We start from the raw sequence: 72,089 nt of genomic DNA, 5'->3' as shown, positions 1-72,089 counted from the left end.
TGGTTGACAATACCGCACAATGCAAGGTATTCTCCTTTATGGACTGATTCTCAGGGTACAATCAAATCAAGATGGCACCCGAAGACATGGAAAAAACAACCTTCACAACACCTTGGGGAACCTTTTGTTACAAAGTAATGCCCTTTGGTCTGAAAAACGCAGGAGCAACCTATCAACGTGCAATGGTAGCACTATTTCATGATATGATTCATCAAGAAATAGAGGTGTATGTCGATGACATGATTGCAAAATCCAACACCGAGGAAGAACATTTGGGTCATTTACACAAGTTGTTTGACAGACTCAAGAAATACAAGTTGCGACTGAACCCAAATAAGTGTACCTTTGGAGTAAGATCCGGCAAACTCTTAGGTTTCATCGTCAGCAGCAAAGGTATTGAGGTTGATCCCGCCAAGGTTAAAGCCATTCAAGAAATGCCTATACCTCGTACTGAGAAACAAGTCAGAGGATTCTTGGGACGTCTAAATTACATCGCCCGATTTATTGCCCACATGACTACTACTTGTGTGTCGATCTTCAAACTGTTGAAGAAAGATCAAGTGGAAAGGTGGAATGACAAATGCCAGTTAGCCTTTGACAAAATCAAAGAATATCTCCAAAAACCTCCAATCTTGTTGCCACCTGTGGAAGGCAGACCTCTGATAATGTACCTAACTGTGTTAGAAGACTCAATGGGGTGTGTACTAGGACAACATGACGAATCCGGCCGAAAGGAGCACGCAATCTACTATCTTAGCAAAAAGTTTACCGATTGTGAAACAAGATACTCACTACTCGAAAAAACTTGTTGTGCCTTAGCTTGGGCAGCTCGCCGACTAAGACAGTACATGCTAAATCACACCACTTTCCTAATCTCCAAGATGGATCCCATCAAATACGTGTTCGAAAAACCTGCTCTCTCAGGAAGAATAGCGAGATGGCAAATGATCTTGACAGAATATGACATTCAATACACTTCACAAAAAGCAATCAAAGGAAGTGTGGTGGCTGATCATCTGGCTCATCAAGCAGTAGATGATTATCAAGCATTGAACTTTGACTTCCCAGACGAAGACATTATGCTAGTCAATGACTACAAACAACCAGGACCAGAAGAAGGACCCGGGCCAGGAGCCCGGTGGACTATGGTTTTTGACGGAGCTTCTAATGCACTTGGCAATGGCATCGGAGCTGTGATCATTTCCCCCACAGGAGGTCACACACCGTTCACTGCCAGGTTATGCTTCAATTGCACTAACAATATAGCCGAATACGAAGCATGTATTCTGGGTCTCAAAGCTGCAATTGATCTAAGAATCAAATTCCTAGAAGTCTACGGAGACTCGGCCTTGGTAATCTACCAAGTCAAAGGGGAATGGGACACAAAGCACCCGAATCTAATTCCTTACAAAGAATATGTGCTGAGTTTGATTCTTTACTTCGAAGAAATCACTTTCGAACACATCCCACGCGAGGAAAATCAACTAGCTGATGCTTTAGCTACCATGTCATCCATGTTCAAAGTCAGGTGGGACAACGAGGCGCCTATGATCACCATCTACAGGCAAGATGAACCATCCTATTGCAATGAGATCAATACTGAAGGAACCGAGGAAAAACCATGGTTCCATGAAGTAAAAAGATATCTCGAAGCTCAGGAGTACCCTGAAGGGGCATCCATTAACGACAGAAAGTTTCTAAGGAGATTTGCTGCCAAATTCTTTCTAAGCAATGGAACCCTATACAAACGCAACCATGACTCGACTTTACTTCGCTGTGTAAACAAGAAGGAAGCAGAACAGATCATGGAAGAAATACACAATGGTGCCTTCGGTACTCATTCCAGTGGACATACAATGGCTAAAAAGATCCTGAGAGCAGGTTATTACTGGTCTACCATGGAAACAGACTGCCATCATCACTCCCGAACATGTCACAAATGCCAGATATACGCTGACAAAGTACATGTACCTCCAGTTCCATTAAGCGTCCTGACGGCTCCTTGGCCTTTTGCAATGTGGGGGTATTGATATGATTGGAGAAATCAAACCTACTGCCTCCAACGGACATCGCTTTATCCTGGTCGCTATTGACTACTTCACAAAGTGGGTAGAAGCAGCTTCATTTGCTTCTGTTACCAAGCATGTGGTGGCCCGGTTCATCAAAAACAATCTCATTTGTCGGTATGGCATCCCTGAACGGATTATCACGGACAATGGCACAAATCTAAACAACAGAATGATTACTGAACTTTGCACACAGTTCAAAATCAAGCATCATAATTCTTCTCCATATCGACCAAAGATGAACGGCGCGGTGGAAGCTGCCAACAAGAACATCAAGAAAATCATACAAAAAATGACAGTAACCTACAAAGACTGGCATGAGATGTTACCTTTTGCTCTTCATGGTTATCGCACATCTGCGCGTACTTCAACAGGGGCAACTCCATTCTCCTTAGTCTATGGTATGGAGGCAGTTCTTCCAATTGAAATTCAGATTCCTTCCCTAAGGATTATGAAAGAAGCCAATCTAGACGAAGACGATTGGATTCAAACACGGTTGGACCAGGTAAACTTGATTGATGAGAAAAGGCTCGCAGCTATTTGTCATGGTCAGTTATACCAAAAGCGTATGATCAAAGCCTTCAACAAAAAAGTCAAAAGTCAAACATACCAAACTGGTGGCTTGGTTGTCAAACGCATCATCTTACCACAAGGTGATCCCAGAGGCAAATGGACTCCCACCTACGAGGGACCATTCATAATCAAGAAAATATTCTCCGGCGGCGCCATGTTGCTTACCACCATGGATGGCGAGGATTTCCCACATCCTGTGAATGCTGACATAGTCAAAAAATACTTCTCTTAAAAAGAAAAAAAATACTTCTCTTAAAAAAAAAAAAAAAAACAGCTCGCTAAGTTGAAAACCTGAAAGGGCAACTTAGGCAAAAATGAGCGTCTCGGTGGATTGAAAACCCGAAAGGGCGGTCCAGGCAAAAATTAGAGACTAAACAAATACTATCCCGGTAGGCTGAAAACCTGAAAGGGCGGCCTAGGCAAAAGTTAGGGAATGAAGCATACAACTATGTTCCGTTCAGCTGCCTACTCACCATCAAGATTCAACACCTCAAAAACACCGATCAGTCTAATCACTTTCTTCCAACAAGTGAGGGATGAGATGCTCGAAGACAGATTGGCAATAGCAGAGTTGAAACTTGACTGGATCATTTTCACATAGCTATTTATCTTCATAAATATTTTCCAAAACTTTCTGACAGTTTCCTACTTCTAGGATTGTTGTCTCCCTGTGCTAACCCGCCTATCATGGCTCTTTTCAATGCAGCTCTTTCAAAAATCACTATTTTCACTTTTTATGTTTTAAATACGTAAGCGTCCCAATGATAATTTTGAATGAACATATGCATTTGAATGTGATTGATGTTTACCAGGAAAAACAGGAATGGCATTCAGGAAATGTCCCGATCATCTGGACATCATTCCATCAGAAGGAAATCACCAAGAGAAACGCATTTCTCAGCAAATTCCTCAAAAAGATTTTCTCTTCAAAAGAAGTCTTATTCCCCAGCAGGGTTGTTCCAGATTACTATCTTCAGAAGGTGTGATCCCCGCACCCGGACTTGGTCAGATAGTGCATCGGAGGATTATGCATCTTCCTCATTCCCATTTGAAAGGGCATCAGAACTTCCAGTTACCTTTGGTTCCCCAAGCGGTAGTCAAAGATCCTTCAACAGGGATACCCGGGGTCCTCAAAGAATTTCCCCATACGAGGGTACTCAAACAAGACAAAAGATCATCAACGATCACAATACATTCATGTCCAGCTGACTAGTGGGAATTTATTTTTCCAATTAGAAGCTTGACATCACATCACATTCATACATTCATACATTCATACATCATATTCATACGTCATACATCATACATCATACATCATGCATCATACATCATACATCATGCACAACATAACATGCATATTTCTCCGGGAATATCTCACATTTACATGCATCATAAACATTGCATATCACTAACTTGATTTTTCAGGTAGGCAGATATCTTCAACAAAGATGTTCTCAATCACATGCCGTGTTCACCTGAATTCCATGAACGGTTCTCTCAGATATAATCAAGCCGAAGATTCATTCTGATCACTTACCAACTCAAAAACAAGCATCACAGATCTAAAGCGATACCTCAGGCGGTTCCAGAACGATCTAACGTTGCAGATCTAGAGCGATACCTCAGGCGGTTCCAGAACGATCTAACGTTGCAGATCTAAAGCGATACCTCAGACGGTTCCAAAACGATCTAGCATCACAGATCTAAAGCGATACCTCAGACGGTTCCAAAACGATCTAACATTGCAGATCTAAAGCGATACCTCAGACGGTTCCAAAAACGATCTAACATTGCAGATCCAAAGTGATACCTCAAACGGTTCCACAATGATCAACTTTCAAAAATCTAAAGCAGAAAAAAAAAAAAAACTTTGGACAAGCTCCGTAGCAATCATCTTCCAAGACTTAAAGCGGTAACCTTGGACAGTTCCGAAACAGTCAACACAAAGACTTTCAAATCCTTCATCAAGATATAATCAAGGGATTCATGCTGATGAACAAACCATCAACACATTCACCAGGTGGCATATGAAAGCCCATCTCAGGTAATGTTTCAATCTGCCAACAACATTTCGCAGACGACATTCAAATGCCACTTCCAACATCTCTTCTGATCAAGGTAAGTGCAAATTTTCAGGGCATCTAAATATTCAATCATCTTCTACCTTCAGATTTCAGACAATCTCTTCAGGTTTAAGAAGATTGAATAGGGGCAACTGTTATACCCCAAAATTTGCCCACATATTTTTCAAGAAAACTCCAATTTGAAAATTAAGGGTCTCATATAATCATGGATTTTTATTTCAACAAATATCCTGACATATGAAATACTTAGTTTTTAGAATTTTTCTTATACAGTAATTTGGCTTGCAGTTGAATTTATTCTTACGCAAACGCCAAATACTGTGTATTACTTCACACATGCTATTTATTTATTTACAGATAAATAGTACTGACACAATTGGTACAGAGTTAAATCTTTTTGCAGGCGCAGAATCAGGAAACTCAGACTGTACTGGTAACAAGTAGATTATTATTATCTTTTGTTTCCCACTAATTTTTGTACTATATTCCATTATTTGCAAAAATCTTTTCAAATCTCTTTTTCAAAAATCAAATCTCTCCTTTTTCCAACACTATCATACACTTTCTTTCAAATCTTACTTCCACTCAAATTTTCCTTTTGTACGGAATCACATCATTCCCCAACGTCTCTTTCCTTCTTTCCATTCTATAAATACCTCTCATTTTCTTCCATAAAATCTCACATCAAATTCCAACTCATCTTTCAAATTTCTACTTCATAATCCATCTTCTCTTCTTCCCTGACAAGAATGGCAAAGTGGATAGAGACACTGTTTCTTACAGTCATCACCATTGCTACGGTGATCATGACTTTCTTCTGCCTATATAGTCCTAAAGAGTGTGGACCTGCAATGGTTGCACTCCCAATCATCTACATGTTATTGTTCATAGCATGGGTTATCAATCGTCATTCTTAAAATTCGCCGTATTTCGTATTTCTTAAATGTACCGTTTATTCGTCGTACTGTTCAATATAGTATGTAATATTTGTACTGTCAGTATTAAATGTTGTACTATTTGTCATAATATTGCTTAATTACTAAGACAATATTTTGTGTGTTTTCTGCCAGTCAAATATTCTTATTTCTGTGCATTAAATGATTTTCAGGGTTATTATCGGTAATTTTGCCCGCATACCGTAAATATTAGTTATTTATTATGTCTGTGTTTTTCTAACAAGTCATGTAAATAAACTTTCATTTTTCACATAAAACAAAAACAAAAACAACAAAAAAGAAAATTAACTTTGACTGTTGATTTTTTCACTCTAACTGCTACATCAATACCTGAACAGTCAGTTGACAGCCAAACTGCTGGCAGTACAATTCTCAGTGTTTTGTACCATCAATCAAATCAATCTTTCACAATTCAAAATTCCAAGATTTTTGTTCTAGAAGTCTTCTGAATATCACGCGATTAGCAGAGACTCAACACTGCACAAAAATCAGGTACGCTTAACTGTCTCCTACACAAACAGTCCCTAATCAGGGTTTTTCTTGTTTTTACAGGAGCAACAAGTTTTTGAGAGCTCAAATGGATTTCATACACATCCATATATCTCAAAGTACCATCATACAAATTTTCAAACTTCAATTCACTCAGACGCACCGTCAGCAGCTCAAACAGTCAACAGACGACCCGTTTGACCAAAAAAGTCAACAGACAGTCAAAAATGAAATTTTTTGTCAAAGTCCATATTTTGTCAAAGGATTCATCATTTGATCATTGGATGATCATAATTCATCAAGGAAAGATCAAAAATCAACAAAACCCTAAGATTCAAAATTAGGGTTTTTGCCTGAAAAGTCAACTCAACTTTGACTGATCATAACTCTCTCATCCTTCATCCAAAAAATTCAAACCAAAGCTCATTTTGAAGGAAATTCAATTATCTTTCAAATGCCATTGATCCCATGGTCATGGGATTCACCATTTGAAAAATATGATCAAAGACATTACAGGTCATTTTCAAAATCAACAAAAAGACACTTTTTTCAAAAGGACACACAAGGAGCTTCAAAAATCATTTTGACATGAGACCAAAGACATTGGTTAGAGGACTCTTTGAGGTTTCCAAAAAGTGCTAGAACTCCTTCATATGACAAAAATTGAGGGATTTACACCTTGTTGAAGTTGGCTAAATTTTGGAAAAATACATGAAATCAACATTGTTCAAAATTGCATTTTTTCCAAATGGGGCCAAGTTTTCAGCATTCAAACATCACTTCCATGTTATAATGGGCCTCCCACGACCAAGACAAGGCCCATACCATTTTTTACCCATTTTTGGCATAATTTTATCTTATTTTAAGATTAAATTAAAAAGAAAAATGGAAGAATAATACATAGCTTTAATCTTAAGCTAAAGCCTCCACAATTGACTTAATTATGCAGCAAGGAAGCTGCAAGGAAAGCCTAGAGCAAAGGTGTGGAGATCAAGCAATGGTAGCTTAAGTTTTAAGCTTGAAAAGTCAAGATTCCAACAAAGCTCATGAATGCTTCTTAGCTTATTTTTTAAGCACTCCAAGGCTTATATAAAGGCAAGAATATTTCAGCAACAAAGTGGGCAAGAGGGACCACGAAAATAGCAAGGGGGTATCAAAGAAACACACAAAATTCTCACAAAAATACCTAAACACTTGTAATTTTCGTTTTCTTTGTATAAGCTCCTATCAACTTCAAATAAACACTTCAATCTTCTCCTAAATTATTATTGAACAGGTTCCAACCAATAGTCTTGTTTGTTTGTACATAGAACATACATATCTATTCTTCCATATTCTATTAAAACTTCCAATTTCAATATCTCATGCTATAATCCTTTTCAAAGTAATCTAATAGTTTCTATAAGTTCCCAACATGAAATAGAGAAGATCCAACGTGTTACATGGAAGCCATAAGCCCTCTAACACAATCCACCATTATTGGGTGTCCAAACTTGAAAAGCTTCGAGTTGCCTCTTCCAAGCACTTTTAACAAAAACTAATGCCACTAATGAACTCAGGGGGTCTTAATTAGGCCATCTGGGTTGTTTGCAAGAATTTATTTCCTTGTTTTTGCAGGTTTTAAAAAGCATGAAAAAAAGAAGCGAAATTCGCAGGTAAAGTCGCAGCTGTTTCTGAAGCAAAATCTGCAGGAAATAGGTTAGGGATGATGAATAGTGCATGTGGAAAGTTTGACCGCTCGCGTGGCACTTTCCCTTCCTCTCATTCGCTGGTCAATTGCACATGGGTCCCAGTCTGGATAATATATTCCTCTTGAATTCAACGCATGTCACCCATCATCATAGCATGTTCCCTCACCTTTTCAGCCATCAGATCATGGTCTTGACAAATCCAACGCATCAAAACACACGTCCATAACATGGACATCACTTAATTTCCACATCTGATTATTATCTTTCTATTTTCTATTTTTATTTTAATTTCTTTGCAAAATTAATTAAAAATAGTTTTAAAAATCCAAAAAATACACAAAAAATATTTTTAGACTTCTAAAATAATATATTATTTTCTGAAATAAAAATATTTTATTTTCTTCAAAATTTTAATATTTTTGCATAATTAATTAGTATATATTTATATATTTGCTTTTTAATTATTCTAACCAATCAAAAAATCATAAAAAAAATTGTTCTTTGTGTTAAATATTGTTTATATATTATAAACTAATTTTGTATATATTTTGAATAATTTTCTTTTTTTAAGTTTCAATTATTTGTATAATTATTTGCATAATTATGTTTTAATTAACTTAAATCAATTCCAAAAATTCCAAAAAAATTAGTTTTGTTTTAAAATTAATTGACAAATATTTTGTACATATTTTAAACTTAATTTCTAGGTTTAAATCAATTTTCATCTTTTTCTTCATTTTAATTTAATTAATCATGCATTAATTATAATTAAAATAAATCATAAAAAATCCAAAAACATGCCTTTTATTTTTCTTGCAATTTAAAATTCCTAGATAAATGTATAGGATGTCAAATTCATATAAATAGGCTAGTTTACATTTCCCGCACAATCGATGTAATAGCGTAGATTTACTTTCCGCACTTTACATTTCCGCATTTTAATTTCCAGCACATATAAACTGCGTGTATGTCAAAGATAAAATTGAACCGTTAGATCACTAACTTCAAAGATAAATATCTGAATCCAATCACAATCACACTTGCACCTCTTAAGGTAATCCCTTCTCATTCCTTTCAAAATCAAAGTCAAAATTCCACTATCTTGAGTACAAAATCGAACCTTGCTTTTATATCCGGTGAAAGGATAGATTTTTAAAGGAAATAGGATAAAGACCTTACAACTCAGGGTAGACCTCCTAGTTTGCTTGCTCAAAATCAAAACAAACAAAATTCTCATACACTGTTGATTTTTCAAAACTTTCAAAAAAGACAATACTTTGTATACATCCAAACACGGGTTATTACAAAGTTAACGTTCTTTTCAAAACATCTTTCGAAAGATAAACAAGCATTTTGTATACATCCACACACGGATCATTACAAAATTCAAATTACAAAAGTATTTGAAACCACATATGAGCAATTTCAGAGCAATCAAAAAGTCATCGAAAAACAAGTGAGCTAAGCAAACTTAAGAGCCCATGGATAACCATGGATACAAAGGGTGCTAACACCTTCCCTTTGTATAACCTACCCCCTTACCCAGAATTTCTTAAAGGTCTTTTTTCTGTGTCTTTTATAAACCTTTCCTTAATTGGATAAAATAAAAGGTCGGTGGCGACTCTGTGATATTTTCAAAAATGCGAAAGCATTAAGCGACAAAAAAGAGTCAGTTCACGTATCTCTACAGATCAGAGGTATGGCCCGGTATTAAAAAAAATCGGAGGTCCACAACTGGTCTACCATGGAGACAGACTGCCATCGTCACTCCAGAACTTGTCACAAATGCCAGATATATGCTGACAAAGTACATGTACCTCCAGTCCCGTTGAACGTCCTGACGGCTCCTTGGCCTTTTGCAATATGGGGTATTGATATGATTGGAGAAATCAAGCCTACTGCCTCCAACGGACATCGTTTTATCCTGGTCGCTATCGATTACTTCACCAAATGGGTAGAAGCAGCTTCATTTGCTTCTGTCACCAAGAATGTGGTGGCCCGATTTATCAAGCACGATATCATTTGTCGGTATGGCATCCCTGAAAGGATCATCACAGAAAATGGCACAAATTTAAACAACAGAATGATCACTGAACTCTGCACACAGTTCAAGATCAAACATCATAATTCATCTCCATATCGACCAAAGATGAATGGCGCGGTGGAAGCTGCCAACAAGAACATCAAGAAGATCATACAAAAGATGACAGTAACCTACAAAGACTGGCATGATATGTTACCTTTTGCTCTTCATGGTTATCGCACATCAGCGCGTACTTCAACAGGGGTAACTCCATTCTCTTTAGTCTATGGTATGGAGGCAGTTCTTCCAATTGAAGTTCAGATTCCTTCCCTAAGGATTATGAAAGAGGCCGATCTAGACGAAGACGATTGGATTCAGACTCGGTTGGACTAGATAAACTTGATTGATGAGAAGAGGCTCGCAGCTATTTGTCATGGTCAGTTGTACCAGAAGCGTATGATCAAAACCTTCAACAAAAAAGTCAAAAGTCAGGCATATCAAACCGGTGATTTGGTTGTAAAACGCATCATCCTACCACAAGGTGACCCCAGGGGCAAGTGGACTCCCACTTATGAGGGACCATTTGTAATCAAGAAAGTATTCTCCGGCGGAGCCATGTTGCTTACCACTATGGACGGCGAGGATTTCCCCCACCCTGTAAATGCGGACATAGTCAAAAAGTACTTTGCTTAAAGAAAAGCTCGCTAAGTTGAAAACCTGAAAGGGCAACTTAAAAAAAATGAGCGTCTCGGTGGATTGAAAACCTGGAAGGGCAATCCAGGCAAAAATTACAGACTAAAAAATAATTATCCCGGTAGGCTGAAAACCTGAAAAGGCAGCCTAGGCAAAAGTTAGGGAATAAAGCGTACGACTATGTCCCGTTTAGCTACCTACTCACCTTCGAGGTTCAACACATCAAAGGCACCGATCAGTCAGATCACTTTCTTCCAACAAGTGAGGGATGAGATACTCAAAGACAGATTGGCAATAGCAGAATTGAAACTTGACTGGATTGTTTTCACATAGCTATTTCTCTTTATAAGTACTTTTCAAAGTTTTATGACAATTTCCTACTACTAGGATTTTTGTCTCCTTGTACTAATCCGCCTATTATGGCTCTTTTTCAAAAATCAATGCAGCTCATGCTCAAAATTAACGTTTTCACTTTTTCTGTTTTGAATACGTAAACGTCCCAATGATAATTTTGAATGAACATGTGCATTTGAATATGACTGATGTTTATAAGAAAAACAGGAATAACATTCAGGTAGTGTCCCAATCATCTGGGCATCATCCCGAAACCAGTTTCAGAGGAAAATTCCCCAACAGAGACGTATTTCTCAGCAAATTCCTCTATGAGATTTTTCTCTCCAACAAAATGATTCGAGAAATCTTATTCCCTAGCAGGGCTGTTCAAGATCACTATCCCCAGAAGGTGTGGTCTCCACACCAAGGCTTGGTCAAATAGTGCATCGGAGGATTATGCATCTTTCTCATTCCCATTCAAAGGGCGTCAAAATCAGAACTTTCAAATTACCTTCATCCCCGAGCGGTAATCAAAGATCCCTCAACAGAGTAATCTGGTCCGTGAGGAATTTCCCCAGCCGAGTATACTCGAACAAGATAGCAAAAATCATCAACAATCATCAATGCCTTCGTTTCCAAAATAGCAAGCAGGGATTTATTTTCCCAACCAGAAGTTTGTTACGCTCTAAATTGCATAAATCATACATCATACATCATACATTATACGCATATTCATACACATCATATAATGTTTCATGACAAACGCATACATAACATGCACGTTTCTCATTTATTTTGAGAATCTCGACATATACATTACATGCATCATGACATTGCATGTCACTAACTTGATTTTTTCAGGTAGACGAATATCCTCAAAAAGGTTGTTCTCAATCACATGCAGTGTTCCCCTGAATTCTATTCAGACGAACATTCCTCTCAGATATAATCAAGCCAAAGATTCATTCTGAAGAGATCTTTCTTTTCAAAACACCTATCAATTCAAAAAAATAAGCAACATAGATCTAAGGTGATACCTTGGACGGTTCCTTAATGATCTACCATCAAAGATCTAAAGCGGAAACCTCAGACGGTTCCACAACGATCTACCATCAGATCTAAGTCGATACCTCAGACGGTTCCACAATGATCTACCATCAGATCTAAGTCGATACCTCAGACGGTTCCACAATGATCTACCATCAGATCTAAGTCGATACCTCAGACGGTTCCACAACGATTAACCTTCAAAGATCTAAAGCTGATACCTCAGACGGTTCCTCATAGATCAACTTTCAAAATCTAAAACGGAAACTTTGGACAGTTCCGTAACGAGCAGCCTCCCAGACTTAAAGCGGCAACCTTCGACGGTTCCGAAACGGTCAACGCAGAGGTTTTCAAATCCTTCATCAAGATATAATCAATGGATTCATTCTGATGAACAAACCATCAACACATTTGCCAGATGGCATCTGAAAGCCCATCTCAGGTAATGTTTCGATTTGCCAACAACATTTCTCAGACAACACTCAAATTCAATTTCCAACATCTCTTCCGGTGGAGGTAAGTGCAAATTTTCAGGGCATCTAAATATTCAATCATCTTCTACCTTCAGATTCCAAACAGTCTCTTCAGGTTTAAGAAGATTGAATAGGGGCAACTGTTATACCCCAAAATTTGCCCGCATCTTTTTCAGAAAGAAGGCAACAGACTTCTGTCTAAAAATTGGGAGTTTCATATAATCTTGGATTTTATTTCATAAATACTCGATTTTTAGAATTTTTCTTATACGGTATTTTGGTTCGCTGTTGAATTTATTCTTACGCAAACGCCAATTACTGTTTATCACTTCACACACGCTGTTTATTTGAGATTTATTTGCAGATAAATAGTACTGACGCAATTGGCACAGAATTAAATTTTGGCAGGCGCAAAGTCCGGGGATTCAGACTGTATTGTCAGTTGACAGTCAAACCCGCTGACAGTGCAATTCTCCGTGTTTTGTACCATCAATCAAATCAATCTTTTGCATTTCAAAATTCCAAGATTTTTGTTCTAGAAGTCTTCTGAATATCACATGATCAACAAAAACTCAGCACTGCACAAAAATCAGGTACGCTCAACTGTCTCCTACACGAACAGTCCTTAACTAGGGTTTTTGTTTTTTCAGGAGAACAAGTTTTTTGAGACCTCAAATGGATTTCATGGATCTCCATATATCTCAAAGTACCACCATACAAATTTTCAAACTTCAAATCGCTCAGACGCACAGTCAGCAGCTCAAACAGTCAACAGACGACCAGTTTGACCGAAAAGTCAACAGACAGTCAAAAATGAAATTTTTTGTCAACATCCATATTTTGTCAAAAGATTCATCATTTGATCATTGGTTGATCATAATTCATCAAGGAAAGATCAAAAATCAACAAAACCCTAAGTTTCAAAATTAGGGTTTTCTCCTAAAAAGTCAACTGAACTTTGACCGGCGATAACTCTCTCATCATTCATCCAAAAAATTCCAACCAAAGCTCATTTTGAAGGAAATTCAATTATCTTTCAAATGCAATTAGTCCCATATGAAAAAAAGTTTCCAAATTGGCTTGTAGAGGACATCTTGAGGTTTCTAAAAAGTACAATAACTCCTTCATATGATAAAAATTGAGGGATTTATGCCTTGTTGAAGTTGGCTATTTTTTGGGAAAATGCATGAAATCAACATTGATCAAAAATGTTTTTTTTTCAAAAGGGGCCAAGTTTCCATGATCCAAACATGTTCCCGTTAATGTGAAGGGCCTCTCACGACCAACCTAAGGCCCATAACATTTTATTTCTTTTTTTGGTTTAATTTTATTTCATTTAAAATTAAATTGAAAAAGAAATGGTGAAAGATAATGTTATGTAGCTTTGTTCTTAAGCATGAGTCACCAAGAATCATTCAAAGCTCTGCAGCATGAAGGTACAACAGGCCTAGGGCAAGAGAGTGAAGAAAAGTCAAGCCATGGTTGCTTGAATTCAAAGCTACATATTATTAAAAAAGGTCAAAAATTCAAAGGCACTTAATGCTTGTTAGCTTAAGATTTAAGTCCCTCCATGTCTTATAAATGGAGTAGAACATTTTAGTAGCAAAGAGACACGAATTCAGAACCATTGCTATGCTTGTAACACACTTGTAACACACTTGAAATTTTGCAAGAAATTTAAAATTCGAATTTTAAGTTTCAGTTAGTTTCAATCCAAACTAAGTATTCAAACATCATCTCTGAACTTCATTGAACCTATCCAAATAAGTTTTAAGCATCAAAGCCTCACAAATCGAGCCACACAAGCCACGGTTTGTTCAAACATAAATCACCTCATATCTGATCATTCATGCATGTTTAACAAGATGTAGACATATATTTGAGTTTAGTTTATTGTTCTGATCGTTTCTGGATGGTTAATTGAAGTTTGGTCACGTATCCATGAAGATACCATTTTAGGTTTCTTCAACCCTATTTTGGGGTTTTTCGTTAGAGGCAAAATTAGACAAAAATAATGGCATGATTGAATTCAGTGGATCATGACGAATAGAATGGACAGGTCGCGAAAAATTTTTGTGCGTGTTTACCCCTATTCGCTATTTTGCAGGGATGAAGTTCATCTATTACAGTGTTTTTTTGGCAAAAATGCTGTTAAAAATGAAGGCTGGAGGTTGAAGACGAAGGCGTGGCGCCATCTGATTGGCCAGTTTGAAAAACGCGCGTTTTGTTTTATCCTTGGATCTGATGCTTCGCTGACTAGGCTATTTCCATGTGCCACACATCTATGACCATCAGATCATTCTGATTCTTTCATCTAATGCTCCTTGTCTTGCAGGTTCACCATAGACCCTAGGGGTTTGCCACACTGAATCATATAAATTAGTATTTTCTTAATTAATTTGTTTTTTCTTGCATAATTAATTAAAAATACCTTCAAAAATCCAAAAATAATTTTAATTTCACTTTTAGGTTTATAAAATAATCTATTAATTTTTGACATAATAATATTTTATTTTTCTTAATAATTAAGTATTTTGTTTAATTAATTAGTATATATTTATATATTTGCTTTTTAATTATTTCAACCAATCAAAAAATCAGAAAAAAATTTGTTCTTTTTATTAAATTTAGTTTATATATTATAGACTAATTTTGTACATATTTAGAATATTTTTCTCTTTAATTTTTAATTATTTGTATGATTATTTGTATAATTATATGTTAATTTAACTTAATAATTTTCAAAACAACTTCAAAAATCCAAAAAAAAATTAGTTTTTATTTTAAAATTAATTAACAAGCAATATGAACATATTTTAGACTTAATTTTTTAGGTTTAAATTTTATATCTAATGCATAGCATTTTAATTAAATTAATTATGCATTAATTCTAACTAAAATCAACCATCCAAAAAACAAAAAATATTTCTTTTATCTTATTGCAATTTAAATTCCTAGATAAAGTGTATAGGTTGTCAAATTCATGTAAATAGCGTAGTTTACATTTCCCGCACAATCGATGTAATAGCGTAGATTTACTTTCCGCATTTTACATTCCCGCATTTTAATTCCAGTACATATAAAACTGCGTGTATGTCAAAGATAAAAACCGAAGCGTTAGATCACTAACTTCAAAGATAAAAATATCTGAATCAAAACACAATCACACTTGCACCTCTTAGGCTAATCCCTCTGTTACTCTTTTCAAAATCCAAATTCTACTGTTTCAAATGCAAAATCGAACCTTTGTTTACATCCGGTAAAAGGAGAATTTTCTAAAGGAAATAGGAAAGGACCTTATAAACTTAGGGTAGACCTCCTAATTGCTTGCTCAAATCAAAACAAACAAATGTCTCATATATCATTGTTTTTCAAAATAAAACTTTCAAAAAATACAATACTTGGTATATATCCAAACAAGGATCATTACGAAGTTAACGTTCTTTTTTTCAAAACATCCTTCGAAAGGTAAAACACTTTGTATGCATCCGCACAAGGATCATTATAAAGTCAATTTACAAAATGAATTTTAAAACCACATACAAGCATTTCAAGGCAAGACAAATGATTCAAACAAGTGAGCTAAGCAATTAAGAGCCCATGGATAACCAGGGATACAAAGGGTGCTAACACCTTCCCTTTGTATAACCTACCCCCTTACCCAAAATCTCTTAAAGGTCTTTTTCTGTTTCTTTTATAAACCTTTCCTTAATTGGATAAAATAAAAGTCGGTGGCGATTCTTTGATTTTCAAAACTCAAAAACAAAAGAAGAGTCAGTTCGTATCTCTCACACGAGAGGTAGTAAAAAACCGAGTGCACGACAGATTCATTTTGACAGCCCATTAAATAATTTGACCGACCTACTTCAGCCTCTTTATAGCGAATTTCTTTATGCACCCATATACATACTCACAGACCCGCGGTGAAAACCCCAAAATACCCCTATATTTCGGATATGCATTTCCGAAGACATCTTTTTCTAAAAAAAGGGTTTATTTTGAATGTGCATATCCGAAGTCACCTTATTTTTTAGAAAAAAGGTGTCTTCGGAAATGAACATCCGAAGAAACCTTTTTTTGAAATAAGGTTTCTTCGAAACTACATATCCAAAATCACCCCTATTTTTTAGAAAAAGGTGTATTCGGAAATGCGTATCTGAAATTATGTCTGAATTAGAATATATAACAACAAAGCAACAAAGCTTCGATTTATAAAAAAGAATCGAAATTACATAGATAGTTCAATAGAAATTTAAAGTTACATATTGTTAAACATGGGTAGTTAAGGACGACACAATATTTTGATAACGTCTTCTCCCGATCTTTGAAGTTTTGGATCCAACTCAATCGGACCCTTCGAAGAATATCGTTGAAAAGTTGTCCACATAACCTTTAAATCGTCGTCGTTCTTGAGCTCAAATGGGGTGAACTTGACGTTTCCTTTGGCGTCAAGTGAATGTGAACGGTACTGAAGCTTGACCACCTTCCGATTTTTTGGATATTGCAAGAGAGAGTTCAGGGTTGGAATCAACTCTGCGAACGGCGTGTCGCGTGAGATCCAAAATTGAAGCGGCATCGGATAACCACTTCTGAAGTAGACAAAGGCAAGGTGAGGGTAGGTTTGAGTAATTTTTTATTGTGGCTTGAGATGTTGACGAAAATACATTATTTATAGACTTTTTGGATGAATATGGACCCAAGAAATCTTATCTGACTATCAGTGGATGTTTCGGATATACATATCCGAAATAAGCCCTGAACCTTAAAAATTTCAGATACGCATATCCGAATAATGCAGAAACAGAATCACACCAGTCTATTTTGTGCAGATTTAACATCAAACCAATTAAAATGACTAAACCGGTACGAATAAATGTTGACTACATTAAATATAGATATAGTATATATGTATTGAATCGTATTGGTTTTACATTCGTCACGACAATACATACAAAAAATGACACACACCTAGTCAATACATACAAAAAATGATCTGGTAAAATCTAAAATGCGTCGAACGAATCCTCACCGCTTAATTCTAGAACTGATAAATTCTTCAACTTCTCCCTATGTCCGTAGAGGTCACACCAACAATTTCTAGAAGAGGAAGCCTATGCTTGTTGGTCTTGTACGTCGAATCAATTATAAGGACGGTTGAAAATGTGTTGAACTAGTTAACACTTTTGGGATGAGTTCAAAATATATCACGAACAGAAACGTTGTCTTCGCAAGCTCTGTACCTTGAAACGTATTGGTTATCACCCAAAATTTCAAAAGTTATTGCATTTCCGACCTCGGACCTATTTTCGCAATGTTAAGTTTGTAACGTTAATTGTATACCTGCTTGATATTTGAAACAATATCTGGTCTTTTCGCTTCAAATTGGTAAGTATGTTTCTCGGTGCAACTTTGATTATCGATAATTCTGAAATAACATCATTCTCTTCTCGGTACAACAAATGCTTTATTTCTACTAGTGTCTGAAGGATAGAAAAACACTTAGAAAGGGGGGGTTTGAATAAGTGTAGCTTTAAAAACTTGACAGATAAAAATAAATTGCACAGTTATTTTTATCCTGGTTCGTTGTTAACTAAACTACTCCAGTCCACCCCCGCAGAGATGATTTACCTCAACTGAGGATTTAATCCACTAATCGCACGGATTACAATGGTTCTCCACTTAGTCAGCAACTAAGTCTTCCAGAGTCTTCTGATCACACACTGATCACTCCAGGAACAACTGCTTAGATACCCTCTAAGACTTTTCTAGAGTATTCTGATCCACACGATCACTCTAGTTACAACCTGCTTAGATAACCTCTAAGACTTCCTAGAGTATTCTGATCCACACGATCACTCTAGTTCCTTACAACTTAATATAATCAATTCTAAGAGTATTACAAATGCTTCTTAAAAGCGATAATCACAAACTGTGATATTTCTCTTAACGTTTAAGCTTAATCTCACTAATATATTACAACAACAATGTAGTGAGCTTTGATGAAGATGAAGATTCTGAGTTTTGATTTGAACAGAGTTTCAGCAAGTTGATATTCACAGAATAGGTGTAGAATTCGTTGACCTTGCTTCTCATCAGAACTTCATATTTATAGGCGTTGGAGAAGATGACCGTTGAGTGCATTTAATGCTTTGCGTGTTCCGTACAGCATCGCATTTAATGTTATACGCTTTTGTCAACTACCTCGAGCCTTGTACACGCTGTGTCTACTGACGTAGCCTTTAGTAGCTTTTAACGTTCCTTTTGTCAGTCAGCGTAGCTTGCCACTTGTACTTCCTTTTGATCTGATGTTTGTGAATACAACGTTTGAATATCATCAGAGTCAAACAGCTTGGTGCAAAGCATCTTCTGATCTTCTGACCTTGAAGTGCTTCTGAGCGTGATACCATCAGAACTTCAGTGCTTCTGTTCTCTTGTTCTTCTGATGCTTCCATAGACCCATGTTCTGATTCTGCTTCGACCATCTTCTGATGTCTTGCCAGACCATGTTCTGATGTTGCATGCTGAACCCTTTGAGACAAAGCTTCTGAGCGCTGAATTATGCATACTCTTTATATATTTCCTGAAAAGGAAATTGCATTGGATTAGAGTACCATATTATCTTAAGCAAAATTCATATTATTGTTATCATCAAAACTAAGATAATTGATCAGAACAAATCTTGTTCTAACAATCTCCCCCTTTTTGATGATGACAAAAACATATATAAATGATATGAATTTGCGATCAGAAAGAGCAGACGGCAAAAGACAAATTACACAGCTATAGCATAAGCATATGAATATGTCTCCCCCTGAGATTAACAATCTCCCCCTGAGATAAATAATCTCCCCCTGAAATAAATACTCGAAGAACTTTAATAAAAGACTTCCCTGATTATTTCGGTAGAGACGATCACATAAGCTTCTGTCTTTAGAGAATTCATAGCTTCTGACTTCTGCTTCCATTGGACAGCTTCAGAACTAGAATTTCCTTAGATCCCTAGAACACTCACAGCTTCTGATTCCTGCTTCCATCTAGGACAGCTTCAGAACTTGAATTTCTTTGATCTTCTGAACATTCACAGCTTCTGATTTCTGCTTCCATCTAGGACAGCTTCAGAACTTGAATTTCTTTGATCTTCTGAACATTCACAGCTTCTGATTTCTGCTTCCATTTAGGACAGCTTCAGAACTTGAGTTTTCTGGATCTTTAGAACATTCGCAGCTTCTGATTTCTGCTTCCCTCGGATAGCTTCAGAGCTTTGAATTTCCACCAACATCACTTCATGCTAGATTTATATCAGAACATTGTTGAATGTACCAGAGCATCATCAGAGCATCTCTACATCCTGAAATGTTACAGAACAAAAACTAATCGACAAAAGTCAGCATGAACGAGTCAGAACATAAAATGTATATTCGAACACATTATATGTATCAGAGCCATATAGGCTAAAATAATGTATCAGAGCAAATAGAATTTTGTCAGAACAAATAGACAAATATGGATCAAATTCTATTATCAGTGCTTCTGATTCATTTTCTTTCTTGCTTCTGATTTCTGAAGCTTGACAGTACTCAGCTTGCTTCAGTTTCCATGAGTTTATTCTTTTTACAGAATAACACTTCTTATGGTTTTGCTTCTGTGTTTGCTTTGAAGATTCTCTTCACTTCTTTATACCTGCAAAACACTTAAACCATATAGAACTTGCAGTTCTTGTTAGAAAATGTGTGGGAGCTTTACCCAGCAACTGATAGATTAATCAAATCATTTATCATTTATCTTCTCCCCCTTTTGTCATAACATCAAAAAGAATATTTCAAAAGATTCAGATGAATAAAACGACAAATAAAATCACTGGAATGTAAAAACAAAGAAACTTTTCATTGATAATCAAAAAGAAAGATTACAAAAGATTCTTATGTTTAACAAGCAGATGCAACAAGGAAAGAAAACTACTAAGACCAAAGCCTAAGACCCTAGCTAAGACAAAGTCTGTGCCAGCATGCCATGAAGGAGTGAAACGCATCATTGACTGCTTCTTGGGCTTCCAGGCGAGGGGTCAGGGAGACTTGGTTCTGATGCAGATCTTCCACAATCTTTATCAGAGACAACATTCTCAGCAGGTGAAGATGAGGAGATTTCTTTGGAATGGGTTGAGGGAGAGGAAAGGTTAGATGAGGAGGAAGTTGAGTCTTGTAGGTAAAAAGATGATGAAGAAGATGGAGATGATGGAGGGCTTTCACCAGGGGGTTGAAACACACGTCTAGAATAGTTTCCAGATAACATTGCTTCGAATGGATTCACCTTGAGAGGGTCATAGGTGATCTTTATCTTTTTGGGTTTGGAAGGAGATGTTTCAACAGTTTTTCTCTTTTTGTTTTGATCATTTTCATGGTTTCCTGGGCTTGATGAAGAGTTCATGATGGGTTTGCAGATAATGAGCAGCTAGGGTTTGATATGAATGCAAAAAGATAGAGAAGGAAAACAAGGACAGAGTGTAATAGAGAAAATATAAGAGGGAAAGAGAAGCGTTTGAAGAGAATTTAAAAGAAATAAAATGAAACAAATGATGAAGAGCATTTAATGTTACGTGACATGAGGAGAGATAATAAAGACAAATGAGGTGACTAGCACAGTTACCTATGGTCGGCGTCCCTTCAACTGCACGCGCGCTTATCCATGAACAGTAACGACAGGTTTACCATCCCGGGATAAAACGTTACAGCTGTTTTGCTTTAAAAGAGGTTCTGAATCAACTTAGATAATGAAACGTTAGTAATAACCGAATCATAATTTCTAAAAGATTTCAATCAGAACTTCTGATTAAAAAAAATTATCCACTTTCAATTCAGAAGATACTCATACATAAGAACTTCTCATCTTCTCATTCTGGGCATAAATCCATACTGATGTTCTTCAGAATGAACTTAAACCTATCTTCAGCCAGGGGTTTTGTAAAAATATCAGCCCATTGATGGTCTGTATCAACAAAGTTTAAAGATATAACACCCTTCTGAACATAGTCCCTTATGAAATGATGTTTAATCTCAATATGTTTAGCTTTTGAATGAAGAATAGGATTCTTAGATAAACATATAGCAAAAGTATTATCACAGAATATAGGAATGTTACTCTCATATATCTGATAATCTTCTAACTGACTCTTCATCCAGAGCATCTGTGTACTGCAACCAGCAGCAGCGACATATTCTGCTTCTGTTGTTGATAGAGCAATAGTTGCTTGCTTCTTGCTATACCAGGAGATCAAATGACTTCCAAGAAATTGGCAACTTCCTGAAGTACTCTTTCTTTCAATTCTGTCTCCAGCATAGTCAGCATCGCAGAATCCTACTAAGTTGTATTCTTTAGATTTTCTGTAAACTAAGCCAACATTAGTAGTACCTTTCAGATACCTTAGAATTCTCTTAACAGCAGTTAAATGAGATTCTCTAGGATCTGATTGGAATCTAGCACACAAACAAACACTGAACAAAATATCAGGTCTAGAAGCAGTCAAATATAGAAGAGATCCAATCATACCTCTGTATAACTTCTGATCTACCTTCTTACTTACCTCATCCTTACCTAGGATGCATGTTGGATGCATAGGAGTTTTGGCTTCTTTGCAGTCTAGAAGATTAAACTTCTTCAGAAGTTCCTTCACATACTTGGTTTGGTGAACATACGTTCCTTCTGATGTTTGATTTATTTGTATTCCAAGGAAATACTTGAGTTCTCCCATCATGCTCATTTCAAACTCAGCCTGCATAGACTCAGCAAACTCCTTTCCAAGTGTAGCATTAGATGTTCCAAAAATAATATCATCTACATATATTTGACAAATTAAAATATCCCTTTTAAAGGTTTTACAAAAGAGAGTAGTGTCCACTTTTCCTCTAGTGAAACCATTATCCAGAAGGAAAGAACTTAAGCGTTCATACCAAGCTCTGGGAGCTTGTTTCAATCCATACAATGATTTCTTTAGTTTAAAAACATGATTAGGAGACATAGAGTCTTCAAAACCAGGAGGTTGATGGACATAAACTTCTTCATCTATATAACCATTTAAGAAGGCACTCTTAACATCCATCTGATAGAGAGTGATATTATGTTGAGTGGCAAATGAAATTAATAGACGAATAGATTCTAACCTGGCCACTGGTGCAAAGGTTTCTGTATAGTCAATCCCTTCTTGCTGACTATAACCCTGAGCCACCAGTCTGGCTTTGTTCCTTACCACTTCACCTTTCTCACTGAGCTTGTTTCTGAAGACCCATTTTGTACCGATTATATTGAATCCATCTGGTCTAGGAACAAGATCCCAAACATCATTCCTTGTAAACTGATTCAGTTCTTCTTGCATAGCAATTATCCAGTCTGGATCTTCTAGAGCATGATCAACAGAAGTTGGCTCGATCAAAGATACAAGACCTAATTGACAGTCTGCATTGTTCTTAAGGAATGCTCTTGTTCTGATTGGATCATCCTTCTTTCCAAGAATGACATCTTCTGAATGATCAGAGATGAGTCTGGATGATCTTCTGACAGGTGGTTCTTCAGAAATGCTTAGATTCTCCAGAGAAGCTGATACTTGATCTTCAGATTCTTTGCTTCTGAGAAGCTTTGCTTCTGATGCGTTGCTTCTTGGCTCAACAACTTCTGATATATCAATATCCCAATCTGCAAAATTATCAAACTGCTTTGGTTTTTCAGAACCAAGCTTATCATCAAACCTGATATTGATTGATTCTTCTACAATCAATGTTTCAGTATTGTATACTCTGTAGCCTTTTGAGCGTTCAGAATATCCAAGAAGGAAACATTTTTGTGCTTTGGAATCAAACTCACCAAGATGATCTTTAGTGTTCAGAATAAAGCATACACATCCAAAAGGATGGAAATATGAAATGTTGGGCTTTCTATTCTTCCACAATTCATAAGGAGTCTTATTTAGAATAGGTCTGATAGAGATTCTATTCTGAATATAGCATGCAGTGTTTATTGCTTCTGCCCAGAAATGCTTAGCCATATTGGTTTCATTGATCATGGTTCTGGCCATTTCTTGCAGAGTCCTATTCTTTCGTTCTACAACTCCATTTTGCTGTGGAGTTCTAGGACAAGAGAAATCATGGGCAATACCATTTTCTTTGAAGAAATCTTCAAAGGATCTGTTCTCAAATTCACCACCATGATCACTTCTGACCTTTATGATTTTACACTCTTTTTCAGATTGAATCTGAATGCAGAAATCGAAGAACACTGAATGAGACTCATCCTTGTGTTTCAAGAATTTTACCCACGTCCAGCGGCTATAATCATCTACGATGACTAATCCATATTTCTTCCCTCTGACAGATGCTGTTTTGACTGGGCCAAACAGATCAATGTGCAAGAGTTCTAATGGCCTTGAGGTAGAAACAACATTCTTGGACTTGAATGCAGGTTTGGAGAACTTGCCCTTCTGACATGCTTCACAAAGAGCATCTGATTTGAATTTCAGATTAGGGAGTCCTCTGACAAGATCCAGTTTGTTAATCTGAGAAATCTTTCTCAAACTAGCATGACCTAATCTTCTGTGCCAGACCCACTGCTCTTCAGAAACAGACATAAGACAAGTCACCTTCTGACTCATAAGATCTTGCAGATCTGTCTTATAAATGTTGTTCTTCCTCTTGCCTGTAAATAGGATTGAGCCATCCTTCTGATTTACAGCCTTGCAAGACTCTTGATTAAAGATTATATCATAACCATTGTCACTCAATTGACTGATAGATAAGAGGTTATGTGTTAATCCTTCTACAAGAAGTACATTAGAAATGGAAGAAGAGTTACCAGACTTTATAGTTCCAGAGCCAATTATCTTGCCCTTCTGATCTCCTCCAAACTTGACTTCTCCTCCGGACTTAAGCACCAGGTCTTGGAACATAGACCTTCTTCCTGTCATGTGTCGTGAGCATCCAGAGTCCAGGTACCACGACATGTTGTGCTTTGTCCTTTTTGCAGTCAAGGATATCTGCAATAGGAATAATCTTATCCTTAGGTACCCACATCTTTTTGGGTCCTTTCTTGTTAGATTTTCTCAAGTTCTGATTGAACTTGGGTTTAACATTGTAAGCAATAGGAGGAACAACATGATAATTTTTAATGTGAGTCTCATGATATTTCCTAGGTTGTGTCACATGCTTTTTGGTGTGTGTAATGTGAAAACTTTGAGCATGTGAAGTGTGCCTAATATCATGGGAGTGGCCATACTTGATCTGATCATACAATGGCTTGTATGTGAATTTCATTTCATCAACAGGTTCAAGTTTGTATGGGGTTTCACCCTCAAAACCAATGCCGACTCTTTTGTTTCCAGACACAGCATATATCATAGAAGCTAGCTGACTTCTGCCAATACTTCTAGATAAGAACTTCCTGAAACTTAAATCATATTCTTTCAGAATATGGTTTAGACCAGGAGTGGATTTTTCTGAATCAGAAGGAGATCCAACATTATTGGATAATTTTAAAAGTTTTTCTTTTAATTCAGAATTCTCCGACTCAAGCTTCTTTGTTTCAAATTCAAATAGCTTTTTCAGCTTTTTGTATTTGAGACTGATTTGAGACTTGAGTTCCAGAAGTTCAGTTAGACCGGAAACTAACTCATCTCTAGTAAGTTCAGAAAATACCTCTTCAGAATCTGATTCTGATGTAGATTCTGATCCGTCATCTTCTGTCGCCATCAGCGCACAGTTAGCCTGCTCATCTTCAGAGTCTGAATCATCTTCTGACTCATCCCAGGTTGCCATAAGACCTTTCTTCTTATGAAACTTCTTCTTGGGATTTTCCTTCTGAAGATTTGGACATTCATTCTTGAAGTGTCCAGGCTCATTGCATTCATAGCACATGACCTTCTTCTTGTCAAATCTTCTATCATCAGAAGATTCTCCACGTTCAGATTTCTTTGAACTTCTGAAGCCTCTGAACTTCCTTTGCTTGTTCTTCCAGAGTTGATTCAGTCTTCTGGAGATCAAGGACAGTTCATCTTCTTCTTCAGATTCTGATTCTTCAGGATCTTCTTCTCTAGCCTGAAAAGCGTTAGTGCATTTCTTGATATTGGATTTTAATGCAATAGACTTACCTTTCTTTTGAGGTTCATTTGCGTCCAGCTCTATTTCATGACTTCTCAAGGCACTGATAAGCTCTTCCAGAGAAACTTCATTCAGATTCTTTGCAATCTTGAATGCAGTCACCATAGGACCCCATCTTCTAGGTAAGCTTCTGATGATCTTCTTTACGTGATCAGCCTTGGTGTATCCCTTGTCAAGAACTCTCAATCCAGCAGTAAGAGTTTGAAATCTTGAAAACATCTTTTCAATGTCTTCATCATCCTCCATCTTGAAGGCTTCATACTTCTGAATTAAAGCGAGAGCTTTAGTCTCCTTGACTTGAGCATTTCCTTCATGAGTCATTTTCAAGGACTCATATATGTCATAGGCCGTTTCCCTGTTAGATATCTTCTCATACTCAGCATGAGAGATAGCATTCAGCAAAATAGTTCTGCATTTATGATGATTCCTGAAAAGCTTTTTCTGATCATCATTCATTTCTTGCCTTGTCAGCTTTACGCCACTGGCATTTACTGGATGTTTGTAACCATCCATCAGAAGATCCCATAGATCACCATCTAGACCAAGAAAGTAACTTTCCAGTTTATCTTTCCAGTATTCAAAGTTTTCACCATCAAATACCGGCGGTCTAGTATAACCATTGTTACCGTTGTATTGCTCAGCAGAGCCAGATGTAGATGCAGGTGTAGACTTTTCACTTTCATCAACCATCTTTTACTGAAGCGTTTTTCTCTTCCTGAATCTTTTCTAAACACGGTTAAGTGCTTGCACCTTAGAACCGGCGCTCTGATGCCAATTGAAGGATAGAAAAACACTTAGAAAGGGGGGGTTTGAATAAGTGTAGCTTTAAAAACTTGACAGATAAAAATAAATTGCACAATTATTTTTATCCTGGTTCGTTGTTAACTAAACTACTCCAGTCCACCCCCGCAGAGATGATTTACCTCAACTGAGGATTTAATCCACTAATCGCACGGACTACAATGGTTCTCCACTTAGTCAGCAACTAAGTCTTCCAGAGTCTTCTGATCACACACTGATCACTCCAGGAACAACTGCTTAGATACCCTCTAAGACTTTTCTAGAGTATTCTGATCCACACGATCACTCTAGTTACAACCTGCTTAGATAACCTCTAAGACTTCCTAGAGTATTCTGATCCACACGATCACTCTAGTTCCTTACAACTTAATGTAATCAATTCTAAGAGTATTACAAATGCTTCTTAAAAGCGATAATCACAAACTGTGATATTTCTCTTAACGTTTAAGCTTAATCTCACTAATATATTACAACAGCAATGTAGTGAGCTTTGATGAAGATGAAGATTCTGAGTTTTGATTTGAACAGAGTTTCAGCAAGTTGATATTCACAGAATAGGTGTAGAATTCGTTGACCTTGCTTCTCATCAGAACTTCATATTTATAGGCGTTGGAGAAGATGACCGTTGAGTGCATTTAATGCTTTGCGTGTTCCGTACAGCATCGCATTTAATGTTATACGCTTTTGTCAACTACCTCGAGCCTTGTACACGCTGTGTCTACTGACGTAGCCTTTAGTAGCTTTTAACGTTCCTTTTGTCAGTCAGCGTAGCTTGCCACTTGTACTTCCTTCTGATCTGATGTTTGTGAATACAACGTTTGAATATCATCAGAGTCAAACAGCTTGGTGCAAAGCATCTTCTGATCTTCTGACCTTGAAGTGCTTCTGAGCGTGATACCATCAGAACTTCAGTGCTTCTGTTCTCTTGTTCTTCTGATGCTTCCATAGACCCATGTTCTGATTCTGCTTCGACCATCTTCTGATGTCTTGCCAGACCATGTTCTGATGTTGCATGCTGAACCCTTTGAGACAAAGTGTAACGCCCCAGACTGCTTTCGGGATGATCGACTAACCCCACAAACCAACACGGGTCTTTTCAGCATGCTTTGACCTCACTCGCACGCTTTCCAGGAAACTTCCCAGAAGGTCACCCATCCCAATACTACTCCAAGTCAAGCACGCTTAACTGTGGAGTTCTTATGGAACGGGCTCCCGAAAAGAAGATGCATCTTGTTGGTATAGGTAGTACCTATCAATCCTTATAAGCTTTCCTTCAACCATGCAGTCCCATACCTGCACAGCTTTAGAATCCCTCTCATTCCGATGTGGCGACCACCCTTGCCCTCTTCGGCCTCAGGTGTTCCATGCGGTGCAACCAACCCTCGCCTTCTTCGGCCTCGGGTGTTACATGCCCACCAGCTTCCGCATGGTTCGTCCTCGAACCACATCGTACTGGGAGAGGTCTGGCTCTGATACCATTTGTAACGCCCCAGACTGCTTTCGGGATGATCGACTAACCCCACAAACCAACACGGGTCTTTTCAGCATGCTTTGACCTCACTCGCACGCTTTCCAGGAAACTTCCCAGAAGGTCACCCATCCCAATACTACTCCAAGTCAAGCACGCTTAACTGTGGAGTTCTTATGGAACGGGCTCCCGAAAAGAAGATGCATCTTGTTGGTATAGGTAGTACCTATCAATCCTTATAAGCTTTCCTTCAACCATGCAGTCCCATACCTGCACAGCTTTAGAATCCCTCTCATTCCGATGTGGCGACCACCCTTGCCCTCTTCGGCCTCAGGTGTTCCATGCGGTGCAACCAACCCTCGCCTTCTTCGGCCTCGGGTGTTACACAAAGCTTCTGAGCGCTGAATTATGCATACTCTTTATATATTTCCTGAAAAGGAAATTGCATTGGATTAGAGTACCATATTATCTTAAGCAAAATTCATATTATTGTTATCATCAAAACTAAGATAATTGATCAGAACAAATCTTGTTCTAACAGTGTCATGGTCGGACCTTGCTATCACAACGCCAAATCCAAGTTTACTAGCTTCATTTCGGACCCACTCTAGCAAATGTTCACGACAAGTGAAAGTCATTTCATTTGTAAATTGTGGTCGAGCATCCACCGCAATGATAATCATTTTAACATTGTTAATCATCTCTTTAGGCTTAGCATCTTCTTTGGCCTCTTCCAGTACTTCTAAATCATCTCTGGCAATGTTGTCAGGATGCACCATACCTAACATGTGCAAAAAACATACATACTGTCAAAGTTGTATTTTGAAATCTGTAACAGATCTTATTTCGATATGCACTTTTGAAATAAGTTTGATGGATTTCGGAAATGCATATTCGTAGTCACGCAGTTTCTTCTTCCACAAATCAGTACCAATGCAGTGAAATGAGGGATGAAATGAGAAAATTTTACCTCAAATTGTAGCTTTCTATGCTCTCCTTGATATGATGAACCAATTGAAATTTGGTTTGGAGACGAAAAATTGGTTCAAAATTAATGTGGATTTGGGGAGGGTTTTAGTTTTGTGTGGAAGAAAATGAATGAAATAGTTGAGGGAAAAATGTATATGAAGTGTTTTTTCGGATACGCATCTCCCAAAAAAATACCTGACATTTTAAATCCTACGTTTAAATGAAAAAAAGTTCAAAGAATGATTATTTCGGATATACATATCCGAAATAATGTGATATGAGTGTTTTACAGAGATGCATATCCGAAAGGTACTTTGAGATTTTCAGAGATATTTTTCACCCATATGGATATATAAAGAAATTCCCCTATTTATATGTTTTGGCCCTCCACACCGAAACGGACTTGAGCCGGACTGACCTATTTGCCGGCTCTAATTCTAACACCTCTAATATAATCACATCTAATTTGAAAGAAAATAAGAATATCATAAGAAAAGAGTCTAAACAAAATTAGCCTCCAATTTTAAATTATGATTTTAAAATAAAAATCTAGAATTGTTAGCCGCCAATTTTGCAAGCAAATCCAGCTAATATTTATGAAGGAATAAAAGTGACGCTCTTCAATTCTAATGAACCCAAAAACAAAGGGCATGCCTTTTACAAACGGAACTCGTCTTTGTCGTTATGTTTCATAGCTGTGCTGTGCTGTTTTTGTCCCGACTCCCTACCAGTCTATCGATCAAATATTCATCCATATTTGGCAGCTAGTGGTACAAACACGTGAATTTGGTTATTATTATTAAAGATACCCCAAAATCATACTAACTGCAACGCGTATTCTAGCTGGCAACTCACACATAATATGACTTCAACCATACTCTCCACTCTATTACTTTTACTTTCAACATTCCTTTCCAAAACACTTGCACTATATATACTTCCAACCTCATCTCACTTTTCAATCATCTCACAACACCACCCATCTACTTCTGCATCTAATTACTTTCTTATTTTTCCCAATACAAAACCCAAATGGCATCTCTTAACATTAGTATGGTATTCACTCTTTTTCTCACAATTTCTCTACTTCATCTCATTTCAGCAAGAAAACTTACTGAATCAGACCAACAACTTCTAAAATTTCAATACCACAAAGGTCCTCTCCTAACTGGCAAAATCTCTGTAAACCTTATTTGGTATGGAAAATTCAAACCATCCCAGAGCCATCATCACTGATTTCATTACCTCACTCTCTTCTCCCAAACAAACTACCACATCACAACCCTCCGTTGCCACATGGTGGAAATCAACAGAAAAATACTATCACCTCATAAACAAGAAATCACATTATCTTGCTCTCTCCCTGGGTGCTCAAATTCTGGACGAGAATTACTCATTAGGAAAATCTCTCACAACCAACCAAATCATTAAACTCGCATCTAAAGGACAACAACAAAACGCCATCAATGTTGTTCTAACGGCTGCCGATGTTGCAGTTGACGGTTTTTGTTCAAGTAGGTGTGGAACACACGGTTCTTCTTACGGTGCGCGCGTGAACGGAAAACAACACAAATTCGCGTACATTTGGGTTGGGAATTCAGAAACACAATGTGCTGGTCAGTGTGCTTGGCCATTTCACCAACCAATTTACGGTCCACAAAGTTCACCATTGGTTGCACCAAACAATGATGTTGGTCTCGATGGAATGATTATAAATGTGGCAAGTCTTTTAGCAGGAACAGTAACAAACCCTTTAGGGAATGGATATTATCAAGGACCAAAAGAGGCTCCATTGGAAGCATCTTCAGCATGTACTGGTGTTTATGCAAAAGGGGCATATCCTGGTTATGCTGGAGATGTGTTGGTGGACAAAGCAAGTGGTGCTAGTTACAATGCAAATGGTGTTAATGGAAGAAAATATCTGTTGCCTGCCATTGTTGATCCTAAAACCTCAATTTGCTCAACACTGGTATAGAGAAAATTTAGTTTTAGTTAGATATTCTTTGATTTGTTCATTCAATTAATTTGTTATACTGCATTATAAAAATACGAAATAGAGTTTTTATGGCTATATTCCACATTATTTTTTCGCACTTTTATTTATAAGTTTATCACATCACCATATTGTTAGCAACAGTCCATGCTTTTTCTTATCAGAAGTCCTTTAGAGTATCTCCAACCGTGAATCCATTTTTAGGTTTTTTGTGGGACCTATTAAACCACTTTAGCTTAAAGCAATTTAACTAATTTTTGGCTCTAATAGTACAACTTTGAAGAACTCATATTAGGTCCCACAACTTTAGTTTATATATTAATATTTTATTCATATTAAATTTTATATCACTTAAAATAATAATAAGAATAAATTTTTGGAAAAAAAATTAAAATTTTATAAATAAAATAATGAAATTATGAGAGAGAAAATAAAAGTGAAAAAATTGTGTTGGTAACGTTGCTTGTTTTAATATTTTAATACTGTGTTAATAAAAAAAATAGAGTTTTAATAAAAAAATTGTGTTGGTAAAAATAGAGTTTTAAAATTGTGTTGGTAAAATTGTGTTAATAAAAAAAATAAGTTGAGAAAACAAAAGAAGCAAATAGAATTTTAATATTTTAATATAAAAAATTGATGAAGTAACGTTGCATGTTATTAATCCGTTGAACAGCTGTAGCAATGCTTTTGTCAAAAAATTTGCTGCCATGCAGGCGAACCATGATGAAAAACCTCCGCTGGAGGTGGTCTTACATCTTCATTTCATTAATTTATTAAAAAAGTAGTAAGAGACCCGTGCTCCCACACGGATAATTTAATTATGATGTTGTATAAAATATATTTGGACACATGTAAATTTGAAATGAATGATTTAATTATAAATGAATAAAAATCATAAAAGTTTAACTGTATTCAATAACCATATAAAAAAGGACATGTGTGTTGAAGAAAAAAAAAAGAAATTTTAAGAAATAAAAATATTAAATTTTAGAAATAGATACAAAATTTGAAATATTTACTTATTTTTAAAATAAACAAAAATCATATAAATTTAATTATATTAAATATTAAATAATCATAAAAAAAAAGAAAAAAAATAGGGAGATGGAGAAAAAATTAAAGATAAAAATTTTATCTCTTAAATTAAGATAATGATTGATTAAATTAAAATAGATATTGTCTTGATAGTGACCCGTGAAAAAAATTAATAATTAATCTCATATTTATTAAAATTTTGTTATATGCAGAGAAGGAAACATGGCATTGGAGGAAGACATATTTCTGCTGCTACTTGGAGTTTTGATTTGAGTTAATTTTAGATATAGTTTAGTTGATTGAAGTTATTTAATTATTTTGTATTAATCACTTTGTATTAGTACATGGTTGTCATGTACCAAAACATGTTGAATTCTTAATTTTTAGAGTGGATGTAGTGGAACATGTTGATCATAATTAAGTTATTTTTATCGTGTAGCAGAACATGTTGAATTTTGCATTATTGTTAAACTACCAAATATATTTAGCTCTAGCCTTTAAAAGTAATGAAGCAAATATTTTTGTTTGATTTTGTCATTTAATAAAACAATCCAGCAATTCATAAAACAGTAACAATTAATAAAACCATGGTAATTTTACATTAGTAGTTTTACAGTAGCAATTTTTTAATTTTTCAATAAAACAATAGCAATTTTATGGTAGCAATTTTGTCATTTATGCCAACTTTCAATTTTGCCATTCTCAACATCATAACTTCATCAAGATGTAGGTGATTGGAGTAATCTTTGCATTATAATTAATTACAATTCTATCTGTTATAACTCTATACAGTCCTGAATAATATGGTATATGACAGCAACATTAGCCTTTGAGTTGATAAAATTAACAACCTCATCATCAGTAACTCATCATCAGTAACTCATCATCAGTAACAGTTTCAAAGACCAAAGTTAATTGTATCAAGCTCCAACCAATTTGGTTTAGTATTCCTGTAACAAATTGAAATTGGGTAATTTAGTATTAAAATCAAACACATGGAGTCCATTAAAATCTAACCAATTTTAAAGGGAGGAGAAATCATGAAATGACGGTGTCTAGACATACAAACACAATTCAGCAGTGTTTGAGTATGCGGAGAAGAAAAGGTGCAGAAGACAAGGAAGAACTATAATTAAATCTTAACTGCAACATCATGTACATTCACCCCGAGCTATCGCGTAAATCAATTGGCACAGATCGGTTTTGTATCAAACACCAAAAATATAAAAGAATTCAACATCACTAACAGGCTCCCATAATCGATTTAATTTCTAACAAAAAAGGGCTAAGAGAAAATCAGAAACGGAATAGAATTCTTACAGGTTCATAGCAGCAAGTCACTAATATAAACTAACTCACATAAACCAAGTTATGAATACTCAACGACATATTGATGGATTTGGTCTCCTCTTGCATATGTCCTTCACTTTCTAAAACCAACTCACATAAATCAAGTTATCAAAACCAACTCATATAAACTAACTCATCAAATGAAAATATAAATAATTTTTAGCTAATAGTAGTGACCAAGGTTTTAACTACAGTCCAAAATTTAATCTGCATGCATAATTACACCCACAAATACAATAGTGTCCAACGGCCGCGAATTATAATCTGTCGACGTGCAAATTGCAGCCAGATTGATAATCTACAACAAAAACAACATCATTTAAATTTATTCAAAAATTATTCTGCACAAATTGTTGCATGTCATCTCTATGAGAAACTCTTTCAACCTACAACAAAAACTCTTTCAACCTACAACAAAAACTCTTTCGGGCAACTTAATAGTCTTCAAACTAAACCATGTCAATTTTATTTAGAGATTTAGATACTGAATTTGCTGGCAAATCTATCAGGTGTAACTTACATGTTTCTCCGGTTGTATTCACTTCAACAAAAACTTTCAATGGTTTCCTGCGTATTTTTGCTACAGCACAATCAAGAAGGTTTTCTATCTACAAACAAAGAAAAAATTAACTAAAACCAGAAATGAAGAAGAAACATTTGCAATACAATATAAAAAAAGGAAGCTAAGATCATGATAGCACTAAATCAAAATACATTCTTTGATAAAACATATTAGGTTGACTATTTTCCAAAACAGTTTGAGATAAATTTTATTGCTTAGAACAAAATTATTAAGAAATTGATAATAAAAGGCAGTGTTGCAGTTACTTCTAGTCAGTGCGGCAATTACTTCTAGTCAGTATTCACCGTGGCGTGCATCTAGTGTAAGGCCCATCACTAAAATCACCATTGAGAAACATCCTATACCGTACATAGACTACTTTAAACATCAAATAGATAAACAATATAACCATCCAAGTGAAATTCCAAAATGTTAAAATAAATTTCGGCGTGTTACAACTGTTTCCGTGTCCAGTGTTCCATTAACCCGTTTTAACTCTATGTATAATTAACTTAGTTTAACAGAATAAAATCAAAAACCATACCAAGAAGACGCTTGACTTTATTACTTTACAAATCTCTGCACGTCATCTCTATGATTAACTCTTTCAACCTGCAATTGAAAAAAAGGTTGTAGAACAATTTATGTATGAATTGAAAAATTATTAATATTGTTTCAATAATTGGCCCAACATCAACTCCTTCAGTTTATGTATTCACTGGTGCCCTGTCACCAGCCACATGCATAGATAATATGGCAGCAGTTTTATCACTTGATGAGGCTTTAGCAGCTACTGCACTTCTTCCATGTACTAAGGAAGATGCAACATCTACAACACTGAGGGGTTGCATCAGGATTTGATTTGGAATCGTCTTTAATTTGATTAAGTGCTTTTTCAAACTGCAATAAAATCAAATTAATGGTAAATTCATAACAGCTAAGGTACTAACTAACATTTGATTATGAAAAAGTATAGGAATCGAATGTTTTCTAAAACCATGATGGAAAGAACAAACATTCATAAAGTAACAACAACAAAAAAGAAGAGAAAACCATGAATAATTTAAGCAAAGGTTAATAAGAAGCCATGTAACTCACAAATAAAGAAACTGACATAATGATGGTTTTGATTGTTACTTTTCTCTTGATTTCACATTCTTCCAATTTTTCCATCCATTTCTCAACCTAAAATGATTAAATATGTTAAAATTAAAATAGCTCAATAACACTTTAAAATAACACTCACTACAACGCAAGCTAGTATACGATATTACATTTGGATGGAAGTAGACATAAATCATTCTAACTATCCAGATGTAGTGGTCAAGCCAAAATCTGAAATGCCGTTATCCACTGAAAAGATTTGTTGCTTAGTTGTTTCTTTCTTCTGAAATCAAAACCCCTAACAAAAAATAAATAAAAACACCACAAAAATATTGTTAGCAACAGTCCATGCTTTTTCTTATCAGAAGTCCTTTTACATCTTCATTTCATTAATTTATTAAAAAATAATACTCTATACATACAAATTAAATGAAAAAAACATTATATAATATGAAAAAAAAGATGATTTAGTTACTGTATACATTAAGTTTATTCTGTCAATGACGATGATGTATTTTCGTCAAATTTTTAAACAATTTGTATTACATGAAGTGATATATTTTTATTGAAGGATAGTGTAAAAAAAATTTATACCGCCAGTGCATTACTATTAAACTCATATCTAATACTCCCTCTCTCCTAAATTATAAGACATTTTGAGAAAAAATTTATCATAAATTATAAGTTACTTTACAATTTCAATACAACATTAATACAAATTTTTATAATATATCCTCTATCAGTATTACTCTTACTTTTTTCATACTCTTTTAATTTTTCTTTCCAATGTAATTATAAAAATGTATTTTTATAAAATTATACATCATTTCACTTTCTCATAAAATAATAATTGAATTTCTTAATTTGTGTGGAATGCTCAAAATGTCTTATAATTTAGGATGAAAGTAGTATCTATCTATTGAAATAACATGCTACCAAAATACCTTAATAAATAATCACATTTTTCTACCATTATTCATAATTGCAATACACTTTATTTGTGCAGAGTTTAAAAGTCCCTTCCCATTTTTTAAAGACTAATCAAATGCATTCTGCTCATTGTAAGCATAGGCAACTTTTTTTTTAACGGGCAAAAAACAAAATCAATAAACTTGACATAAGTGATGCCAAATAAAACCAATTACAACAAGAGTTTTAGGCTTATCAGTAGCCACAACACAGTACACATCATCTCCCAACAGACAATAACACAAAAGCTACTAACTGAGATAAAACTAGCATTAAAATAAATAACCATATCAGCTTCTAAAAAACATTGTAAATGGGCTGATACGCACTAATAAACGGGACTATTGAGTTGTGAATATTAGCACTGAACAACCTCGAGCCAGAACTTAACAACTACCGAAATACACCTCAGCTACTAATAGAATCAAAACCAGAAAAGCACCAGCACCAATAGACTCGCCAACTGGAACCAAGCAGTGCGATATGTCGATTACCACTACAATGCGTCAAGACTGCCTTGACAGAATTCAAACTGATGAAATAAGGCTGCCTTGACAGAATTCAAAACTGATGAAATAAGACCTACGGCTGCAACTCAGAATGCGACACCCCATACCGAGAACCACTCCAGCTCTGCACGAACCCGGTTTCTCATTCATCAAGTATTCTGAAACACGCCTTAGGATTTTTGCACCACGTGACTATATCGTCAGCAATATAATTTGATTTAAGTTTGAGCCATATCCAAGCCAAAATCTTCGACTCTTCTACCAGTTTTTCCATTTGTATTTCCTCGTTCCGAAACACTTTGTTATTCCTGACTCTCCAAATGCACCACACACACGCAGCCCATATAGCTCTCAATTTCATGGTTAAATTTCTTTGTGATCCAAGCAGTCCTTCAAATTGTTCAAGGTGTTGCCAACCATCATTATGTAGATTTGTAACCACTCCTATCCAGTTGCACATGAGCTTCCACACACCTGCAAGTTTAGAACACTCAAAGAAAATATGAGATACTGATTCCTCTCTCTCGCATTCCCCGGCAAAGCCTGTTTGGCTATTTGATAACACTCCCCTTTTGAATAAATTGTCTTTAGTAGGGATTCTATTTTGTAACACTCTCCACACCAAACACGATACTTTCGATGGTATCACCTTATTCCAAATTTTGCACCATGGTAGACTACGCACTTGTTAATCTTCCGACTCCATGCTTTTGTACACCTCTTTCACCAAATATTCCCTAGCTGATGCCCACCCACCTATATCCAAGTTACATATATCCCTCCACCAAATTGACGCTCCATTTAAACCTGGACTTAAGGCCCCATTAATCATACCGTACCTATTAACTAGTGCTTCGAACCAAATCCCTTTCCTCTCATTTACCACTTTCCACTCCCATTTTCCCAATAGAGCGGTATTGAACTTCCTAAGGTTCCTAATCCCCAAACCTTCGTTTTCAATCGGTCGACACACCCGCTCCCATTTGACCCAAGAAATTTTCCTCTCTTCCTCACAATCCCCCCAAAGAAACTGTGAAAAAATAGACTCAAGTTTTGAGATGATACCTGAAGGTTCCTTGAAAAAGGAGAGATAGTAAACCGGAATTGCAGACATAACATATTTTAATAATACAACCCGACCACCAATAGATAAATTTTTGTTCTTCCACCTGCTCAGCCTTGATTTCACAATATTTATCACGTGGTTCCAAGTATCTTTCCGGTTAGGATTTGCCCCAATTGGAAGCCCGAGGTATGTGAACGGAACTACTCCTACTTTACACTGTAAAATATTTGCCGCCTCTACAATCCAGTTTTGAGATATGTTAATCCCTACAATTGAGCTTTTTTGAAAGTTTGCTTTCAGCCCGGACATTGATTCAAACAGCAGCAGGATCGCCTTTATAGTTCGAATATTGGTCCAACTTTTCTCACTAATGAAGATAGTGTCGTATGCGTATTGAAGGTGCGAGAATCGTTTTTCGCCACCATCAAATTTGTATCCATAGAACCTCCCAGTATCCACAGCTTTTTTCATTAATTGTCTAAAGCCTTCAGCTACGATTAAGAATAAGAATGGAGCTAGTGGATCTCCTTGTCTCAACCCGCGGCCCATATTTTATTCCTTGGTGGGGCTTCCATTTACAAGCACCAAAACTAACGATGTCCTTAGAAATTCTAATATCCAACACCGTCATTTCTCATGAAATCCCATTTTCTCCATTACTATTAATAAGAAATTCGAGTAATCCGCTTTAAACAAGACTACTTCTTTCTTCTTTCTCCTCGCCTTGTCCACGATCTCGTTTTCCACTAACACCCCGACGAGAATCTGCCTTCTTGAGATGAACGCTGCTTGAGATTCTGAAATAATGGAATTAATCACTACCTTCATCCTGTTTGCCAACACTTTGGAGATAACTTTATATATGCATCCAAGGAGGGATATTGGCCGATAATCTGAAATCCTTGACGCGTTGTTCTTCTATGGGATAACGACGATAAAAGAACTATTTGCTCCTTTAACATCCTTCCATAAGTTTGGAATTCTGCTAGGACTCTAAAAAAATCCCCTTTGACGGTCTCCCAGAAATCTTTTATAAACCCAAAATTCACTCCATCAGGACCTGGGCTTTTTGAGCTCTCGCATTCCCATACCGCTCTACGAATTTTATCTTCTGAGAACTCTTGAACCAACCGATCTCTGTCACCTTCTTCCATTTTTTGGAAGACCATATTAGATGGAATAGGTCTTACACCTCTGCCTTCAAACAACCCCTGGAAATGAGTGAAAATCTCCTTTTTAATAACATTTGCTTCCTTTGTCATTCTTCCATTCACTTCTAAGGTCAGGATATCATTTTCTCTCATTCTTCTGTTAATGCAGCCATGGAAATAATTGGAGTTCGCATCTTCTTCTCTCAGCCATTTGATTCTAGCTCTTTGGCATTGGATACTACAATTAATATTCATGAACTTATGCAGATATGAGTACACTTCTCTTTTGCGGTCTATCTCCATTGAGGATAAAGTCGTTGATTCGCCTTTAAATTCAAGAAAATTTAGTTCTTTCTTAGCACTCTTGATCTTACCTTCCAGGTTTTGCGTGTGTTGCTTGTGCCAATCTTTTAGTTTTCCTTTGATCAGTTTCAGTTTTTCTTTCAAAACATACATCCCCCATCCATCAACTTTCATATTCAGTCATTGTTCTCTAATGAAATCATTATACCCATCTAAATATTTCCAACAATTTAACATGCGAAACAGTTTTGGGCCCCAACTTTGCGTTGAACCACCAAGTAGAATGGGGCAATGGTCGGATAATCCTTTATCTAATGCCCATTGCGTACTCGTAGGCCATGATTTGGCCCATTCTTCTGAGATAAGGAATTTGTCCAATCTGCTCATTATTGTGCTGCTTGACCTTGACCAAGTAAAATTCCTCCCATGTAAAGGTAAATTGACCAAGTCCGAGCTTAAGATAAACTCTTTAAAATCTTCCATATCCTCTCTTCTCAAATTATCATTTGCTCTTGTTCTTTCTTCTTCATATCGAATAGCATCAAAATCTCCTGCTATACATATTTTGTCCCCATTCTTTTCTTTTATTCTTTCTAATAAACATCTCCATAATTCTCGCTTTCTTCTTTTGCGCATGGAGCATATATGTTTACTATGATTACTCTTTTCTTGTCCTCTCCGTATTCACCTTCCAGCCAGAGAATCGAATCATACCGTTGAACACTAATTGCTGAAAATGCTCTTCTGTCCTAAATCGTCAATATACCACCTGATCTTCCTTCGGATGGTTTACTAGCAAAATCAAATTCATCAGACTCCCATAACAAGCCACAGTTCCTTCTATCAATGTCTTCCATCTTTGTCTCTTGAATACAAACCACCGATGGTTTATGCTGCTGTACAAGCTTTTGAATCTCTTTTTTCTTAGCCATACCTCCTAATCCTCTAATATTGTAGCTGATTAAATTCATAACTTCACCCAATTACACTCCACTCCCTCTGATAACCCTAAGGTCTTATTTTCCTCTTTCTCCACCTTGCACCCCTACTGCCAACTGTTGGACCAGCTCTCTTTCCTCTCCTTTATGTATCAAACCAAATTCTTTCCCTAGATCCCAAACATCCTTTGCCACTTCTACTGCATCTCCATGTAAGATAATCCATCTATTCTTTTCCATTTCATTCCCCACCATATTTAATTCAGAATTTGGTAATACTTGTTTTTTTGACGACATTCTCTTTGAACAGCTGCAACCAGATGTTGTTCTTTTCTTCTTCTTTCTTTCTTTCTTTCTTTTTAGCCTTAAGGATCTCTGATCTTCTTCTCATTCCCTCCTTAAATGATTGCACCGCCTTATTTGAAGTTTGTTCTTTTAATTTGCTGTTGCATTCCATGTAACTTCCTTATTAATTGAATGGTTCAATCGGTTGCACCATCGTTTTGTCTTGGCTTTGAGCGGCTGGCACGGTCCAAGGTGGTAGGTTTTCGTGTTGCACAAAATCATTATTACATTGGGGTTGGAGATGAGCTTTATTATCTGCTGCATTTTCCTTATTCAGATTTTCACCTACTGGATCGGGTTCCGGATCATTACTCGGTTCAGGAGAAATTCTTATACAACCCAAAGTATTTTCACATGTATGGGGTCCTCTTACTGGGATTTTAATCACTAAAGGTCTCGCATAGCTTTTTAGGCCCATACCCAAATTGATGAATGGGTTTTGGTTACTTCTTTCTTCACCGCCTACTGTTTCCAGCCGACCACAATTAATTCCACCTGATAATTCTCTCTCTTCATTTTCTCTCACGGTTTCTCCCTCGGAATTCCCTATTGCATTGGAAGTAACCCCTTTCTTCCTCGAGCCCTTATTTTTGGCAAACATGCGTCTTTTCGGCTTTCTGTAACAAATTCCAATAATTTTCTACCATCAGCTTCCCTGACCTTTCATCTTCCATGGAGGAGATTGACGGTGGGATGAAAGTATCTTCTGAGTTTATTGAACATCATCTTCCTCAGCCACATCCATCTTAGGGACAAACCGAGCTTCAACGTCTCTTATTCTGTTATCATAATCACATATTTCTTCTGTTATTCTGATATTGAAGCTCTCTTTATTTATGTGGATTCTCCTAGTCTTGTTGATGAATTCAGAGGTTGACGTTCTGATAACTTAATAGTCACAGAGAAAATTGGGAAGTCCTTTTAATACCTTTGGAAAAGCAAACACACATATACTACACCATGCTTCACTCTATTTCTCTTCTTCATCATAATCATCGATTCCTTTTCTCTTTCCATATCAAATCTTCACTCTTGGATTTACAGTCACACTTTCACTTTCACTCTCAATTACACTCACAACAACAACCTCTCTCTTTTACAAATAACTATCTCTTCTATCTTTTTCTCCATCATCATCATCATCATCATCATCATCATCATGTTGTCGCATCGCACGTATTTCTATAGAAGCATTAGAGCCCATAAAACTCACATAATTCACTGATATTGATTTTTTTGGTCGACTTTCTTACAGTGGTGGTAAGGATGAAAATATCGAATTCCAGTCACAAAGAAAAGTTAAGGTAATTTATCCCTTGCTAGATCTTATGCTTTGGTTTTTTGTCATGTTATTTTTGTTAGTTAAAGATTATATTATGTATCTTTTCCCTTTTCACTTTAATGTGTTATTTTTTTTTTTTAGATTAGGCTATTTTATATGGTTTGTGAGCTTTATTTGACTACATTTCTTAAAGAAGTAGAATGCCAATTGTTTTTGGTTGAATGGTTTTGTCAATTTTCTCAATTTGTATCATGATGAACCAAACATTGCAACTTCATTTAGTTGGCGCAATTGAGAAAAGGTTATTACTTAACAGGGGACTGCTAGCTCAAGGTTAATCAAAATTTGCAGTATTTGGATCAATATGTGTATACATTAAGTGGCGATAAATCAATGTCTTTTAACATTTAATTATTTTGTAAAGTATAAATAGTTCTTTTTTTTAATCGACTAGAAATTACTGCGATCGGGAGGGGGATGAAACCACTTGATGCCAGAACTCGCCCCCGAACCGGACTAAACCGGTGGTATAAAGCCAAAAAAAAAAAAAAATTATATGATTTTATTATATTTTCTTAGACAATTTTTAAAATGTTTTGAATGTATTTTGAATGTCTTTTTTAAAATGATTTTTTTAATTTGTTTTTAGCATATCATGTTCCCCTTCAAAATTAACTTTGGGCTATTGTGGAGAGCAAGCCAAACATGCACCCCTTCCTAATTTAATTTATCAATCATGAGGTTTGTCTAAAATACTCTGGATGTTCTGCTTCATAGTTTGTTATTTTTCTTCGGTGAGTTGATATATTTTCCCTTTTTTCTCTAATGAAAATTGTACACCATTTTGTGTGTAGCTAATACAAAGGATGAGGTCGTAAAAAATGCAACTAATACAAAAAAGGTTGACTATGATTCTGATTCTGACAATGAAGAAAGCAACGATGAGAAAAAAGAAAAAGATTTGTCTGAAGAATACTTGAAGAATTGCTCACTATTTTTTTTCTCTTTCTTCTCTTAGTTTTTTTTCCGAAGAAATGGTGATTTGATGTAAGTTTAGTACTGAACTTGGTATGAATACATCTGGTGATAAGTTTTACAAACTATTTGCAAAAAAACTTAACGAACTTCTAATCCATTGTGATAGAATTAATTATACCAAGCTGCATGAATGTGAAGACTGACATGTGGAGTATTTGTTGATAGGAATATTTCAAAATTAGGATTAGTTGTTTATAGAACTTAATGAGAAAGTTTCCTAATTAGAAAGTAATTGTTGGAATAGTGGAACATGATGTATATCATATATCTGAGCATTCTAAAGTGGTTAAATTTTTTAATAGAATTTGATTTGAATTTGCTGAGTTCAAGAGTGGTTGTCATATATAAGTCAAAATCATTAAAACAATGGAACATGATATAAATCTGTTCTATTTTGATGATTATCAATGCTCAAGATTTTGTCATTAGTGATCCGCGTTAAATCTAAGAGACATTTATTATAAAAGCATGTTGAATATTAACATTTCTAACCTAAATGAAATATGAAGTACTTGAAACCTAAAGACGCTTGAAAAAGTTCTATATGATAGATTGTAAGAGCTGAAAATTATCTAGGTTTCAGATTTGTTTTCTTAAATATTTATTTGAGCTGACAATCATATATTTTAATATTGATTTTAATTATCTTACCTTTTTTTTCATCAGAAACAAATGCACAAATACATGCAACACCCGTAGAGAATATTCTTTCACCCGACATTTGATCTTCCCCAAGATTTAATAATTCGAAGATCTAAAATCTAGATCTTTGAGAAATTTAAATTTTATCTAGATCTCTAGGGAATTAGATTTTTATTTTAATATTTTGTGTAAACAATATAATATTCTGGATAAATAATGTAATAGTTTGTTTAGAAAAAGAAATAATCTTACCTCTCGGTTTTCTATATAAACTGAGAGATAAAATACATTAGTTTTGAAAATAATAAAAGTGTTGCTGCTGGGGTTCAAATCCATGTGCATATAACTTTATCCCTCAATTTTTAAATTACCGAGGTGTTAAGTGGCAACTTTTCATGACGCCATTCGTTACCTTATTTGGCCGATCACTACAAGAAAAAGGCTATTTAGCCAGAGGTTAAACCCCTCACAAAACATAAATTAGCGAGGGGACATCACCCCTAGCTAAGAAAGGCATCGCAAATTATTTGCGTGGGGCGTTCCACGCCACTAAATTTGCTTGGGGCTAATTGTAACGCCCTAGACTGCATTCAGGATTATTGACTGACCTAACAAATTTCATAATCGCTCCAAGTCAAACACGCTTAACTGTGGAGTTCTTATGAAACTGGCTACCAAAAAGAATATGCATCTTGTTGGTATAGATAGTACCCATCAATCCTTATAAGTTTTCCTTCAACCATGCAGTTTCTTCTTGTTGGCTACTGAAAAGAAGATGCATCTTGTTGTCATATTAAAATAATTATAATTATATAATTATAATTATTGTGAGATATTGGATCGAACTCTAGTATGATCGAAGGGTAGCTTCTTGGTTCGACAGGATTAAGCATGAAGTCGAAGATTGTTCACATGCTTGTGTCGAAGATGCTAGGGTTGTTAGCATGTTAAATTAGGTTTTAGTGTTTAAACCCTAATTTGTTAAGTTAGCTTGTTTATTAAGTTGGCTTGTGTAATGGGCCTTGTGGAAAAAGCCGATTAGTTAGTATGTTAGGTTTTATTATAAGGCTAAATTACAGTTTTGGTCCCCCTATTTTGGTATTCTCACGGTTTTAGTCCCCCCATTTTCTTTTTAAACAGTTTTGGTCCCCCATCCCAATTTTGTTCATGAACAGTGTATGATCCGTACATGACCGTACATGAACAGTGCTTGACCGTACATGAACAGTTGGATCAAAATTGGGATGGGGGACCAAAATTGTTTAAAAAGAAAATGGGGGGACTAAAACCGTGAAAATATCAAAACAGGGGGACCAAAACTGTAATTTAGCCTTATTATAAATAGCATACTAGTCTCTCATCATTGCTAAGCTGCAAATCCTAATTTAGGGTGAGAGAGGTTATTTGTTATTCTTGTAAACTTATAATCTTGTTTTAAGAGAAAGTAAAAGAATAGCAGTTATAATAAATTCTTGTGTTCTTCTCATCTTCCCTAATTCTCTATTATACTTTATGCTTGACATCGTTTTTCACAACAAATTGGTGCGGTGAGCGTGGAGAAGATGCCGTCAACAAAGTATGAGATTGAAAAGTTCACCGGAGTGAATGATTTTGGTCTGTGGCGCTTGAAGATGAAAGCCCTACTGGTTCAGCGAGGTTGTTTGGAAGCGTTGAGGGGAGAGGCAGCCACGAATGCTGCATTAACGGCTGTAGAGAAGACGACTATGATCGAGAAGGCACACAGCGTAATTTTGTTGAGCCTTGGTGATAAGGTTCTCAGACAGGTATCAAAGGAGACGACGACATCAGAGTTATGGGCGAAACTTGAAAGTTTGTATATGACCAAATCGCTGGTAAATCGACTCTACCTGAAGCAGGCTTTGTATTCATTCAAGATGGTTGAAGACAAAGTGTTGGCTGAGCAGTTGGATATGTTCAACAAGCTGATTCTTGATCTTGAAAATATTGATGTAAAGATCGATAATGAATATCAAACGCTGTTACTATTATGCATTTTGCCTCGATCACATGCTCACTTCAAAGAAACTCTCCTGTATGGAAGGGAGTCCCTGACCTTTGAAGAAGTTCAATCAGCCCTATATTCAAAGGACCTGAACAAACGAAAGGAGCATAAACCTTAGACTGTTGGCGAAGGTTTGGCCGTTAAAGGAAAACTCTTACGAAAGGATGGTAAGTTTGACAAGAAGAAGGTCAAAAGCCAGTCGAAGTCTTACAGTGGCGAAGCATCTGGCATTCGATGCTATCATTGTAAGAAGGAGGGTCACACAAGAAAGGTGTGCCCTGAACGCCTGAAAGATCATGGAGGTAAGGATAATGTCAATGCAGCCATTATTCAAGATAATTTCGAATCATCTGATGTTCTTGTGGTTTCAAGCAGTGACTCGAGAAGAGAGTGGATTATGGATTCAGGTTGCACTTGGCACATGACTCCAAACAAAGACTTGTTCGAGGAATTATGTGATCAAGATGGTGGATCAGTATTGTTGGGAAACAACAAGGCTTGCAAGATTGCAGGTGTTGGATCTGTGAGGTTCAAACTCCATGATGAGTCAATAAGGTTGTTGGCTGAAGTCAGGTATGTTCCTGATTTGAAGAGAAATCTACTTTCTCTTGGTGAATTCGACAAGAAAGGATATGTTTTTCAAGGAGAGAAAAGTATCCTAAAAGTCATGAAGGGTTCGAAGGAAGTCTTGAGAGGCGTGAAGAAACAAGGCTTGTATACCCTTTAGGCTGAAGTTGTAAGTGGTTCGACAAATGTTGCATCCACGAAACCTTTGTCGAAGACAAAAATCTGGCACATGAGATTGGGCCATGTTAGTGAAAGGGGTCTGGTCGAATTAGGGAAACAAAATCTGCTTGGTGGAGACAAAGTCGAAAAGCTGAAGTTTTGTGAACCCTGTGTACTTGGAAAATCTTGAACAGTGAAGTTCAACAAAGGCAAACAAAGAACACATGGATCCCTTAATTACATCCATGCTGATCTTTGGGGGCCTGCAAGGTGTCCATCACATTCAGGAGCAAGGTATTTTCTATCCATAGTAGATGATTATTCTAGAAAATTATGGGTATTCATCCAAAAGACTAAGGATGAAACTTTTGAGAATTTCAAAAGTTGGAAGACTCTGCTTGAAAATCAGACTGGCAGAAAGGTCAAGAGGTTGAGAACCGACAATGGCCTTGAATTTTGCAATGAGGCATTCGACAGTTTTTGTGCTGCCTCTGGTATTGCAAGGCATAGAACTATTGCAGGTACTCTACAGCAAAATGGTTTGGCTGAAAGGTTTAATCGAACTATTTTGGAGAGAGTCGGATGCATGTTGACTAGTGCAGGGTTAAAGAAGGTGTTCTGGGCTGAGGCTGTTTCGACAGCAACATATCTGATAAACAGATGTCCTTCGACAATGTTAGATATGAAGACACCTGAAGAAGTTTGGTCGGGACATCCACCAGATCTCGACAAACTGAGAGTATTTGGCTGCGTAGCCTATGCTCACATTAGGCACGACAAGGTAGAACCTAGAGCTCTGAAATGCATGTTCATGGGATACCGTGAAGGAGTCAAAGCTTATAGGCTATGGTGCCTAGAGCCAGGTCACAGGAGGTGTATCACCAGTCGAGATGCAGTTTTCAATGAAGCTGAAATGGCTTTTAAGAAAATTGATGATGTTGGTCGAAGTACAGAAACATCTGACGAAGAGCTGGAACAGGTAGAGATTCCTGTTGAGGTGGAGCATGTTGGTGCTGAATTGCATATCCCATATGAAGTCGAAGAAGAAGCAGAAGATGTTGAGGAAGTTGAGGAAACTGACGATGACGACCTATTGTCGAGAGATAGGTCGAGAAGAGTCATTAAGGCACCTCAAAGACCTGGGTATGCAGATCTTATAGCTTATGCCTTAATCTCTGCAAGTGAGGTTCTAGACGAAGAACCTAGAGACTACAAGGAAGTTATGAGGAGTCGAAATAAGACTGAATGGTTGAAGGCCATGGATGATGAGATGAAATCTCTTCATTATAATCATACTAGGGAAGTGATCAAGAGACTTGCTGGGGCAAGGTTAGTCAGCTGTAAATGGATTTTCAAAGTTAAGGAAGGAATTGAAGGAGTGACGTCGAAAAGATACAAGGCAAGGTTAGTTGCAAGGGGTTTCACTCAGAAAGAAGGTGTCGACTTCAATGATGTGTTTTCTCCTGTTGTGAAGCATAGTTCCATTCGAATGTTGCTTGCCATGGTGGCACAGTTCGATCTTGAACTGGAACAGATGGATGTGAGGACTGCGTTCTTGTATGGTGATCTAGATGAAACGATCCTAATGAGGCAACCTGAAGGGTATGTCGAAAAGGGGAAGGAAGATTGTGTGTGCAAGTTAAAGAGATCTTTGTATGGGCTGAAACAATCTCCTCGACAGTGGAATAGGAGATTCGACAAGTTCATGGCACGCATAAGTTTCATTAGAAGTCAGCTCGACCACTACGTTTACTTCAGATTTCGACCTGGTAATTCATTTGTTATTTTGTTGCTTTATGTGGATGATATTCTCATAGCAAGCAACAATGTTGAAGATATGACGAGGGTGAAGGCTGAACTCAATAAGGAGTTCGATATGAAGGATCTGGGAGCTGCTTCCAGGATTCTAGGAATTGACATTCGAAGAGATAGAAAGAAGTCGAAGTTATGCTTATCTCAAGAGGCATATCTACGGAAGATTCTCGAAAAGTTTGGTATGTTGAATTCGAAACCAATTGTGACTCCAACAAACCCTCAATTCAAGCTGAGTATTGATCAGTGTCCCAGTACTGATGTCGAAAGATCCTATATGAATAGCATCCCATATGCTAATATAGTTGGTTCTTTGATGTATGCTATGGTCTGTACTAGACCCGACATAGAATATGCAGGAAGTCTTGTAAGCCGGTACATGGCGAACCCTGGAAAGGCTCACTGGAAAGCATTGAAGTGGATTTTAAGGTACATATATGGGTGTCTGAATAGATTCCTAATTTATGGTGGAGCCTTGGGTGAAGATAGTAAAGCAGTAATAGAAGGATATGTCGACTCTGATTATGCAGGTTGTATGGATTCCAGAAAATCTATTTCTGGATATGTTTTCAATATGTTTGGCACTGTATTTAGTTGGAAAACAACACTTCAGAAGGTTGTTGCTCTATCAACCACTGAAGCGGATTTTATTTCCCTAATTGAAGATGTGAAAGAAGCATTGTGGCTTGAAGGTTTTGCGAAGGAGCTGAAACTTCAAGGTCGAGGTATCACTGTTAAATGTAATAGTCAAAGTGCAATACACTTGTCGAAGAATTCAGCCTATCATGAGAGAACTAAGCACATTGATGTGAGGCTGCATTTCGTCGGAGGAGTAATCGATCGTGGAGAAGTCCAAGTGCTGAAGGTTTCGACTGAAGACAATGCTGCTGATATGATCACCAAGACATTGTCGAGTTGCAAGTTTTTCCACTGTATGAAGTTGATAAAGCTGCATGAAGAAAGCTAGTTTGTTCCCTTGATGTTGTAGAGTTAGATCCAAGGTGGAGATTTGTGAGATATTGGATCGAACTCTAATATGATCGAAGGGTAGCTTCTTGGTTCGACAGGATTAAGCATGAAGTCGAAGATTGTTCACATGCTTGTGTCGAAGATGCTAGGGTTGTTAGCATGTTAAATTAGGTTTTAGTGTTTAAACCCTAATTTGTTAAGTTAGCTTGTTTATTAAGTTGGCTTGTGTAATGGGCCTTGTGAAAAAGCCGATTAGTTAGTATGTTAGGTTTTATTATAAATAGCATACTAGTCTCTCATCATTGCTAAGCTGCAAATCCTAATTTAGGGTGAGAGAGGTTATTTGTTATTCTTGTAAACTTGTAATCTTGTTTTAAGAGAAAGTAAAAGAATAGCAGTTATAACCAATTCTTGTGTTCTTCTCATCTTCCCTAATTCTCTATTATACTTTGTTCTTGACATCGTTTTTCACAACAATTATAATTTTATAATTATAATTATATAAATATATATTATAATATAGAAAAATTCGTATTAAAAAATAATAGAATATATTTAAACTATTTTAAAATTAATATATACTACTATTTTTATATTGTTTTATAATATTATTTTTTAAAAATAATACTATTTTGAATAATAGTTTTTATTATTTAAATTCAATTTTTTTATATTTTTAATACTAATAAAATTTTAAAATACAATAAAATACAAACACAATATATTGTTTAAAAACAATATCAATAAAAATAATTTTTTTAAAAAAAATATACAAATACAAATTTAATATTATACAACACTCAATTTAACAAATATGAGTATAGATTTAAAAAAGGAAAAAAAAAAGTACCTTGGAAGAACACACCCTTTACTTGAGAGAAGGAAAGAAGAAGAAATGAGAGAAGAAGAGAAGAAGAGAAGAAGAAATGAAATAAAAAGCTGAAATAAACTTGGAAAAAAACTGTACGTTATATATTAATAAAACAATTTGTTAGGGAGCTCCCCTCACCATTTTGCTTGGGGCAGCCCCTCGCAAAATGCAATATTACTTTTCCATAGCAACATTTTTGTACGCCTGCACACGCGATGGGACATGGGTCTGACACAGTGTTAGCTGGAGATTTCGACATTTAGTTGAGATTGATTTGGAAAATCATGCTTTGGAGAATAGCATGAAAGATGGCCTTATAAGGCCATTTGTAAGTTTATTCTTGTAAAGGAATGTTTTGTATGTCGAAGTGTAGTCCAAGGTCAAGGGAACGAGACTTAATATTATTTTTAGGATATTTAGAAGAACGATTCGACAGCCACATCTGGTAAATTCAAAATCTTCGAGCGGGAAAGTTTGAATTTCAAACGAAGTAGTTGTTCGCTGGAAAGACGCGTGGAAGCATTAGAGTTTACACGTTTTGAAAACGTGAACGTGGCAAGATTATGTAGAAAGACCGTTAGGGTCGAAACTAGTATAAATAATAGTCTTAGTTATTAGATTGGTGTGTTCACATTTTATACTAAAATCACATATACTCGATGTAACGGCGCGAGAGAAAAGAATTGCTGATAATGTATGTGTAAGAACACCATGATTTTATTTAGAGTCATTTAATCTTTATCAATGCAGATCATTTAAAATAACCTTTTTCATTGCCTTTATTTCCAGTCGAATAATTTACATTTATGCTGAAACTTCCTTTTATTTTGCATTATCTTTACATTTTATCAAAACCTTTATATTGTTTTTATTTACATTCTTGTCGAAGTCTTTACATTTCTGCAAACCTTTACATTCACATCTTTAGATTCTAGTTAATTAGAATTCACTATCGAAACTTTATGCTTTAGATAGCCATAATTTATTATTCATAAACATAGATACTGTCAAACTATAAATTATACTGTGAAACCATTAGGAATTTGACACATGTCCTAGGATCAATCAAGTCGATCCTGTAAGTTACCAAAACCTAGAGTTTGGAGGTCTAGTGATTGTTTATCAGAAATCACCGGTGAACAAATTGGCCCACCCGGTGAGACAGTGTCAAAAGACCTTTCGTTTTCACAAGGTTTTATTTTCTGTTTCAGTTACCAATTGTTATTGTTCTTTTGAGTAAAAGATTCATCGAAGTGTTGCATGAACCTTAGAAGCGGTAAGATAGCCAATAGTTCGCAAACAATACCCAAAAGAAAATATACAAGAAAGATGGTTAATACAACCAGACAAGGGGAACAATTTCCCCCTCAGGGAACAGGCACAGTCGTTGCAACTTCAACTGATGCATCCACTGAAATCCCTAGTTCACAAGCCATACCAACTTCATCTGGATAGGCCTTAAACAATTCGACAACCATGCCTCTTGCGTCAAGCGCAGCAGACATATCATCGAATGCATAAACTCGGTCTTTCTCGATAATTATCGAAACCCAGCCACAACCTACAACCCCTAGGCCACCAGGATTTGAGACTTTTAGGCCTTGGAGGGAACAATACCAGTATGGAATGCCATCCAGTTACATGGCAAGATTACATAATAATACGTCCTTATACACACAGCCTAATAATACAGTCTTTTTGCCACTCTAAAATTATGGTTCTTGTATGAACAATGTGGGTCGAAACACCCAAACCCAAGGATTTTCAACCCAACTACCTACACTTACAACAAATAACCAGGCAACCATTAGACAACAAATGGATGCTAGTAACCATGATATGGTAGGAGTTCTTGCCAGAGAAGTGAACACCATCTTTTATCCTTTAATACAAAATATAAACAAAACTGACCAGGACAATTCCCAAGCGTACCACCCACTGTCAACACAGATGGGGCGCTAGCAGATTTGTTGGGTGCCCCTGAATCGTCTGTTCTACGCAGACCAACTCAGGTAGTAATCCAAGAAGAAGAACCAACCATTAGCCATGTTCAACTTCCTAGGCAAGAAGCCAATGAAAGGGTCATGGGGGCAAGATTAGAACAACAAGCAGTTCGACAGGAAGTTCCCGAAGAATAACCTAGGAGAGTAATGATGGTCAATAGAAACCAGGATGCAGACGAAGAAGTCCGTAGAGTTAGGCAAGATAATATGGTGGAGAATAATTTAACCACTATGATTGAAAGAATCATGGCCCAGAATGTTCGACGGTCAAACTATACATCTCCTTTGACAGAATATGTTCTGCAAACTGAACTACCAAGGGGTTGTAAAGTCCCCAAATTCACTAAGTTTTCAAGGGATACTAGTGAGTCTACTGTCGAACATATAGCCAGATATTTGACTAAGGCTGGGGATTTGGCGAATAGTGAGAACTTAAGAATAAAGTATTTCCCTAGTTCATTAACAAAAAATGCTTTTACATGGTTCACTACGTTCCCACCAAATTCCATAGATGCATGGCCTCGTTTAGAGAGATTGTTCCATGAACAATTCTACATGGGGAAAACTAAAATAAGTCTTAAGGAATTGGCTAGCATTAAAAGAAAATTCACTGAACCTATAGATGAATATTTAAATAGGTTCTGTTTGTTAAAATCTAGATGTTTTACAGTAGTACCTGAACATGAATTAGTCGAAATGGTCGTTGGTGGGCTAGACTTTTCAGTATCTAAGAGATATGGCCCAATTGGCAGATAGAGTTTGACAAGTCGAACGGTTAAAAGCTGAAAAGGCCAGAGCAAGTAAGAATTATAAGAAAGAGAGGGTGGCGTATGTCGAAGCCGAAGAAGAAGAACTAAAGATCTTCAATGATTCATACGGGTTTGAAGAATTCGAGGTAGACCTGGCTGAGTTAAAAGAAGCACCCCCATACTCTTGTAAAATGCTCACACCTTCGAATGGCAAAAATTATGTCGAAGTAGAAAAGAATGATAAATTCCCTAAGAAAACCTACACATTTGATGTCACCAAATATGATGAAATTTTTTATTTACTTGTAAAAGATGGTCAAATGATACTGCCTCCTAACACTAAAATTCCTCCGTTAGAACAACAGAAGAAAATAGGCTTTTATAAATATCATAACTTTTTGGACCATAAAACCTCACAATGTTTTCTTTTCAGGGATATCATTCAGAATGCTATCAAGGATGGTCGTTTGAAATTTGCTGACAAAGTGAAGAATTAGATAAAGGTTGATGCTGATCCCCTTCACGTTGCTGATACCAACTACGCAGAACCTATGGAGATTAACATGGTACACATGGTCGAGTTCGAAGCTAGTGAGGCCACAGAAACTGGAGGATTTGTGTTGGTTGGAAAGAAGGCTATTGAAAGCCTAAATGGTAATATCCCCGTTGACACCTCTGTCGAAGGTGTGCTTGCAGGTGATGTCGAACAAAAGACTACTGAAGGTCCTTTGGGAGAGACAACTGAGGCTGCTGATGGCCTTAGAAAGAAGTTTGAAAAAATAAAGATGGCTAATGGTCCCATTTTAGGGGTCAACATTGTTGATTTGAACCAGCCTGCCCAAGAGATGGAGGAGGTAGAAAGATGTCTCAAAATGGAGCAGGATTAGATGCAATTTAGCTACCCATAGGACAATGAGAGCCTACACAAATACTTATGGAGATGCCACGCGAGGAATGCAGATATGCTGTTGTGTCTGAGATGAAGCATTGTTATGAGTCGAAGGGTGGCTGAGGCTTATGAAAGGATTCAACATACCTAGACTCAAGGAAATTGGAGGCATGAAAGCCAACTGCTGAAGGTGTATCCTAAACCAAGGGAGAGTCTTCTAGGCTTTCTTGTGAGTAACTATAAGTCTGAGACAGAGTGTTTGATGTGTCCCAAGTGTCGGGCAGTGTATAACAAAGAATTGGCGGAAATGTTTTAAAGAATTCCATCCACTCAGGGATGGGATAGACAAGGAAGTAACCCCAACAAGTACATATTCGATAAAAGAGGGGTCCCCATGAGACAGGATAGTCCCCACCCTAAAGCATCTGCTGAAGTGCCTCTCGATAAGTGGACCCAAGTTGGGTCGGAGAAAGGAAAATGGTAAAGTTTTAACCAGGGAGGGAGAACCTCTATAGCCTACAGGAAATAATTCTAAGCATCGAAGAGGGAGGCCTATAGATTAGAGAATTAAAAAGGAAAAAATCTGATGTCAAGGTCTCAATGGACAAGACAGCAAAGGATCAAAAAGGTTGAAAGGGAGTTGGCGTCGAAGGACGTAGGAGAGTCTAGCAACAACAAATTCCCTTCAAGTGCTACAAATTCAAGTAAGCCTCTTGTCGGTAGGAAGTTGTTCACAACAGAAAAGGAAGATGCTAGTAAGAAGGTTCAAGAGAACCCATTGAAAGAAGATGAAACATTGATTGATGATTTCGAGTCTGATGGAGTCTCATACTTAAATGTAAATTGCAATGTTGTGTTAGTGTTGCCCCACGAAAACAACCAAGAAACAAAAGTCAAGTATCATGAAGAGGTTGATGAAATAGATATGGCGAAGCACAAGCCAGTGTGCTATTATGCTCTTAACAACGGTGCTATCGAGAAGTAGAATGCATATTTTGAAAGACCAGATCAGGGCATGCAAGGCCACCTCAAACCTTTATATATCAGGGCCAGATTTGAGCACATAAGTGTGAATAAAGTGTTGGGCGATGGGGGGGAAACTGTCAACCTGATGCCTCAATTTATGCTCAAAATAATTGGGATGTTTGATATGGATGTAAAGCCCCATAACATGGTTCTTTCGAATTATGAAGGAAAGATTGGACATACTCTGGGAGTAATACAGGTAAATATGACTGTTGCTCAATTACAAGGCCAACAATGTTCATGGTCATACCAGCGAAGGCTAACTATAACCTTTTGCTGGGTAGAGAATGGATACATGGGATAGGGGCAGTCCCTTCGATGGTGTATCAAAGAGTGTCCATATGGAGGGAAGATGGTGTAGTAGAAAACATTGAAGCAGATCAGAGTTATTACATGGCGAAAGTCAACCAGTTGGACCATAGGAATTTTGACAGGAACTTGGCCCACATAGGGCCATGTCACCCAGCAGAGGATGTTTATTCCCGAAGCAAGAACGCTCTATACTTCTGGACCTTGCATCCAAATGGTTTCCAGTGGGACAAGGAAATAATGGGAGATCCTCAAGATGGCGAAGGATCATCTGAGATACGGCCAATAGGCTGGAACGAAGACATTGATTATGTCTGAGTCATCCTTTTACGAAAGGATTTCGGCCTATATGGCTGGAAAAAAAAAAGAAAAACGGCTCTTGAAGCCGAAATAACAAGCATGGTTGTCGAAGTCATAAATAATAAATTATGTACTACAGGGCCTGGTGAGCATTTTGTCCCAAAACATCCTGATGAACAGGAACCTATAGAGCAAATAAACCAAAGGTTAGATGCCATTTATGACGAAGGGCCTCTAGGTTTTGAAAAAGATCCAGTGGCGTCGAGCGCTAAGATGCTAGCACAAGACCCCCTCAAAGAAATTGACCTTGGGAATGGGAGCATGAAAAGATTCACTTACATTAGCGCTAAGATGGACCCCAAAGTAAAGACAAAAGTAATTGAATTACTGAAAGAGAATAGAGATTGCTTCGCTTGGGATTACGATGAAATTCCTGGTTTAAAAAGGGATCTGGTCGAATTGAAGTTGCTAATCAAGGATGGCAAAAAGCCCATCAAGCAAACTCCCAGAAGGTTCGCTCCAGATATCCTCTCAAAGATAAAAAAAGAGGTCGAAAGACTTCTTCGTTACAATTTCGTCAGGACCACAAGGTATATCAAATGGATTGCAAATATAGTCCCTATAATTAAGAAAAATGGTTCTTTAAGAGTATGCATAGACTTTCGAGACTTAAATGCAGCTACTCCTATAAATGAGTATTGAATGCTTGTAGCAGAAATGCTATTTGACTCAGCTGCAGGCTATGAATATCTTAGTATGCTTGATGGATACTCTGGCTATAACTAGGTGTTCATTGCTAAGGAAGATGTTCCCAAAATAGCTTTTCGATGCCCTTGGGCAATAGGCACTTATGAGTGGATTGTTATGCCCTTTGGCCTAAAGAATGTTAGGGCAACATATCAGCGAGCAATGAATTTAATATTTCATGATTATATAGAAACGTTCATGCAGGTTTACATAGATGACATTGTGATAAAATCTGTTTTAGACGAAAGTCATCTGAAACATCTTCACCAATCATTCGAAAGAATGAGAGAACATGGTTTAAAGATGAATCCTCTTAAGTGTGTATTCTTTGTGCAGGCTGGAGACTTCATGGGATTTGTGATCCATAAAAAGGGGATAGAAATCAACCAAAACAAGACAAATGCTATTATGGAAACGAAAGCACCATCAACTAAGAAAGAGTTACAATCAATATTAGGGGAAGATAAACTTGCTGAGAAGGTTCATCTCCAACCTAAGTGGTCGAACTCAAGCCTTTTCCCCCTTTCTTCGCCTAAAACAAGGAAAGTTTGAATGGAATAAAGAGCAATAAGAAGCTTTCGACACGATCAAGCACTATCTGACAAACCCTCCTATCTCATCACCACCTTATGGGAAGAAGCCCATAAGATTATATATATATATATATATATATATATATATATATATATATATATATGTATATCAACTTCTGATGTCACTATTGACAGTATTTTACCACAAGTAGATGAAAATATCGTCGAAAGAGCCATTTATTATCTAAGTAGAGTCTTGAATGATGTAGAAACCAAATACACTTCTATAGAAAACTTGTGTCTTTGTTTGTATTTCTCTTGAACAAAACTTAAATATTATATAAAACCTGTTGATTTATACGTTTCTTCATATTTTAATGTTATTAAACATATGTTGTCAAAGCAAATATTGCACAGTCGAATTGGCAAATGGGCTTTAGCCCTTATCGAGTATTCCTTAGCCTTCTTGCCGTTGAAAGCAATGAAGGGGAAAGTAGTCTCAGATTTCATTGTAGACCACGCAGTGGTTGAAAACCCTCAACATTATGTTGATTTGAAACCTTGGAGATCATTCTTTGACGGTTCCCTCATAAAGATGGGAGTGGAGTTGGGATTTTGATAATTTCTCCTGATGGAATTTCAACAAAACTTAAGTATAGAATCAAAGGCCCTCTTTGCTCGAACAATGAGGCAAAATATGAAGCACTAATTGCAGGACTTGAAGCGTTGTTGAAATTGAGGGCAACTAAATTTGAAATCAAAGGAGACTCCGGACTGGTGATTAAACAATTGTCGAAAGAATACAAGTGCATAAAAGAAAATTTGTTATGTACTTTATCATTGCAAATAGGTTTCTTAAAAAATTCGAATATGTAGACATAAAACTTGTTCCTGGAATAAAAAACCAAGAAGAAAATGACTTGGCATAGATGGCACCTGGATATAAAGTTTCGAAGGAGAAGTTAGAAGAGCTATTCGAAGTAAGAGGGAAAGCAATGGCTGCTAGATTATCTCCAACATATTTGGAGAGCACTCAGTTAGGCTATGCTAACGAAGAAGTATTCGAAGTTTTAGCCATTGACAATTTAGTAGATACAGATTGGAGAAGCCCAATCATTAATTATCTTAAAGACCCTTCGACAGATACAGAAAGAAAGACTAAGTATAGAGCTTTTTTTTACGTTTTAATGGGGAATGAATTATTCAAAAAGACCCCAGAAGGAATCTTGCTAAAATGATTAGGAGAAAGTGAGGCATATTTGGCACTATCTAGTGTTCATAGTGGAGCTTGTGGAGCACATCAAGCAGACCATAAAATGAAATGGTTGCTTTTCAAATATGGAATGTATTGGCCTACTATGCTAAAGGATTGCATAGACTTCGCTAAGGGATGTCAAGAGTGTCATATGCATGCAGGTATTCAACATGCCCCTGCAAGTGAACTTCATTCAATTATCAAGCCATGGCCTTTCATAGGTTGGGCATTGGATTTAATTGGAGAGATTCGACCTACTTCATCCAAGGTTCAAAGATATATCCTAGTAAGGATAGATTACTTTACAAAATGGGTTGAAGCAATACCTTTTGTAAATGTGGATCAAGAAATGGTCATTGAATTTATTCAAAGACAAATACTTTATAGATTTGGGATCCCTGAGAGTATAAAAACAGATCAAGGATCAGTTTTCACTGGTCAAAAGATGCAAGAATTTGCAAAGGAGATGGGTTTCAAATTATTAACATCCACACCTTATTATGCTCAAGCTAATGGACAAGTCGAAGTAGCCAATAAAGTGATAATAGCGCTAATAAAGAAGCGTGTGGGGAAGAAGCCAAAAAACTGGCATAAAACTCTCGATCAAGCGCTTTGGGCTTGACGAACCTCCCCTAAAGAAGCAACTAATACTACACCTTTCCAACTTACGTTTGGACATGATGCAGTGTTACCTGTCGAGATCTATTTACAATCACTTAGAATTCAAAGGCAAGAGGAAATTCCCTCAGACCTTTATTGGGAGATGATGATGAATGAATTACTATATTTAGACGAAGAAAGATTGCATGCCTAGAAAGGTTGAGAAGACAAAAGGAAAGGGTAGCCAGAGCATATAATAAAAAGGTCAAAGGTAAAACTTTCATGATAAATGATTCAGTTTGGAAAGTTATATTACCTATGGATCGAAAAAATAAAGTGTTGGGAAAATGGTCCCCACATTGGGAAGGACTTTTTCGAATTTTAAAAGATTTTCAAACAATGCTTATGAGATAGAGGAGTTAGCAGAGGATCGAAGGATCCTAAAAGTAAATGGGAAATACTTAAAAAAAGTATAAACCATATCTACAAGAAATCAAGATCATAACAGGATAATAAGCAACAAGATTATATATAGCCAAAATGGTAATCGAATTAAACTGAAAACATGCCAAAATGGCTTGTCTTAAGAGCTTACAACAAAAGTCAAGTGTAATAAAATAAAAATTACAAACGGAAATCAAAACAGGATAGTTGCTTTCATCCTTTCGTACTTAATCTTTGCCAAGCTGAGTTTGTATTGGACAACAGTGTGTACACCTTTGAGGCGTGACATCTCTTAGTTCATGGCTGTCGCTTTTTCGACGTGCTCAACACTCTGTGCAGCCAGATTATCAGCTTCAGTGTTGTCCAACCCTTTGATAGCAGCTTGTTTCACATTGGCATCAACAATCTTTTTATGTAACTCTAAAATATGAGATTCCCATAGTGTGATCGAAGTGGTGTAAGTGTCAAACTCTGCTTGAGTTGTTTTCCTTGAAGCCATTAACTCTTCATATGCCTTGGAGGAACTGAGGGTTTTGTCGAATTCAACAGCTTGTGCCTGTTCTTTTGCTTGAAGCTTTGAGGTTGCCTCAACCTCCGTGTTGTATTCAGGCAGATTTGATCAATTAAATTCTGAATATCAATCAGGGCCTCGCCTATGTTAGTGGGGCAAGCAGTAATATTAATTCGACCAATTAACTTCTTCATCCCAAAGCAGGCACCTACATCCTTCTTTAATGCCTCGAATAAGTCGGCCTCAAACACAGCTTTCTTCACTTGCTGTAGGATTTCATCATAGGCAATTTCATTGACGGTGGCACCAGATTGGGTCGAAGCCCCATAAGCACTCTTATCAAAAGAAGATTCCCTTTGAGCCATCATCATTTTTACATATTTCAAAGGGTCACTCTTTTCCAGGGCCACTTTCTCTTCCTCAGTAAGTGGTATAATTGGAACTTGGCTTTGAGTTGTTTGAACTTGCGTTTGAATAGTCTGTAGCATATCAGTTGTGTCAAAAAAATTTGGTTGATTATATTCACGCTCTTGTTCTACCTCATCACCTTCCTCCTCATCATCTCGAAAGTATTTTTCGACCCCATCTAAGTAATGTTCCTCATCCTCGATGTAATCTTCAGGAAATTTGGCTCTCTTTGGAGAAGAATTGCTGGTAGTACTTTAAGATTCCTCATCTTCCTCCATTGCCCTCTTGTCATATTGCTCAGGTTCTTTCAGGGCACTTTCGCCTAGAGAACAAGTCTCCTATTCGACTTGGATATCATCTGTTTCTGGTTGATGAACCTCGGTAGAATATCCCTTATTTTGGATGAGACCACTAAATGTAGGAGGAGGAGAGGGAACTCTAGCATTCGAAGGTTCCTCTTGATTTGTAGTGGAGTCAGGAGGAGAAGTGGGTTTATTCTGCAAGTTCAGAAGCATTAGACTAGGTAAAAGTTTTAAATGGCGAATAAATGACTGAAACAAGAGTTTGTTACCTTTGGATCATCAGGATTGGAGGAATTGCTTCCAATATGTTCTAAAATCACAACCCTAGAAGTTTGAGATTGGGTTTCCTTTTGAGGAGGGAGTATTTTCACTTTAACGTCTTTCTGATTGGTAGCTTGATACGAGGCATCTTTCGACGCTTTGTTCTTCTTCTGTTTCTTCTTTGTCTTAAATGGTGTAAGGGAAACCTCTTCACAATCATCTTCGATGATTATTATTGGATTGTCAACAGGGGCTTTCCTTTTCTTTGGAGTCTGAGGGGGCAAACCAATACCCTGAGAAATGCAAAAAAAATCAGTTAGACAAAAGTGAAAAGATAAAGAAAAGTTTTTTGAAAGAGTACCTTTGAGCTCTTTGCCACCTTTTTGGGAGAGGCATCTTTTACAGAAACACCTCCCTGACTGGAAGAGGTCATTGCTTTTGAAGCTGTGATCGAAGTCGTCTTCACCACAGGTTTTTCTTTCTTGTTGGGTTTTCTTTCAACAGCTAGAAAAAACATATTATCAAAGTTAGTCAAACACGCTCAAAATCAAAAAAGTACTTAAAAGGATAATCAAAAGGATTAAGGAATCCTTTGGTTCCACACCTTATTGTGTCGGAGACATAATAGTTAATGCTAAAAAGTCATAGTGAAGGAAACCTTTGAAAATGTCTAGATGATGCTTAGTCGAAACCACTCTTTTAGGGAGTTTTTGAGAATCATTTTTCATCTATTTAAAAATATGTCACCACAAGAAAACCAATGTGGATATGATGGAAAAAACGCCAGGCCAAAATCAGCACTGGAAGTTTTGGAAATTTTGGTGGTTGAAGTTCGAAAGCTAAATCATATATATTTTCAGGTTTTACAAAAGAGGGAATGTTTAAACTTGGAATTTTCTTCATAAGTTTTTCTGTTAAAATGTTTGATGCGTTAGAAACGGTTTGACTAAGATCAATTGGATTATAAACAGTTTCAAAGTATTTCTGGAACGCTTGGATTTCCTTGATATGTATGTGCTTACCTTTCTGGACGTTTTCCTGCACAAGCGAAAAAGCCTTGGTTAGACGTTCATTTATTTCAGCTGTATCGAACATGTTCTTCAAATAGAAATCTGTCCACCAAGTGTAAAATCCATTGGTTGTGTAGAAAGCTGGTTAATGTGGAGTAAGGTGGGATTCCGCAAAGTTAGCATAGTATTCCCTATGATTTGTGATGTCTCGAGCGGTGTAATCGGCTCCTATAACACAAATCTCACGCTTTCGAGTGAAGAGAGATTCTGGTATAAGTGGACACAACCCAAATTGTCGAGTGACAAAATTAGGCTGATTAGCCAATAGGCAAACATAGCTCTTCCCTGGTAAAATCCTCGAAACCAACAATCTTGGAAGAAGGAATGCGCGCCAGATATCTTCAATTTCAGTATTCGCATCCTTTACAACATTTTCGATTGAGGAGGTGAACCAGGAGGGAACATGGGTTCGCTTAGAAAATGGAGCCATGGAAGGAGTAAAGTTGTGATGCTTCGAGAACACCAGCGTATATCTGGTGAGAGAGGCTTGTAAATTTTCAACGTCACAAGTAGGGGTTAGCTATAGGAGTCTGGTGCCTTCAATGCTTAGATCTTCTATTTCAGGATCTTTTTCGTTGACATTTCCAGAGGTTTGAAGAGAAGGTTCAAAGGTGGAATTTAGCCACAATTGAAGGAGCCAATAAGGTCCAGACAGGAGCAGATTTGTGTCAATTTGTACTCTTTAAGTTTGGCAGCAACAGCCCTTAATCTCTCATATAAACTAGCTAGTAAAAGTTCACTTAAACACACTTTTCGACCAGAATGCAACTGGTTAGCAAGGGTTAGAAATCTCTTTGCCACTTGCAGAGATGTACAACAGAAAATGAACTTGGATAACCACAAACCTAGAAACACTATGTGTTCGACATCAGAAACTTCTTCTCCGTCAGCATGGTAAAGGTTGATGTAAGTACTGAAGGAGGTATATTTTACATTAAAATCAATTAGGTTTTCGCAATCCTGGTAGGGGTTGAAGGTCTCTCTGTCATACCCCAAATTTGTCCTACCCTTTCAATTTTATCTGGCTTAGGCTTATGCATTTCATAGTCGCATGTACATACCTCCCGTTAGGTCATTAACATACCATGCATCATTAATCAATAAGCTTGGCAAGGGATCGAGGTTGTAGATAGAGCTGAGGTTTCACATGGCTTGAAGTCCATACTTTGTGCAGGCTTTGTTTCTATTGAGATTTTCAACTAATCGTGGATCGAGGTTCGTTTCACTGTGTTTGTGTCAACTGGCGAATTTTCATGGTTGTACCTATGGTCATCTTATTGTTAGGGTTTCATCTGGTTTATTCTCCAGTTCAAAGTATAGTTCATCTGGTTATTTGGAATACATACTATTCGTCAGAGGCTTCGTTAAAAGAGTGTGTATTCATTCATTTGAAGAAAGGTAGGGGGCCACTTTCGATTGTTAAGACACTTGACACAATTTCAACTCTTGGTCCAAGTCAACCATGGACGGTCAACTTTGTTACCAAAGTTCATAATGAATCATCTCGGGCTTTTGTTTTATGATGTTTGTTCAAGTTGCAAATTGAAAGAAATATATGAAGATTCGTTTGAACATTTCGGAGGGGAATGCAATTTTGAATTCAAAGTTAAAGCTTGTCATATGTTGCTTCAAAATCAATACGGGATTCGTTTCAATACAAGGTCATCAAATGAAAATGGAAGATCTACAAAAAAAATGTACAAAATAGGAACAATTGATTTTTTTTTACTAGAACTTTGGACCTTTGATCAAGGACTGGGGTTATAATTCAAAGCAAATGAAAAGAAGAGAATAATGGTTACATTCATTTGAAAGGAAAAGAACCTCATTACAATATTCATCCATTATCATCCAAACTCCATTACAAAAATAATACAAAAAATCTACATTAGAACCTATTCCCTCTAGTTTCTATGTCTTCATTCAGCTTCACCTTGACTTCACCTTTTGCTTTATTACAAAGATCTCCATGATTCCATCTTGAGTTATTCATCCCAAAGTTTTTCCCATGTCATTCACACAAAAAACCATGTCAACACATCATCACTTCACGATTCCACATTCAAACATAAACCCTACAGCAGAACAATATCAATCCTGCACAAAGAAAAGAACCCACTTCATTATTCAAAGACAAGCACTATTGTTGACATGGGTGGGAGTGATAGAAAGCAAAAGAAGCTGCGGCACAACAAAGTGGCGGCGGGTTGAGATCAGCGGGAACAGAAAAATTCAGATGGAAATGGGAAGTTGACTAAGAGAAAAAGGAACAGAGCTCACAACATACCTCTTACGGCATCAGAACCGAACCGGACCCCTGTTTAATACCAATCCGCCAACAAAAACAAGCTTGAACTGGTTCAGACCTCACCCTCAAGCTAATTCGAACTCTGCACGTTTCAAGGATGAATCGAACCGGTTCAGCTATACAGTGTTGTCTTCCATAAAACAATCCCATATTTATCTAACCTGGACCCTGCATCAATTCAATACACAAAAAGAGATAAAAGATCAGAGAAAGCCTCAGTTCAGCCCAGTGGAAAGTTACATAAACATCTATGCAGAAAAATCACACAATTCAATCAGGTTCATTGGCATTCAAGGACTTCAAATCAGACTTACTAATTAACAGACTTCTATCCACCTAATTTATCCCTAGCTGCCTTCCAACTTCCCCTAACAAATTCATATACAAAGCCATTTTTAACCTACAAGTTCTAGAAAAATTAACCTTGCATCCATATTCTACTAATCTTTAATACAGCAGTGATATCAATTCATTTTCACCAAGCCTGCACATAAACCCCAAACCTTTTAACAGTCATCATGACAACCAAAACAGAATTGTAACTGGCAGCCCTGCACACAATCAAGTAAACCAAAAATAACTAACCTTAACAGAATTTTCCAACCTCCCATAACAGATTCTATAACTAACTTTCATACAACTTCTAACTATCCTTCTAACCAACCTAACTGTTTTCTAACCATGTCATAACTAACCAACAGAATTCCAAACTAACATAACTAACTTGTCACACCTAGTAACTAACTCTCAACAAACTTCTAACCAATTCTCAAACCATAACAGAATCCTAACTCCCCTAACTGTCCAAACAGATCTGTAACCAACTCCCAACCAGCATAACAGAATTGTAACCGATTTTTCTAAGTCTCTCATAACAGCTACTAACAGAATTATTGAGGAGTATAACAGAAAAACGAAGTGAGCTAACCTCTATATAATCTTCCCCTTGACCTTCATTTCACTCTTCAACCACCATTCTTCACATTCATCAAGCTCCACCATCTTCCATTCTTCCTCCACCATTCTTCCATTCTTCCTCCATCACCATTCGCATTCATCTTCATCACACCATCTCCATAACCTTCAGCTATCCTTCATCTTCATCATCGATTCATCTCCAGCTCGCCTTCAAGAACTATCTTCAATCTCTGCATCTTCAATCAACCATAAAGCTTTGAGGAAATCATCAGCATCATCAATCTGCAATTGCGCGAAGAACAATATCCAATTCAGAAACTCCTCACATCTTCAATCTGAGGTATATTCATCGCATCCTTCATTAGTCAACATCTCCGTCAATTGAAACATCGAAGCGAGAAGAGATCGTTGAGAGACGAAGAGAGGCCGAGATAGGGACGTTGTTCTCATTGGCGAAGATTAGCGGCGGTGTTCGGAGCTTTGCTTGGGATATCGATCGGAGAAGAAGAAGCAAGATTGAGTGAAGAATCAAAGAGTTCGCCGGAGATTCACCGGAGATGGAAGGAGGAGATAATCGACGCCGTCGTGAGGTTGAGGAAGAGAGGGTCTGAGAAGAAGAAAAAGGAATCTCAATCGCCACAACAAGGTAACCCTATTTCCTCTTCTATTTTCCTTTTGTATTCATTATTTATTTGTTCTTTAAATTTTTTAGAAAAAATCTGAATAATATTCAATAATCTGGATCAAAACAATTCTCTTGGGCCATGTCCATCCTCTCCCCCATGTGAGCCCGCAAAAACGCCATTTTTGGCATGCTGCAACAAAACAACTACTGGGCCCTGCTACGAAATGCTAGCTACACACTCCCTCTAAGCCCATGATTACACCATTTTTGTTACAAAAAATCTGAATACAAAATACTCTGTGGGCCTGCGCTTTGCCATTCACACCCCCTGAGGCCCACGCCATTTTTTGGCAACAAAATTCTGCAACTACAAAAACGCCCTTGGGCTGGGCCACGCGCTTAATTGCTCTTCACACCCATATTTCCAATTAGCACCCCCTGTTTTCTTTATTCTTCATTAATAATTTTAGGTTTACTTAGTCTTTTTTACCAATTTCTTTTAGTTGATTAATTGCTAATTTTTCCACTAATTCTTAGATTTCAATACATGATTTTGTACATATAAAAATAATCACAAAAATATTAGTTTTAGGCTATTTGTTTTAGTTCTTTTGCTTGATTTGTAATTCAATTTCTCCCATAAAAATCAATATAAAAATAGTAGTATTTTTAATTCATTTTAGTACTATATTTTGACTTGTTACCATATGCTTGTATGCCAATTTTGCACCATTGCGTTACTCACTATCGACTTCTAATTGCGACTTTAATCTTCATGTTTCTTTTAATCCTAACCTTAGGTAGAAACCATGATAACATTAGGTAAAAATTCCCTTCATATTATGCTAGTTTGCTTAGGCTAGTTTCTTTTCCTTTTCAACATTAAAACATTAATAAAAGGAAGATGCGAATCACATTAAGCAAGTGATAGAGAAATGAGTGGGATTCATTCCCTAATCTATTTCTCAATCACTTAGTGGCATAGAAACGAGTGGGATTCATTCCCTAATCCGTTTCTCGGTCACTACTTAATGGGAGAGAAATGAGTGGGATTCATTCCCTAATCTGTTTCTCAAACATTAATCAATGGGAGAGAAATGAGTGGGATTCATTCCCTAATCTGTTTCTCAAACATTAATCAATGGGAGAGAAATGAGTGAGATTCATTCTCTAATCTGTTTCTCAAACATTACATAATGGGATGGAAGTGAGTGGGATTCATTCCCTAATCTGCTTCTCGATCATTATACATTTTATGTGATTCGAATCGTGAAGTAAATTCCCTTAAAAAACACACAAACAAAAACACTTTAAAACACCTAACAATGGTTCAGACTAAAGCAAAGTAGAGAAAGTGGTGAGTGGCCCGGTATTGGGAACTGTTCATCACTCATCTACCCTAAAAGACACAAACCAATCATTTCTTTTTCTTTTGCCTCGTTGGCACCTAAGGGCAATGTCATTTCCGTTCATACGCATCGTAGGTCTTCCCTTATGCAGGAACGCGAACGTTGACTCCGCCCAATTAAAAAACACAAAAACAAACAGAAAATCGTGAGCCGAGCTACGGTAACTCTGATTCCTGAAAAGGATACGTAGGCAGCGGGGTAGGGCCCGTGCGAGTACAATTCTTTATTTTCCCTACATTTTGCATTCATTTCGCATTTAGATATAGACATAGTTATACACCCTTTAGATAAAAACAAACATAGGTGGATACCATCGAGTACGATGGGCGCGAGGGGTGCTAATACCTTCCCCTCGCGTAACCGACTCCCGCACCTAGATTCTCTGGTCGCAAGACCCTGTTCCTTTGTTAGGTTTTCTGATATTCCTTTCCCTTATGGGATAAATATATTGGTGGCGACTCTGTTCATTTTTCGCGAGCGTGCGACAGCTGGCGACTCTGCTGGGGATGTTGCTAGACCTGTTGCTGGTCCATCCTTAGTGAGTCGATCCTAGCCTGCGTTTGTTTGTTTATTTACTGGGTGTTTATTTGTTTTTATGTCTATACCTTGTATATATGTTTGCATGTTTACTTTTCTGCTGGCATATCATGTTTATTTCTGTTTGCACATCATGCATATGGATTATATTCTGTGTTCCTTGGGGTCTTCTGTTCTGTTTTGCAGGTTGGGTGGGATGTTTTATGAGGTAAAAGGCCCAATACCCAGGCCAGAGTGACACATAGGATACCTAGGATAGAGTGGATAGTCATGACGCCAACAGAATGTCAGGTTCTGTTGATTGCGATCATGAGACCCACGACCAGTCGAGGTTCAAATGAGATACCGTTGTTGGCATGTATTTGCGACAATGATGGTGTTTCAGGAGAACTGATAACGCTGGAAGCCATTGACCTACCTTGACCTAGATTCACCTGTGAGTGGGGTGGGATATACATGACAGGTACCGTTGGTGACTACTTTGTCCTGTTGGTGACTATTGGTTTTCCTGGTATTCCAAAAAGGCGTCGAACCTTTGATCCTGTGACATTTGGCCTGTACAGAGGTTTCACATCGGTTATTCAGAGGATTGTGCTATGGCTATTCAGATTATGTGGACCCTTGATCCTATACTTTTGCATTGCATAACATCATTGCTTTATCCACTTCATTTGTGGGGGATCCTAAAGTCTATTTCCAAAAAAAAGGGGAAAAAGGAAAGAAAAAAAAGAAAAAGAGAAATAGAAAAGCAAAAAAAAAAGAAAAAAAGAAAAGATATTCTATACAAAAAAAAAGGGGCTTTGATTCCAAAAGAGAACTAAAAAGCGTGCGAAAGGACTTTAGGATCTCTCATAAACGAAACATGCATTCACACTATCATGCATTTCATGGTTCTCTCAGATACTTATGGGACCCTTTCTCTTCAGATTTCAAGATCAATAACGGATTTGACTTCTCACCGCCACAAAGATCAACTATGGAACAACTCCGTGAGGAAATGGATGAGATGAGGGAACAAATGGGTCATCTTATGTTGGAGATGCAAGACTTGATCCATAATCAGGGTGCACTAAAAGAGGAAAACAATCCGTTGAAGACTCAATTGAGCTTGGTCATGGAAGTTCTGAAGACAGTATTAAGGAAGGAAGGTGATGTTGTTCCTGATGCTGCAGCAGAAGTTGTTGATTCCTTCTTCCCAATAGGATTCCTTCCCACTCATGGAATGCCTCAGGGAGCTCTCCCTCAACCCCATGTGCCATTACCTCCATGCCAATCTGTTCTTCAAGGAGGCCAAATGTGTGGGAAAAAGCTTAAGAAACCTCAGAGAATTCTCAATCCTATCCCGATGCCTTACGCTCAGTTACTTCCCCATTTGCTGGAGCTTCGGTTGGTTGAGCTACGAGAATTGGATACGCCTGAAAAGCTTCCCCCCACCTTTGATGCCAATGCTCGATGTGAGTTCCATTCTGGGGCACCTGGTCATGATATTGAGAATTGTAGGGCGCTGAAGCAGCAAATTCAAGATCTCATTGATTCAAAAGTGATTTTGTTCACCCCCGAGGGTATGTTTGTTCAAGGAAATGGGGTTCCAACTGCGGTGGAAGAAAAGGTTGATTCGTACTTCTATGTCAGATCCACTTCAAATCAGAAGCATAATGCACCATCTTGGGTTCCAGGTTTCCCACCTCATCAATCTCCATTTGTTTCACAGCCAGATCAAAAGAGGAAGACACCTGAACAGAATGGGTATTGGAATCATTGCCATCAGCAGGGTCCACAAATGCCAAGGAGACCACCAAGAAGGATTGACCCAATTCCTATGACCTATAGTCAGCTGCTTTCTCATTTGCTCAAGGATTCTTTGGTCCAACTAAAGGAGTTTAAGCCCCCTCCAACATCGATTCCTCAAGGATATGACTTAAATGCAAGGTGTGAGTACCATTCTGGGACATCTGGACATTCAACTGAGAATTGTAATATTTTGAAACACAAAGTCCAAGATCTCGTTGACTCCAAAGTAATATCATTCACTCCAAATGGCCTGCGCATAAAACGAAGAGTTCATGCCTAAGTGAATGCCCGTATTCCAGAGAGTATCAAAAAAAAAAAAAAAAGAAGAATAAGCCCAGAAGGAGTCAAGTCTCCTCAACTATGGCAATCATCATTTCCTTTCTATGTTCTCATTTCAAGTATTTCCTGTTTTGTAGAAGGCTACTTCCTTGTCTGAACTCGTTGGTATGGTAATAACGAAAGCACCACAAATTCTCGAACAACTTTGTCAGAATCTTCTTTCCAAGAGGTAATCAAGAATTTCCTGTAGAAGCGCCTCTCATTCTCAAGGTTCTTGTGCTCAGTTGTATCTGTGGAGGTTGGTGTTTCAGTTGGTGTTTAAGTTCTCTTTGCAACAAATACCTTCTCTAAGTTTGGTGACTAGGCAAGGTTCCTCCATGTTTGATGGCAAATACTTCTTCAACGAATATGCTTGGGGCTCCCGCACGAGGGATAAGCAAGACGCACTCTTATCTTGAGCATTGCATCATCTGCATTGCTCGAATCCCTAAAGCATTACAAATTCTTGGGTGACTTGGTCAGAATCTTCTTCTGTGTGGTAATCAAGAATGTTCTACACAACACTTCTCATTCTCAAGGTTCTCGTGCTCAGTTGTATCCCTGAGGGTTGGTGTTCCAGTTGGTGTTTTGATCTTTCTTCACAACAGATAGCTTTTCTAAGTTGGATGGCAATGCAAGGTTCCTCCATGTTTGATGGTGAATACTTCTCCAACATCTATGTTTGGGGCTCCCGCACGAGGGATAAGCAAGACGTACTCTTATCTTGAGCTTTGCATCACTCGCATTGCTCGAATCCCTAAAGCAAGGCAAAAGTTTACAACTCATGGGTGACTTTGTTGGAGTTCTCTTTTGAAGTAATCTGAAGTGCTTGGAAGGAACTGCAGAAAGTATTCAAGCTCAACAAGTCCAGACGGAGTCAAGTCTCCTCAACAACGACACCCATTTAGTTTCTTACTGCATTCTCATTGTAATTTTTCATTTGTTTGTTTAAGCATTTATAGCATGTAAAAACTTGTTAATTTCTGAATGAAAATAAATACATTGTTTATGTTTGTTTTGAAGAAATCCATTCGTTTTCACTCATAAATGTTTTTGGCATTACGATACCAACTTTACTAATCACTTGCTTAGGCAAAAAGCGGAGGGAGAATGATGAAAAATAAAAATGCAAAAATCTCCAATTGTGTACTTTTGAATAAAACCCTACTGAGGATGTACAGGCATTGTTTCAAATCCCCAAACACCGGAGATATAAGGGAGATAGACCCTCGATAACCCCTTTGAGCCTTGAAGTAGGAATTTCTTTTCTAATCATAAAAAGCCCTTATTTTAACCTTGGGGCAGGGTAGTGTTCATTTAACTTGATCGAGTGTTCAGAACTCACCAAAAGGGTATGAATCTAAGGGTACAACAATGGATATCCTTCAAGAGGTTGAGGAATGTCAAAACCTCAATGGTTATCCTTATCCTATCAAGAGGTCAAGAGATGACGACACAACGATGGTTATCCCTCATCAATCAAAGAACGAGGCAGTCACAATCACCTCCCACAAATCAAAGATTCAAGATCACACGACTTGTTCAAAAAAAAAAGAAGGTGAATAAAAAAAAAGAGCCCGCTAAGTCAACAACACGAAAACAAGTGACTTAGGCAAAAAGGTTAGGGCATCCCGCTGGACTCCAAAATAAAATTCAAGAGAATATGTCCAGGCAAAAGTAAAGCAAAGCAAAAGCGAAAAACAAGGATTACAAAATAAAGATCCTCATCAAAGGAACAAAGTTGTGTGATCAGACACCAAAAATGCAAGATGAAGTGACTGCCATGTCCAAAAAACCTCATTGATTCCTCAACCATTCCAAATTCCTTGTGAGGAATGAACACTCATGTCGAGTTAATTGAACCTAGGAATGGAGAACATCATGAAGGGGGTGGGTACCAAATAATTTCGAGCCTAAAAATCCTTTGTTTTTTTAAAAACCGTGAACCTGGCCAAGTTACAACCCTCAAAAGTCCTAATTGAAGTAGGGTTATTTTGAAAGCACACTCCCAAGAGATAGCGTTTAACTGACTCCCAATGAAGCGAGACTCATATCCATGTTGGTATCGTACGTTTGCTTTATCTTCCATATGCAAAAATCGAGGTTGTGTCAACCAGTGATTCGGTCACAAGAGGTCGCAACCTCATTTCACAGTTTTACAACTTCAAGACTAACATAGGCTTTGCATTAGAATTATCATTCCTAGAATTAACATTCTTTTGCATACAAACATCTGCTTAAACATCAAAGAAATTTCAAGATGAGAATCAGTGAAGAGCTTGATCATGTTAAAGTAAAGAGACTTGAGAACTCCGTGGAGTAAAAAGCCAATCATTTCAGAGACTGATTATCAATAGGCATGTTGCCTGAAGGCTCCGTCGAGCATGGGTAGTTGATACTTTTGTTAATTGACTACCCTGAAGAGAAAGGCTTGAATACTCCGTTGAGCAAATGCCTTCTTTGATTACCCTGAGGGGAAGAATTTGAAGACTCCGTTGAGCATGGTAAAGTTGTTCCCATGTTTTTTTTGACTTCAAAACAAAGAAAGCTTGAGGATTCTAAGTAAGATGTACCTAATCAGGGGCAATTGAACCGAGGTTTGACCTCTCAAATTCAGCATATCTGGGGCAATCATGTCGATAAATCTCTTCAAGCTTTGATCAACCTGGGGAAATCATGTCGATAAATATCTTCAAGCTTCCACAAATCTGGGGCAATCAAGTCGAGGAATCTCTCTTGAGCTTAATCAATCTGGGGCAGTTACGTCGGGATTCGACAAATCTCTCCAAGGATCCGTTGGGGCAAATTCCTCCATAAGTCACGAAGCTTGGGGCACAATTCTGAGTTTTTGTCGCTCCATGACCATAGGAGTTTATTTCTCCTAGAAATTTGGTCTCTCCCCAAGCGTAGGAGTTTATTTCTCCTGAGAGTTTGATCCATTCCCCAATCATAGGAGTTTATTTCTCCTGGAAACTTGGTCCCTCCCCAAACACGGAGTTAATTTCTCCCGAGAGTTTGTTCCATTCCTCAAGCACAGGAGTTTATTTCTCCTAGGAGTTGTCCTACTTCCCTAACCAAGGCTCGTTACCTGGATTTCTCATCCCTAACATGGTGAATCGAGGGAATCTCCTCAAGTTCAAAATCCTCCAAGCAGTGGCACATGGTGAGAAGTCAGAAATTATTCTTCAAGTCAAAGAAGGTGCATCTTACAAATCAAAGTCCAATATCTATTGGCACCTCCACATGGTCCTTAACACTAAGGGGATTCTCCCTGGTGTTTACCTCA

General features: G+C 37.1%; 2 protein-coding genes, 1 long non-coding RNA gene and 1 pseudogene across 3 annotated transcripts; 2 read left to right on the top strand and 2 right to left on the bottom strand.

Moving 5' to 3' along the window:
• The first annotated feature begins 29,744 nt into the window (after positions 1–29,744).
• On the top strand, positions 29,745–30,873 carry LOC131617287 (protein PHOSPHATE-INDUCED 1-like; annotated as a pseudogene).
• A 3,562-nt stretch (positions 30,874–34,435) lies between these two features.
• Positions 34,436–35,105, bottom strand: LOC131617286 (protein REDUCED WALL ACETYLATION 3-like). Its single transcript, XM_058888604.1, has 3 exons — positions 35,017–35,105; positions 34,841–34,927; positions 34,436–34,642 (listed from the first exon to the last, which is right to left on the bottom strand). The coding sequence occupies exons 1-3, from the start codon at positions 35,041–35,043 to the stop codon at positions 34,526–34,528; spliced, it is 231 nt and encodes a 76-aa protein (XP_058744587.1). The 5' UTR covers positions 35,044–35,105; the 3' UTR covers positions 34,436–34,525.
• Positions 35,106–38,214: 3,109 nt separating this feature from the next.
• Positions 38,215–39,018, bottom strand: LOC131619177 (uncharacterized). The gene has a single exon (XM_058890304.1). It carries the CDS (start codon positions 39,016–39,018, stop codon positions 38,215–38,217), a length of 804 nt encoding a protein of 267 aa, XP_058746287.1.
• Positions 39,019–40,000: 982 nt separating this feature from the next.
• Positions 40,001–42,889, top strand: LOC131617285 (uncharacterized). Its single transcript, XR_009288524.1, has 3 exons — positions 40,001–41,431; positions 42,059–42,150; positions 42,264–42,889. It is a non-coding gene; the product is annotated as an uncharacterized LOC131617285 (long non-coding RNA).
• Positions 42,890–72,089: the final 29,200 nt, after the last annotated feature.

Source organism: Vicia villosa, linkage group LG7, assembly GCF_029867415.1.
Source record: "Vicia villosa cultivar HV-30 ecotype Madison, WI linkage group LG7, Vvil1.0, whole genome shotgun sequence".
Classification (NCBI taxonomy): domain Eukaryota; kingdom Viridiplantae; phylum Streptophyta; class Magnoliopsida; order Fabales; family Fabaceae; genus Vicia; species Vicia villosa.
Note: the sequence above shows the minus strand (reverse complement) of the source record. Positions and strands in the feature narration are given on the sequence as shown.

Bases quoted from the DNA above. Each gene is read 5' to 3' on its own strand.
- LOC131617286 (XM_058888604.1), bottom strand. From the start codon at position 35,043: ATGATTTATGTCTACTTCCATCCAAAT. The intron at 34,928-35,016 runs GTAATATCGTAT...TAATCATTTTAG, and splicing joins ATGTCTACTTCCATCCAAAT to GTTGAGAAATGGATGGAAAA. The intron at 34,643-34,840 runs GTGAGTTACATG...ATTTTATTGCAG, and splicing joins TTATGTCAGTTTCTTTATTT to TTTGAAAAAGCACTTAATCA.
- LOC131619177 (XM_058890304.1), bottom strand. From the start codon at position 39,018: ATGAAAGTTGATGGATGGGGGATGTATGTTTTGAAAGAAAAACTGAAA.